General features: G+C 39.4%; 4 protein-coding genes and 1 long non-coding RNA gene across 6 annotated transcripts in view; all 5 read right to left on the reverse strand.

Annotated features, from left to right (window-relative positions):
• Positions 1-483, reverse strand: part of LOC129761632 (uncharacterized) — a 1,084-nt gene extending 601 nt beyond the window's left edge. The window contains exons 1-2 of the mRNA XM_055759368.1: positions 291-483; positions 54-237 (exon numbers count right to left, since the gene is read on the reverse strand). Coding sequence (XP_055615343.1) covers positions 54-237; positions 291-292 — 186 coding nt within the window. The 5' untranslated portion in view covers positions 293-483. The remainder of the gene's footprint in view (positions 1-53; positions 238-290) is intronic.
• Positions 484-1,657: 1,174 nt separating this feature from the next.
• On the reverse strand, positions 1,658-2,713 carry LOC129761935 (uncharacterized). The gene is made up of 2 exons (XM_055759793.1): positions 2,295-2,713; positions 1,658-2,239 (listed from the first exon to the last, which is right to left on the reverse strand). Exons 1-2 carry the CDS (start codon positions 2,463-2,465, stop codon positions 1,853-1,855), a joined length of 558 nt encoding a protein of 185 aa, XP_055615768.1. The 5' UTR covers positions 2,466-2,713; the 3' UTR covers positions 1,658-1,852.
• A 206-nt stretch (positions 2,714-2,919) lies between these two features.
• On the reverse strand, positions 2,920-55,731 carry LOC129761936 (CKLF-like MARVEL transmembrane domain-containing protein 4). Its single transcript, XM_055759794.1, has 4 exons — positions 54,740-55,731; positions 13,751-13,918; positions 13,473-13,586; positions 2,920-3,749 (listed from the first exon to the last, which is right to left on the reverse strand). The coding sequence occupies exons 1-4, from the start codon at positions 54,899-54,901 to the stop codon at positions 3,669-3,671; spliced, it is 525 nt and encodes a 174-aa protein (XP_055615769.1). The 5' UTR covers positions 54,902-55,731; the 3' UTR covers positions 2,920-3,668.
• On the reverse strand, positions 34,077-35,002 carry LOC129761938 (uncharacterized). Its single transcript, XR_008740511.1, has 3 exons — positions 34,855-35,002; positions 34,683-34,795; positions 34,077-34,618 (listed from the first exon to the last, which is right to left on the reverse strand). It is a non-coding gene; the product is annotated as an uncharacterized LOC129761938 (long non-coding RNA).
• A 13,179-nt stretch (positions 55,732-68,910) lies between the features above and the next one.
• LOC129778523 (uncharacterized) overlaps positions 68,911-72,089 on the reverse strand; it is a 28,574-nt gene continuing 25,395 nt past the window's right edge. For both annotated transcript variants that reach the window (XM_055785469.1, XM_055785478.1), the window contains one exon: positions 68,911-70,351. In XM_055785469.1, the coding sequence (XP_055641444.1) occupies positions 69,835-70,351 (517 nt within the window). In that variant the 3' untranslated portion in view covers positions 68,911-69,834. The remainder of the gene's footprint in view (positions 70,352-72,089) is intronic.

Consider the following 72,089-nt stretch of genomic DNA (forward strand, 5'->3'; position numbering starts at 1 on the left):
CAGGGCAAAAATAAGACTATAAACATATGTTTCGGATTCGTTTTAGTATATACCTTTTTCCATCCACTTCCATCGCGAATAGGCGGTCCCAAACTATTGACTTCTGCCGCCAGATCATCCCAGAAGGGTCCGGAATTTCCTCGGGAGAAACCCTTTGCTATGTCCGGTTCTTGCTCCAGAAGCAGCACAATCCGCTCGAACTGATTTTTAGTGGTTGTTTTGTTTTTGTTTTTTTCCCTGTTGAACGTTAAAATTAATTTAAAGAAAAAAATGATTAAAAATTAGCTTACATTTTTGCAGTTCACCGCTCATCCGCTGCGGAAATTATTCACTCCTTCATAAACAAAGTGGGTTTGACGTTTGGTTTGATTCGAATGAAAGATGTTCGAAAACAAAACAGTCCGAACGAAAGGTATTCGAATTTGAAAACACCTCGAACGAAACAGGGAATGGAATTTACCAAGTCGTTCGAAATATTTCGAATCGATTGAAATACAGAATAGACACCATTGACTCAGCGGAAATATTGACACAACTAAATATATACGCACCTATTAGAGCCCTTCGACAGCGGGACTTCCTGTTACTAGACGGTCGTCGTTCAGCATATGGTCAATATGACCCCATTCGATTTATGGCGACAAGATTCAACGAAGTCTATCAGATGTTCGATTTTAACTCTTCTGCTGCAGCATTCAATCGAAATCTATTAAATGGATAACACCCAACATGGGAAGACTGAAGAACCACCACGATCAGCAGCTTTACTGTATACATTTTATTATTTATGACTCTAATTTTATTATTATGATTTATGAGAATGTTTGTTTTTATGTTTTTTCTCTGTACTATGTGCTTAGTTATTGTTAATATTTTGTAGTAGGAATTATGAAAAGATATGAGGTTTTTATGCCCTTTTGTGTAAAATATCCAACAACTCAAAAGGGCTTTTCCTCATCTTATCGGTACATGTGATATCATTAAGGCAACTAGCCAGATGAGAAATAAATAAATAAATTCGCCACGTGGAATAGAGGGGAATATTCTCTAGTAATCGTTTGGCCAAGTGAAATTAACTTCTTAGTTCGAGCCCTGAGTTGATGCATGTTTTGAGTTCCGGATTGATTGATTGATTCTTTGAACTTTGCAGTTCATTCGCCTCTAATTGAGTTCTGGAGCTTGATATATTCGTGTATTTCGTCTCGTTACATCCTAATTAGCTACTATTCTTGAAATGTTACTCTTCCACACTATTTATTTAAATTCTAAAACCTCAATGCTGGGACTTGCCACCAGAATGACATCGTTGGCAATAAAAGCATAGAATTATTTGGAACTAGCATTATATTATGAGAAAAATATATTATTCACGATTAACTCAGCTTATTTTGTGATATGAACCTAACTCATTCTCGCTAAACACGAGACACAGTTGACGATGATGCTTTTGAAAATTTAAATACAAGATGTGCTAGATGTCGCTCGGGTCGCGAATCAATGAAGCAGGCGGTGAATAGAAAATAATTCAAACCGAAGTTTTCTTTTCTATGCAACTTAGTGGCAGCTGAATATTCAAAGTCCATTTTCTTAATCATTCCGGTAAATAGTTAATGTTTTGAATTCCCCAGTTTCCCGAATTTAATGCTATCACGAAATCAAGTGCGTAAAAATCACATTGAAGTTTATTTATTGGTTGAATAATATGTAGAAGTACAGACGTTATACATCAAAAGACGAGGTTTAACCACAATGCATATAAAAACATGGGAAAGTGTTACTTTTACGTCTTAGTTGTGCAAATAATCTTCCAAACACGTGTTTTGTTCCATTTCCTTTGCGTTCAGCATCCACTTCAGGTAGAACCAACCACAACTGGGTTCCCCTGTGCTCCCGCAGATCCACTCGCCCTGACCCGATGCATTCGACACCAATCGGCGAAGTACAACACGGCAGCCACATATCCACCGATGGTCGCCACTAGGCTAGATCCAGTAACAAAGAAAGAAAACAGGTGCAGCAAGAACGCCACCAGCCCAACAAACCACAGCTCCAGCCTGTCCCCGTCTGGCAGCACGAACAACCTTCGCACAGGCTGACCTCCGACGATAGCATCAATCAGTCGCAACACGGTCACGGCGGTGGCATTGTAGGTCACAAAAATGAGCGCTTTCCACTCGGTCGAGGAATGTTTCCAGAAGGGCTCCGTTGAAATCGCCGCGAGAATGGTGATTCCGATGATCTGTAAGTAAACCTTATTGTTTGAGGAAGAATAATTGCGGAGGGGATTCACTTACCACTTGACCCAACATAAGCACCACTTGGAGGCTTATCAGCTTCTTCCAATTAACAACAATTGAGAGTTTCTTGGGTGACTCCTGTTCAGGGTCACCCGATACGAACACAACCGCGCCTAGCGCTGTATCGGCTGGCTTTTTATCGTTTCCCGGTTCTCCGGCTTTATCCATTGCATCCAAGACGTGTGAGCTGCAGTGCACTTCTGATTCACGGCAATTCTAACGCGTAAAAACTTTCCCAAAAGGAATACGACGTCTAGCTGCGATTGGAGCGCGCCAAAATTTGCGCTGGACTTCGCGAGCGGACTGTTTGCATTGGATTGCCGCAAACAGCGCGCTTTGTTTGGTGTTCTTAGAATGGGGATGGTGGTGAGGGGGTGCGCGATATAAACGAATCGATTATTCCCCACCCTGTTGGCCAACAGCACACCAAAACCGCGTTGTTGTTCTTTATCACATTCGCACGCGATCATTTGCGATAAGGTGTTCGTGAGTTTGTGGAAGTAGTAAGTGAGGTCACAGTCTGCTCATTTTTTTTTTTGCCGGGGAAAAGACTGAGAAGTAGACCGCAGCCAAAGGAAAATTCTCATTTGATTCCGATCACAGACAAACGGACCGTGGCGGCTTATTGGCAACATAAACAATATTTTATTTCCGTTAAAACTAGCGTGTAACGTGGTTTTCCTACCCTCTTCCACTTCGATTGATTACGTTTGTTGGATTGTTATCAAATTACATTCGAAAATATTCGAAACCGTTATTCGCCTCTCTCGTCTTCTTATACCTAAAATTCATCGAATTCCAATTTGTTTTTCATTTTAAAATCAACTGAAAGTAATCTTCGGTAAGTAAATTAATGGCATTTTGTTTCGTTCTTTTTTCTTTTGATTTGTTTGTGCTTCGAACTGTTATTAGTTGGTCATTATTGTTCGCTATCAAAGGTTTTTTTTTTATTTTTTTGCTTATTGGGAGATGTCAATGGATAAATATCTTCTGTTTTTCTTTTGGCTTTCAGTTGTCTTTGAGTGCGCGCGAATATTCGAGTGTTAATTACAGGCGCTGAATTGTTCAAACCTACAATCGGTATAACAAAAAAGTACGTAATGATTAATAACAAAAACAAAAGCGGGAAGAAATGTTTGAAGCCTCTAAAGATACTACAAATGCGACTGTTTTCGTTTAAGTCCGAAATGCGTTTTTTCACTGGAAGTTGGTTTTTTTCTTCTACCATACTTATTCGAGAGAATGGTTTCCTCTGGAAATCAATTAGTCAACTTTTCATTTGGTCGGATTATATTCGAACACATCATATCTGTTGTGTACTCTGCATCGGTTTTCTTTTGTTTTGCTTCTGGGACCTCATTTGACCAATGATTATACGCTACTCGACTTATGCTCCACGTAGAGGAAGTAGGTTCCAGCCGCGTACACCAAAAAGTTGAACAGACCGAAAACCTGGAATTTAGAAAGAAACGAATTAGTGATTGATGTAGTTTTTTTGACGTGGGACTACGTCTAACCGGAATATATGGAGGGTAAAATGAAAACCTAAACACAGAACATGCAGGAAAAAATGAAAGATTTCGAATGCTTATAGCTCGAACATTTCGTACTGGATAGGAGAGATGTTTGCATCACTTGATAGGGAATATTTCTACGCATCTATCGCAACTAATAAAATGTTGTTTTTCATTAGATAAACAATTGAATAACTGTAAAATATTAGGCGTTATCTAAACGCCCTAACTGCATCGTTTTGATTGGCCCGATTTACGGTTTCCCTAACACAGCCATCAAAACCAAGCAGCCTTGGGGAAATCGGCATTGCAAATACATGAAAGTAGGGGGACTTTTGTTCTCATCGAAAAATGTTCCCTAACACAGACTTTAAAACCAAGCAGCGAAATCGGCATTGCAAACACACGAAAGAGCCTAGAGGCGAGTGAACTGAAAAGTTTAAACCCTCTTAAAGCCAAAAAGAAGAAAAAGAACACACGAAAGTAGGGGGAGCTTTTGTTCCCACCGAAATGTGTTCCCTAATAGAGATTTCTAAACCAAGGTGCCTGGAGAAATCGGTATTTCAAATTCATGCATGCAAGGGTATTTTTGTTCCGACTGGAATGTGTTTCCCTAACACAGACTTCAAATCCATGAAGCGTGGGGAAATCGGCATTGCGAATTCATACAAATCGGGGGTATTTTTGTTCCGATTGAAATGTGTTTCCCTAACACAGACTTCAAAACCGAGGTTTCTGGGGAAATCGGCTCTGCAAATAAATGCAAACTGCGAGTACTTTTGTCCTCGCTTGCCTTTGTGCAGAGTGGAATATGTCTGTCCTACATGATCTTCTTAACTTAGGAACCTGGGAAAATCGTGCAGCCACTAGAAGCGAATGAACTTCCCAGTTTCAAGCAAATTCGAGATTCGAGAAGTATGTACACTTTTGGGATGTAAACTTGAGAGGAAAATGTAAAATAAAATAATCGTTTTATTATTTTTTTTTTGTCTTTATTGGAAAGATTTTCAGCCTTAGGCTGGTTCATCAAACGTTTGATAATTCTTCCGTACATATATTTTGTTCTAGTCAACATACCAAACGTAAAAGGTCCGTCATTAAATTTACTTGTAACGAAGAACAATCAATCACAATAAATGAATTGACTTTACACGGCATTTGTTCATTTTTTTCACTCAGAGCAAATATATTGAACTCAATTGAATTTGGAAACTGTTTCATTCAATCAAGAATTTAATCAATACAAACGAATGATTGCTAAGCTAAGGTAGTTCCACGTGAACCTTGCGGTTATATCATAGATATAACCCACTCATTTTTTAATAATCATTAAGAACTCACTAGATCGACTTTCCAGATTTTAACGTTTGCATTAAAAAAATGGATAAGTTTTATCAATTTTTCATTAACACCTCGTGATGAGACCACTTGATCGATATTCAGTCAAACCGGACTATGTCACAAAATCCGGAAAAATCAGTTAATACTAGCAAACAATCAAGAAATTGTCAATCTACAACCTACTTTTATCAGGTCACACTTATGTTACTAACAGCCAGGTTTATGGCATAAATTTATTTCGACTAATCAGCGAAAACTAATAATAGTATGCAGTCAGAGCGAACCAAGTGCCTACGACCATAGTGACTAGAGAGAAATCACGTTTTTCTGCCAACCAGAAAATGAAAGGAATTTCAAATCAAATATTGGATTTCTCCGCATCAGAAGATTCTTCCTTTCGTCCTTTAATAAACACGGTAAAAAAGCTCCTATTGAAAACAATGTATATGCTTTCAGACAATTCATAGTTCAAAAGTTGATCGAATATATTATTATATCTTGTTCAGACAAAGTGAACCAAGTGTCAGAGAGTAAAAAATAGTAAATACTAAACTTTTCATAATCGATTCCTAATCTATCCGTGGTTTTTCATTGACTGCAAGTACTCTTCTTCAAAATCACACTAACCCGTTGTCGTTGAAACATGTTTTGACGTTGGACTACGTCTTTCATTTCTATACCGGGGTGTAAAATCAAAGTTTAGAAAACGAAAGCGTTACGCCGGAGACCGAGATTTTGAGCATTAATAGCTCTTAAACAACTGAACGAAATGGTATGATAAACACTTCATTCGAAAGATAAAATGTCTACGCATTATATACTTGTTACTTTTTCATCCAAAAACTTGTTTCAATAGCCTTCAAATTGCTTTCAAAACAGGCTATTGAAATCACCAATCGGTATATAAGCGAGCGCCGCTCGGAAACCCACTCAGTTATAATTGAACTGCGATTGGAGCATGTTGTCGCTGTTGTGGTGAAGCTAACTTCGTTTATCTTGAAAGCGCTGATGGACGGTGTCACCAAGAGCCTGTTTGTGCACCTTAGGCCAGAAGGGAATCCATCAGGAGGAGAGTGATGCCACCGTTCCGCTTGAAACATCGGAGCAACCGCCACACACACATACTCGCGCGGAACCCTCGTTGCTATCATCGTTGCCGAAAAATAATGTGCCAGTACCCTGGGAATTGAAAAATACATTCATGCGAAAGAGTTTATTTTAATGTTGACGTAGGACTACGTCTAACCGGAAGATATAGGGGGTGAAATGGAAATCTAGGCACTGAACAAGTAGGAAAAAATGCAAGATTTGGAACGCTTATAACTCGAGCATTTCTCAATAGATCGCAAAGTTTTTTGCATCAATTGATAGGAAATATATCTACGCATCTATCATAACGAATAACATTTCATTTTTCTCGAGATAAATAATTGAATAATTGTGAAATATCAAGCATTGTCAAAATGCACTATGTGCCCATTTTTGATTGGTCCATTTTGTGCTCCTCAAATCGTACCGACCAAAACGGGCAACCAGAGCAGCAGCGAAATAGAATGAAGCACGATTGGAAAGGAAAAAGAAAAAAATGAACGGAACATTGGTCGCAGTCTCACACATGCGTAATTCTCGAGCCAACCAGTCAGCTTAAAAATCCCCGCTCCGCTGCCGAAACGATCATTCTCATTCAAACCGTACACCACATCGGTTCGCATCACAACACATCAACAAACTAACACAAGCAGCCATGTCTGGACATGGCAAAGGAGGAGAAGTGAAGGTAAAGGCAAAATTCCGCTCGAACCATTTTGGACTGCAGTTTCCCGTAGGTGTATTCGCCAATTGCTCCGCAAGGGTAGCTAGGCCGGGCGCGTTATTACCAGTGCACCAGTCCACCTAGCCGCCGTTATAGAGTTCTTCGCCGGCTGCCGAAGTGATCGAGTTGGCTGGCAAAACTGCTTGCGCTTTGGTTCGGTGGGCATCAAGACAACAACAGGCGGACGCAAACGCAATCGCAAAACGGTAGCAGGTAGCAGAAGAAAAACGTTTGTTCTTCGTACAAACTGCTTTGGTGGCAAATCCAGAACAAGGCGGCATCGAGGGCGTTCGAAATGGTTTTTTTCAAAACCACGAGTACTAAGTTTTCTAAATAGGAACCATTCCATAAAACAAGGCGCTTTTCAGGGCCATTAAACCTTCCAAAAAAGAGTTTAGGAAATACAGTTCAATGCTTTCTAAAACAATATCCAAAATAATAATAAAACACAAATTGATTTTTTCATAATTTGTTTGCCAGGATATGATGAGTATGTGAATTTGGCAGTTGTTCTGAGCTTATTAATTTTCACCAATTCTTAAATTGCTTCTAGATTGAAAGTACAGTAATTTACACTTATCTCGACATTTAGCTAATTGGACGGACCTGCAATGCGACATATTTAGTTGGACATTTTTGTAAACATAGAGTTCGGGGTCCAAATTATGAACCCACATTGAAAGTCGACACTGTACCACTGTCATCGCAAATATTCAATTACAGGTTGAAATTACCTCCAATCCGATACTGAGTGGTGGTAATGCGACGTGCCATTGAATGTAATTTACTGTAAAATATGTCACAAGCTGGATGGGAAGAAATTTTCCAACTGTGAAAGCTGTGGTGAGTGGCAAATGCAATAGCTAAACAGAAAGGTTTAGCCGAACAAGATGGGGATATCGAGTGATAACAAAACAATAAACTCTTTAGATTGAAGATAATTTGGGATCATGAAAAGGACCCTTTTTAGCCTGCATGTGAATCCAACGAGGGAACAAATCGTAATGAAAGTATTTTTTTGCCATCGCTCCCTTTTAACGCTCATTCGTTCGTCTCGTTGGACTCGCCCCTCTGGCTGAGTCTGCCGATTTGTCTCTATCCTGTGAGTGTGTACCGCTAAAGTATAAAACACGCGGACCCCAAAAAAATATCTTATTTTCTTTCAAACCGTAAGCCCGTGTGGTGGTACGGCATCGGCATCGTGGACGTAACAAAGGAGGACAAGTTAAGGGAAAGGCAAAGTCTCACTCGAACCGTGCAGGTCTCCAGTTCCCTGTTGGTCGCATTCACTGATTGCTCCGCAAGGGTAACTAGGCCGAACGGATTGGTGCCGGAGCACCAGTATACCTAACAGCGATTATAGAGTTTCGGCCCTCGGAGTGCTCGAGTTCGCTTGTAAAGCTGCTCACGACAATCAGAAAACCCGCATCAAGAACAGAGCAGCTTCGGTTCGGCGCTCATCAAGACAACAATTAGTTTCAGTGAGTGGCAAAGTGTTTCTCCGGCACGTCGCATTAAATGTAATTTACTGAACAATATGTCACAAGCTGGATGGGAAGAAATTTTCCAACTGTGAAAACTGTGGCGAGTGGTAAACGCAACAGCTAAACAGGAATGTTTAACCGAACAAGATGGGAATATCGAGTGATAACAAAAACACAACACCAAAGGTTCTTTTCAGAACCATCAACATATTCATAAAGAGTAAACAGCAAACTAATCCATTTTTCAGGTAGATAGGTAGGTATTCACGTAGGAGAAGAAAATAAAACAATATATTTAAAATATATATTTAACAAAAGCTGTCCCCTTTGTATAGTCCTACGTCACTCCGGTTATGTCCCCGACATTACCCACCCGTCTTTTTTCTATCCATACAGCACTGCAACCAAATACATTTGTTTTTGTGATTATTCAATCAATTGCAATCAACAGGAATTGCAATTAACAGGAAAGCTTCTGAATATTATTTTTCCCCATCAGTAGAAAATTTTCGTATCCAATATTGGATGCATAACATACTTACTTACTTCGATGTTATTCGTTTCTCTCTCAGGGTAAGCTACGAATGTAATGAAGGGGGTGGGGTTTACATTCTATACTGTTATGGTTTATAATATGACGCTTCTTTTGCTTTCGTTCATTTCTACCTCTACTCTCGCACCGTGAGGACTCGTTTCATCGGGACCAACCAGACAGCTCGTAAATCTACCGGTGGTAAAGCAACTCGGAAAAGCGCATCAGCCGCAGGAAGTGTGAAGAAGCCACATCGATACCGACCGGGAACCATCTCTTTGCGTGAAATTCGTCGCTATCAGAAGTCGACCGAATTGCTGATCCGCAAGCTACCTTTGCAGCGTTTGGTTCGTGGAATTGCCCAGGACCGCGGTTATGTCACTGTAGGAGGCATATTCGAAGATACCAATTTGTTTGCTATCCATGCAAAACGCGTCACATCATGCCCAATGACATTCAGCTGGCCCGTCGTATCCGAGGAGAGTGTGCTATAACCTTAGCATATAATCAACGGCCCTTTTTCAGGTACACCAAATTTGATGGACTAGAGTTCAGGAAAGTTTTGCAGGCCGAACTGAAAGGAGTATTTAGAAAAAATCGTGGTGTCGATGATAATTCGATACAGATGAGTGCCATTGACTATGGATTTGATAATGAAGAATACGAAATTTGTGATAGTTTGTGATATAAAATTATTTGTGTACGAATGCCGCAATCGATAGTCGATTCTAATTTGCGCTGGATATTTCCTCGGAGGACTCGAATCTTCCTTTGAGCATTAATAATCTCTTTCTGGCAAAACGACGTTGTATGATAATCACATTATTCAAATGATAAAATGCAGAAGTTTTCTGCCAATCTCCTTTCAACTTCCAACATCTCTTTCTCCCATTTGTCGCTTTTCTATTCCATTTCTCCTCTGCAGTCGGACCATTTAGCGAAAACCGAGCTATCGATGGGTGCCATTGACTATGGATTTAATAGTGATGAACACGATATGATATGGTGTAGTGGATATTATATTACATATCATTATTTGTTTATGAATGTTGCAATCGATCGTCGTTATTGAGAAGTTGAAAATGTTGGGAAGGAGGCCTTATTTTTACTGTGTCATTTCTAGGAGGAATCCATTCCTTCTCAAGTGTTAATAATCCTTCTCTGGATCAACGATTATTCCAGTTGTCGGGGCTTGGGGAGTGGGTACTATTTGCGCTGGGTATTTCCGAGGAGGAATCGATGCCCGCTTTAAGCGTTAATAATTCTTTTCCGGCTAAACGAAGTGGTATGTCTAAGAGATGAAATGTCTGAGATTTATATGCTTATTTGTTGCTAAGTCAACGTCAGTCCTACGTCCCCTTTGCGGTTATATCAAAGATATAACCCAATTTTAGTTTTTTATAAAAATCTAGAATTGCACAGTTTCATGTACAGTAAACATTCACTAACTGGGTGAAAAGGGAAGACCAGTCATCGACATTTGCGTTTTAACTGGTCCGGCAAGTTAAACGTTAAATAAAATCGAGGGGAACTTCAATGAATTGTTTCGTTCGCCCAGTTAAAACGCGGACCAGTTAAACCAGGACCAGTTAGCGAACGATTGTTGTTAATCGATTATTTTTGTTAAGTAAACTACTGTTTCAAGCCATAGAATCGGTTGTTTTCATTGTATAGGTTTAGTGGAAGAAGCTCTACTGTTTAAAATCCATTTCGAATGCGTGCTGAATAAATTATATGATTTCATCATCAAATTGTTCAGTCAGAGTTAGAGTGAACCAAGTACACATGGCCAGTCTCAAAACCCTCTTAATTGATCTTAAAAAGGTTTTCTTTTGTAATGTTATAATTACACGACCTTGTTAAAGATTAACTAAGAGCTGTAGCTGTCCCAATTGGGGAGAATGATTGAAAGGTACTGAAACAACATAGCTTCAAACTTTGACCCGCGGCTTACTCGAGGTTAATAGATGGAATATGAAGTGAGAATAATTGGAGTGTTAATACTGTTTGGCTCGATTATCTATTCAAAAGATAGCACAGTTAGTATGTAAATATTTGTAGTAATCAAATCAGTATTTTTTCATGCAGCTGAAACTGATTTTTCTCCACAATGAACATTTTCGATGGTACAGATTTTTAGAACAGAAAATTTGGAAAAAATGGCATTTTTGGAAGAAAAAGAACAGATGAAAAAGATTGAAAAGTTGAGCAAAAAAGTTCGACCCCAACGAATCATGACATATCGAGGGTTGCCATGTTATGAAATACATTCAATTTTGTTTCGTCGAATGTTTGGAAACCATGTGCACAGAATCACACCACTTACTGCAGTGAATCCTGATTTTTATCCCTTCCCACTAACAACTATCCCTTCCTCGATAAACGCTAGGGAACCACGCTATAGTGGCGACCCTTCTGGCCTTCAGGCAGCGAATATCATACTAACATTCCTTCCCTTCCCCTGGTAGGACTGTAAGGACGTGGCCGGCGTCGTTATTGACCATTTAAAGCTCGTAGCACCGGAACTTGTACAATGAGAGTGGTTTGCTACTCCCAAACGCTATTCAGTGTGTTCTTTGTGCGATTTCGCTGGTTTAGGTCAATCACGAAGAGCAACTACGAATTGTACAGTCTACCCAAGCTCAAGCTCAAGATATAGAATATCTATTCTTAGTTTTTGATATTTTCAGATTTTGGGTTTGATTCGGAGTTGGATTACGAGATTTGAGGTTTTTTCATTTGAGAATTTTTAAATTTGAGCAAATTGGGCTGACTGTGTTCCAAGTAATTAACGATGTTATGTCAGAATTATTGAACTTTTCTTGTTTTGGCTCGAAAGTACTACACGCATGAGCCAGTGAAACTTGGAAGATTTTTGACATAGAACTACGTCTTTCATTAAGGGTGCCAAATCAGAAAACAGGTCACGTTTTTTTATGAAATAAAGTTAACGTTAATAACTATTTTTGCCGCAAACGGATTTTGGCGATGTACATACCAAACAAATCAGAGTTTCCCCAAGATTTGTTTGATATTCTATACATCATAATCCCCTGGTGCGTAAGTGGTTAAAATTCATGAAAACTATAAGCGTTTCCATTTTTCCATACATTTGTTCTGCGGATTTGTGTGTTTCCCGAACAGAGCTGTCAATAACGAGTAACTTATCGACGAGCAACGAAGGGGAAATCGTAAGATTTAAATTCTCTGTGAACAAAGGAAAGGTGCGATTCCACTGAGGCAATACTAAATAACATATAGCATGATATTTGATACTTGAAGTATTGTCGTTGTTGTTGTTTTCACGCGGTGCCAAAGTTATATTGATGTAGTTATGAGATGTGGAATAATGGTGCTGGTATATCAAGTATATAATCGACTGTAGCTGAGTCTATGTCAATTGCGAAAAAGGTCACCGGAATAGCGTTCGGGGTAAATTTTCAATGCATTGTCATGAAACAAATTGCGACATACGATCAGCTAGTGTATTGTTCTGCGAGGGCAAGAATGAATCATCAATCAATTATCGTCAACTGATTCTGCGATAAAAAAACCATTTCAGGACGATCAAACCATTCTACTAAACAGTTATTTCTAAAATTTCACAGGATTATAAAATAATATCCGAAGTTATTAACAAGCGACTTATATAAAATAACAGCGTAGTTTCAGATATTTATATATACACTGGAGTCGCTTTTTACGCATGGGGCACGTGTCGCGTAAACAAAAACCGCGTAAATTCCGAAATCCGCGTAAATTCCAAAATCCGCGTAAAAATAAACCGGGTAATTTTCAAAATCCGTGTAAAAATGAATTGAATTATTCGTTTAAAATGTAACTCATATTCTAACAACAGATTACCTGAATTTTTTTGCATGCTACAATTCTGCTATCTGTATCTTCTTTTATTTTTCATACAATACTAAATTGTTTCGGGAAAAGTCACATCAATTAGCACATTGAATTTTACGACGTTAATGCGTGCGTAAAAAAAACTCGTAAATTCCGAAATCCGCGTAAAAAAACGCGTAAACTCCGAAATCCGCGTAAATTCCAAAAACCGCGTAAAAAAAGTCGCGTAAAAAGCGACTTCAGTATATTTTTTTTTAATTTTTACCTGATTAATAATTATATTTTTCAACTTTAAAAACTTAAAGTTTTCAAGTATCCTTAAATTTTAAAAGCTTTAAATTTGAATTGTTGAGTTTGTAGGAGATTTTGAGTCCTCTGGCTTCTCCGATTTGGAGCTCAACTTAACTTTTTACTGTCTTCTATTTTAGTTTCTATCCTTGATTGATAATCAAAAAAAATCATTCGAGTGAATAAAAGATCATTGAATGTACACTATGACAAAGTCTAACCAGTTTAACCATCTGTGTGAATTTCTTTTTCTTTAGAAGTTGGCATCCAGATCGTACTAATTGTCATGAAATAATCCTAATTAAGTTCAACGAACTGCCATCACCCTTCCCCATCAACAATACTTACTCCTCCAGCAATGTTCGAAGACCTTCCGTGGCCGGAAAGGTTGGACCACGCCGCCAGCTGCACTACGAACGCGATGAAGTAGAGGAACGTCGCAATGCCAGTGTTGAGCAGCTCCTGCAACCAAAATACAAAAAAAAAACAAACGGATATTAAAAATCAATGAGTGCGGCTGCGCCAATCATGGAACTCCCCATCACTCCGCGACGAGGAGCGCCGGGGAATCACGCTCGACTGAACCGACCCCGCAAGCAAAACTGAGCTCGGTTGGCGTGACTTACCGTCAGAATCCAGTTGATTGGCAGATTTAGCACCTCCCGAATGCCGAGCAGATAGACGAAGCTCCAGAGGACGGTGGCGATGAACGAGGTGATGACGACAAACAGGAACCAGTGGGTGGCACCGATTAGGGCGGGGGACGCACAGGCCATGCAGATGATGCCCAGTATCTGTGTGATTGCGGGGAAAACAAAAACAGAGAGGAATATGAGAATACGACGTACAAACATTTCGCAAGCTTTCGCGTTGCCGCGACTTGCTCAACAGAATGTGTGGATGTCGGATGTCGTGCAGAATAACCAGTTCCGATATAGCAGTAGATTAACATAAAACCACCGTTCACGATTGAATCGGATAGCTTTATCCCACTTGGCCACTCGGTTGAAGAGGTGGCAAAGGGGGATATCTCGCTTGAACAGCTGTCTACCAACGAGTATGGAGAACACCGCAACACCAATTCAAGGCATCCCACATACAAATTGGGTGGCAGCAGAGCATATCCGAGCCGTCCACGCGGAGCGCAACATAACGGTGGCAGTGTTTATACTTTTGAAATCACAGGACTTCGGAAGACGTTCGGATGCCATCGATAAGGGTTGGTGCGATTAGATATAGCCGCCAACTCATCGTTTTTTCAGTCTATCGATGCTTTAAGTGCAAGATAAGCCCATCGGGTTGACGGATAGCTGAATGTAGGTGGCGATTATGAGGGAGATAAATAGGCACCTGTTTATTTTTCACTAGAAGTGCTTTGAGACTCGTGAAGTGAATCACGTCCACATAGTGATGTCAGGTTTGTCGAATTATTAGTTTTTTTTTTTGACGTAGGACTACGTCTTTCATTTCTATACCGGGGTGTAAAATCAAAGTTTCGAAAACGAAAGCGTTACGCCGGACACCGAGATTTTGAGCGTTAATAGCTCTTAAACAACTGAACGAAATGGTATGATAAACACTTCATTCGAAAGATAAAATGTCTACGCGTTATATACTTGTTACTTTTTCATCTAAAAACTTGTTTCAATAGCCTTAAAATTGGTTTCAAAACAGGCTATTGAAATCACCAATCGGTATATAAGCGAGCGCCGCTCGTAAACCCACTCAGTTATAATTGAACAGCGATTGGAGCATGTTGTCGCTGTTGTTGTGAAGCTCTTCGTTTATCATGAAAGCGCTGATGAACGGTGTCACCAAGAGCCTGTTTGTGCACCTTAGGCCAGAAGGGAATCCACCAGAAGGAGAGTGATGCCACGGTTCCGCTTGAAACATCGGAGCAGCCGCCACACATACATACACGCGCGGAACCCTCGTTCCGCGTACCAGTTCCCCTGGGAATTGAAAAATACATTCATGCGAAAGAGTTTATTTTAATGTTTTCTATTCATACAACACTGCAACCAAATACATTTGGTTTTGTGATTTTTCAATCAATCGCAATTGACAGGAAAGTTTCTGAATATTATTTTTCCCCATCAGTAGATAATTTTCGTATCCAATATTGGATGCATAACATGAAAAACGGAAAATGTTACACATCGCGAAAATCATGTCATTTTCGAGCGATTATTTGCATCCTACTCATATATTGCTGCGACCAAATACATTTCGTTTTGGATTTTTCAATCAATTGCGATCAACGTAAGACCACGTCTTTCGGCAATTTATTAGAGGTGCAATGAATCTTTAGGAATTCCCGCTCTACGCGCACTGGCAAACGATGTTTACTCAACAGTTTCTCAAACGAGAAATGGGTGTTGTGAGAAAGGATTAGCGAACGCAAAAACGACAAACGGGAGAAAGAGATGTTTGAAGGTTGAAGGAAATTAGCAGAAAACATCTTCATTTTATCTTCCGAATAATGTGATTATCATAGTACTTCCTTTTGCCGGAAACAGATTAATAACGCTCAAAGGAGGAATCGAATCCTCCGAGGAAATACCCAGCGCAAATTAGAATCGACTATAGATTGCGCCATTAGTACACAAATAACTTTATAATGCAGTTTCATCAAAGTGATTTCTTCGATATGGGGAAATATTCACTGCATCATGTCATGTATTTCATATTCTTCACTATCAAAATCCATATCCATGGCACCTATCGGTATCGAATTGTCATCGACAACACGATTTTCGCTAAATGCTCCCTTCAGTTCGGCCCGCAAAAAACTTTCCTGAACTCTAATACATCAAATTAGGAGCCCTGAAAAGGGCTGCTGATTATATGCTAAGCTAATAGCACGCTCTCCTCGGATACGATGGGCCAAGGACATCCTTGGGCATAATGTGACGCGCTTTGCGTGGATAGCACACAAATTGGTATCTTCGAATAGGCCTCCTGCAGTACCATAACCGCGAAGTTTGACGAGCAAGTCGGTTTTGAAGTTCCGGGCAATTCCACAAACCAAACGCTGCAAAGGTAGCTTGCGGATCAGCAGTTTGTTCGACCTCTGAAAGCGACGAATTTCACTTAAAGTTCCCGGTCGATAGCGATGTGGCTTCTTCACGCTTTCTGCGGCTGGTGCGCTTATCCGAGCTGCTTTCATGGTGCCTTACCACCGAAAGACTAACGAGCTGTCTTCTTGGTCCCAAACAAACAAGTCCTCACGGTGCGAGAGTAGAGTAAGAAATGAACGAAAGCAAAGGAAGCGTGATATTATATACCATAACAGACTTGAATGTAAACCCCACCCTCTTTATTATATTCTTAGCTTAGCCTGAGAGAGAAAAGAATAACATCGAAGTAATTATACAGTAATGTATTTGAATCCGGACACTTTGTGTTACATTCAATATCATACCGCAGACACAACATTTCGTGCATGCTGAATTAATACGATTGATTAGTAAGTATCAAGTAACTATCAGTAACTATATTAGTAACTATTAATCGCATAAATTGAACATGAAAAAAAATGTTATGGCTGTGGTATGATTTTGAATGTAATGCAGTGTCCGGATTCAAAAGCATTACTTCTTTTACAGTACAGTTAACTCAACTGAAAATTTTTCAGTTCGGCCTGCAAAAACGAAATTAATTGGAAGAGTACAGCATAATGCATAGACGTGAGTATGAGCTTCCCCATCTCACATTCCAATAGGATTAATGGGCTTCCAAGTGGGCGCGCTACATACGGATACGTATGATTTCAATAACCTGTTTTCGAAGCTATCATTAAGCTATTGAAACAATTTTTCGAGTCAATAAATAGCAATGATATAACTCTTGGACATTTTATCTTTTGTATGAAATGATTATCATACTGTTCCGTTGATCCGAAGCAGAATGAATCACGCTTAAAGAAGGAATGGAATGGAAAAATCTAATCGTTGCTGAAAAATAATCTGCCAGTTCCCGTAGGAATTGAAAAATACATTCATGCGAAAGAGTTTACTTTAATGTTTTCTATTCATGTAACACTGTGACCAAATATTGTTTAATCAAGTGCTATTAACAGGTGGTTATCGAGTTATCATTAACCACCGGTGGGCTTCAAGTATCGAGGAAAATCTGGAAAAATCTAATCGTTGCTGAAAAATAATCTGCCAGTTCCCCTGGGAATTAAAAAACTACATTCATGTGAAAGAGTTTATTTTAATGTTTTCTAACCATATAACACAGCGACCAAATACATTTGATTTTGTAATTTTTCAACCAAGTGTAATTAGCAGGAAAGCTTCTGAAGGTTATTCTTCCCCATCAGTAGGATATTTTCGTATCCAATATTGTATGCGTATGCAACGGAAAATGTTTCGTTTCGCGAAAATTATATAATTTTCAATCGATTATTGCTCAGTCTCCGAAAGTTTCAAACTCAGAGAGTTCATTCCCCTCTAGTTTGCCTTCCAAATTGCTATCGTAAACCATACCTTCTCTCGATTCAATCGCGCACAAAAAGCATTTATTCTGGTGGTGAAACGATATTCTGGTGGTGAAACGATATTCTGGTGGTGAAACGCATTCGATTAGAGGCGAATGAACTGAAAAGTTTAAAGCCTCTTTAATCCAACATCATCATCATGAAACGCATTCATTTTCCGTGAGGACATCGACAAGACAACATCGTTACTGAACGAGCTGAACTAGCTGGACGAGCTGAACGAGCTGAACGGCGAAGGATCGAGGGATCGAAGGATTCATTACCTGGCCTGACCTGACCTGAAACGCAATCAGTTTGTTTTAACTGTGAGGGAGCGCAGAAAAGCCGATCGATCAGAAGGAGAAGAGAAGGTGACCAGGAGAGTATCAGCATCGAAAAACGGTTCCCCGGGAAGACATCGAAGCAGCCGCCACACACACACATGCACGCGCGCAACTCTTTTCATTTGCTGGTTATCGAGAAGAAACCTGGAAAGAAATGATCGTTGCTGAAAAATAATCTGCCAGTTCCCCTTGGAATTGAGAATTACATTCAAGCGAAAGAGTTTATTTTAATGTTTTCTATTCATATGATGCTGCGACCAAATACAATTGGTTTTGTGAGTTTTCAATCAAGTGAAGTTAGCAGGAAATCTTCTGAAGATTATCCTTGTGAAGAACCTTGTGCCTCCAACGTAACGCTCTCGTTTTCGAAGTCCCCCAAATATTCATTTACACATTCATTCAGAATGGATTTAGATTCAACTTCAAACAAATGATCTCTAAATCAACGATAGTCCTACGTCACCCTTGCGGTTATACCATAGATATAACCCACTTCCTGTTTTGCAATTTTCTTTATCGATTCATTAACAAAGTTGCAGACTAATGCCTTATTCTAAAATTCAAACTACATGTAGAGCGAACATAGCAAACAGGAGTTGTAAAATGAACCGGTGCTTGAATTTCGATAATTTAACTAAAAACCAATTGATACTTCTTGATTATCCTATTCTTAGGCCATATGAAGCTATTTAAGACAGCCTGTTATGCATAAATCTGTCAAATGTTGATAATAATAAATAAAACAAAAATTTCTCTCCCGGTAGCCGTTCGGATGTAATTTTTTGTTTGTTCAAATGATGGTATAATTTAGTGAAAAATGTACTATTTTTATTTTTTTAACTAGCTGACCCGGAAAACTATATAAATAGAAGAAAGAGATATAGGAGTGTGTTGTATCACATTAAAATCCATTTCCATTTTCGAATGAAGATCAATTTCGTTACCGCAAACATCAAGTGGACTAACAACGCTTGTCAATATGTAATTGTAGAACACATGCGAATTGAATTTTTCGAATTTTCCCATTTTCCTCCAGAGTTTTCCGAAAATTTTCAATTGTCTTGTTTGATTGGAACATGTGCATTATTTTTATGGAACCCCCTCTCCTTTCCAGAGGAGGAAGGGATGTCATACCATCATAAAAACATTTCTCATACTCAAAAACCACCACATCCCAAATTTGGCTCCATTTGCTTGATTAGTTCTCGAGTTATGCAGAAGTTTGTGTTTATATATAGATAGATAAAAACCGTTTGATATCTTGAACAACAACCTGCTTTTCCCCTACCTGTTTTCTCGAATAGTTGGGTATATCCTGAACCTACCAATAGATGGATCGATTCCGGACCGCTATTTTTCCTTAACACTATTTTTATCAAAAGCAACTTTATTATTGTTAAACATAAATTTATATTTTTGTAAAATTGGATTTAGTTTTTTTTATTAATTATTCCTACAGCTATTTTCACTATAACTCATGTGTGTCAAAATATAAAATAGGGGAAAAACTATCGTTGAAAGGTATCTTTTAATGGCTTTGGTAGAAATAATGTTCATGTATATACGGTACATTATTACGAACTACACCCAAAAATGATTTCTAACTCATGTTTTTTCGTCTCGATTTATTACATTAAACGAGCTTAAAAATAACAGAAAATGTCATGACTCTCAAATACTGGTAAGCATTTGTATAATACAGGGTTTTCCAACTTTAAATTCCGAAAGTAAATTGAAATAAAACACTTTTATTTCAAATTAAAGTTTGGTTTATGTGTGAAATACAACATCATTCAAATGTCCACCTAGGGCTTCCTCGCACACCTTGATCCGGAACAGGTAATTTTCGATGACTTTTCGGCACATATGGGGCGGTATCTCGGTCATAACTTCACGAATGTTGTCTTTCAAATGTTCAAGAATTTGCGGAGAGTTGGCATAGACACGGTCTTTCGCATAACCCCACCAAAAAAAGTCCAGCGGGTTCAAATCGCATGATCTGGACGGCCAATTGGCATCACCAAAACGCGAAATTATACGTCCCTCAAATTTCGTTCGCAATATGGCCATGTTCGGTCGTGTTGTGTGGCACGTGGCGCCGTCCTGCTGAAACCACATGTCATCCGTATCCATATCTTCAATTTGAGGCAAAAATAAATCGGTTAACATGCGGTCATAGCGCTCAGTATTCACAGTTACCGTCTCGCCGTCCTCATTTTCAAAGAAATACGGCCCGATGACTCCACCAGACCATAATGCGCATCAAACAGTGACTTTTGGCGGATGAAATGGCCTCTCAACAATCACGTGTGGATTTTCTGAGCTCCATATACGGAAATTTTGGGTGTTCACATAGCCATCGAGCTCGAAATGTGCCTCATCGCTGAAGAAAATTTGATGCGAAAATTCAGCATTTTGCTGCTGTTGTTCGTTCACCCAATCGACGTATGCCCGACGCATTCCATGGTCACCACGCTCTAATTTTTGTACCAGTTGGACTTTATATGGATGTAGGTGCAAGTCCAAATGCAAAATTCGCCACAATGATGTGTTTGACAAGCCCAATTGCTGAGCACGCCGTGGAATCGAAACATTCGGGTCATCCTCCACACTGGCAGCAACAGCAGCAATATTTTCGGCCGAACGCACATTACGATGATGCACAGGTTTCACAATATCTACTACGGATCCAGTTTGTTCGAATTTACGCACTACATTAGCGATTGTGTGCTCTGTAGGCCGTCCATGACGACCAAAATCCGTCCGTAATGCTCGAAAAACATTTGCCGGTTTTTCATCATTTTTATAGTATAATTTAACAAAACACGTTATTAACACGTTGTGCGATGCTAAAACGATCCATATTGTAAAATGGCAGACATTCAACTAACGATACGAATCTTTGGTTGACAGCTATGTCAAACGGTTGTCAGCGCAGGGCTATATACTTTCGGAAGCCCGAAATGGAAAACCCTGTGTATATGGTACGACAATATAAGATTAATACGAGCTAGCGAAACAAGAGACACGTTTCAAATAAGCACGCATTACTTTGCCACATATGTACACGGCCCAGATCTAGATGGATATAGATCTCGTGTATGCTGGGAAGCGTTTTCTAAGAGTAAAATTATAAAACACTTTCCAACTTCAATTTGTAATGAGATGTAATACTATCACGCTTCTGCGCAACAGCAGCATTAGCTATGTGGATAGCATGATCGTGTAAATAGTCTTGCATTCCAGCCGGCCTTGGTTCGATCCCCGTTGAAGTCGTTTGGACTTTTTTGGGTGCAATCCCAAAAAAGACGAAAAAAGAAAAAAAGTAGACGGGTCTGAGCCTATGGGCACGGACGGTAGTTTGACGTAGGACTGTGATTATTCAGAACGGTTGTTTTTTTTAAATGTAATTCTTTTCATTGTTCAGAGAGCTGTTAGTTTAAGTTAGACCCATAACAGGGTGGAATGGTGGATGAAGTATATGTGAATCAGGAAACAAAAAAAATATCGTCATTGATTACATCGAATATGAATTTTATGGGGAAGATATTTGAGGTAAAAAATACACATGAAACGATTTCGTTATATTTTGATGTAAAATACACACGAAATTCGTTCGAATCAAAGCTATCCATTAGAGCTTTCGAAAATTAAACAATTCAAACGAAACACCTATTCTAGTTTTATATAAATGAGTTTTTTTCATCTGCCTACCAAACGTCACTTTTTTCTTGCGAACCCCGTTCGTTTGTTTAATCAGTACTCACGTTTTTCGGATAATTCGAGCTCAATTCGTATTGATTCTACTGCTCAACCTATCATAGAAGGAATTGAGTCATTGAGAATTATGAATATGAGTCATAATGATTATTAATATTCCATTTCGTTTCATTTTTGTGATGTGATGTAAAGCCGGTCTCAAGAAGACCTTCAATGATAATCGATGCCACCCTCCTAGTATTGATATCATTTTCGCTGTACAATTGTCAATTGCCAGACCCATCAACTTTTTTTAGAAAACATTTGGCCAATTATTTCGAAAACCGGTATATTGAACTTTAAGAAACTGTTTTTAAGTTTTGGAAAACATTAGTTTCCAAAGATACAATTGAAGTTTTCCTTAATATGTCCATCTCCCCTACATGATCATATCACTTATCTCATTGAATCCTGAATCATCATTTTGACCAAAGTATATTTAGTTTTTTAGGGGTGAAGCAAAAATTTGCCATTAATATTGAAACACCGATCGAAACTGCTAGGGAAGACTGAATTAAATTTCTCCATTTCGCAAGCAAAAGGACGCTGGTCGCTATTCAACTGAATGTTTTATTTGTTTCATTTCACAACGATTGAGAGTCCTGGATCGGAGAAAGTCTTGTTTCGAATTTTTATTCATATTTGCAATCTGAATACCTCAAGCTCAATTCAACTGGATGTTGAATGCATAAATCGTTCCAATAATAATGGTTTTTTTTGCAGTCGTAAATCAATTAATCGAGCGATTACCAGACATCCCTACTTCTGGATAAGAATATGCAAAAAAAACGATTTGTTCGCATACACAACCGCGCGACTGATCAAGAGAAATGGATCCGGCAGTATGTGTTTTTTTTTCCTGGCGGCAATCAAACAACAATCCGATACTCCCAAAATCCATCGCAATTTTTACAACATGGAAAGCGAAGCGGCATTGTGTGTCGAATCACTACTGCCGGGTTGTGATGATTTCTTCGTCCAAAACAAAACTGCAAATATAGGCACTAACAGGTTTTTGCCGAACTGAAATCGAAACTTTCGCGCAAAAACAGGTTCACAGCAAACAGTTGAAGCGCTTGTTTTGATCCTGTGCTCGGAGCGGATCTCGAAATGCGAGGCAATAAAAAAATCACATCGATAATCGAAAATCGCAAACCTGCACCGATTTGCAAGCTCTTTCATCGATATATGTAATCCATAAATGCTGATCCGACACAACAGATAAGTGTTGATAAGCGTTCCTTTGGAAACGTTGCTCGAATTTAGCTCTGATTTCATTGTTTCGGTTCTTATCAAACACCTTCTGAATTTGGAAGAAATCAACAAAAAAAATGGCTACCGGGTTTCGACTGACGTTGAAGGTTTGTTTTGTTTTATATCTGTCTGATTTTTTGTTTGCCACCGGTGATTTAATTGTGCACGGCAAACAATTACTTCACCGATTTGTGTATTCACACAATGTGCTCCTCTCATTGGCTACATTTTTTGCACGTTGTGTCTCTCTAACCACAAACGGTCTCACGCGCAACTGCACCGGTTTAAGTGCAATTCAAAGCAACAATTGCCACTCGGTCGGAACTTGTGATTTGTAGGCCTGGGGGACGGGGCGACGCGCGGAGCGGAAACAGTGCGACAAAGTGACGAATGGGGCGCAGTCAACCGAATCACCTTGAAACAGGCGTTATTCTTGTTCTTGTTTGAAAGTCGCCGCCACCGCGCGGACGGACCCCCCGTTCTCATTCATCTCTCGAAGTGAGCCATGATTTAGCAATGAACAGTCGCTGCTGCTGTTTCGGCTGCCATGTTTGGTAAACTGGACAAATACCGCAGATTCGAAGAATCGTGACTAAGCTGGCAACTCTGCCGACCGAAGTGGACCGAAGTTAGACACTGCTGTCAATGTGAATGATATTTTGAAGCAAGTATACACATATCCCATGTAGGTGTTACATATTCAAACACTAGAAGGGCGAAAACGGTGTGTTTGTGTTCTATTTTTCCTTCACTTATTCGTTGCGTGCCGCCTGCATTCCATCCGGAGCGGTTTGTGCTAAATTCTGCTAAGCGCCCCGCAAGAAGGAGGCCTCTTGCACGATCGTTGCAATTGACTTTGGACCGGTGGCTAAAGGCCACCCCGCAAAACGATATCCAGCATATATGTGGGTTAGTTGAAACTGTATTCGTCCTCTTCGGTTTCGTGATTGTTGTGATTCACCGGAATTCTACAGAGGTAGCGGCAGGTGGGTTCAAGTTTATGGTGGGGTCAAGACGAAACATTCGCGTGCCAACCGGATTCGGTTGATCTGAAGTAGGTGACTATCTCGCACGTTGTAAAACGATTTGATTCCATTCAAATAAGCAAATATACGAAATGAAACGGAACCAAAATTATAAAAAGTATTACTTTTGTCTTATAAAATATTTACCTTCAGTAGCATTTTTCTTTAAGAAATTTGGGGCATTAGATAATCTGAGGCAGCAGTTTTAACTAGTTGTTCATTGAAAGAAAAAAAAAATCACAATCTAATGGATAATATCGACACGCACAAACTCTTTCAGAAAGTAATAAGGTACTCCAGTGCAATGAATAATAACGCTTGCATTAATGAAATGGACAAATTTTACTCATATTCATGCGTTCACCTTAACACCTGGTAATAAGCCCACTTGTGCATCGTCAATTATAGTAACCCATGAGTTTTCAAAAAACATTTGACAGCGTTATCAGTTGAACTGCGGAGGTTATGGCGAAAATAGACAAGCATCTGTGCTCCATGGATTGTGCGTTCTGGGAGCTCCATCTCGCTGCGAGTAAGTATAATATCCTTACGCTTCTGGAGAAGAAAGAGAGCATTGAAGGGAAGCCTGGTCGTCCAACGATGCTACGCAATCGTAAACTAAAGCTGAAGCAGAAGATGGAGGGAAGAGTTATAAATCGTTCCAGTCATTGGGCTGGAACGTCGGAGCAACGGGCCAGATAGTCAAAAAATACCTAATAGAGATAGACACTATCACGCGGAAACCTAAGTCAAGACCGGTCGCATCGGAACAGCAAGTTGCGAAAAGGGGATGTCAAAGTCGCTTTTCTTCCGTTCGGGACTTGAGGTGAACGGGAAGATTTACAAGTGCCTGTCTGAAGTCGTCTCTTTTATTCAAAAATAACATCCGGACGAGGATGTGGTGTTTAGTCCGGACCTGTCCTCCGTCCATTGCGCGAAGAATTTGCTGGAGGAGATCAACCGCTTGAACACAGATGTTGTTGCGAAATTGTATTTCATGGGAAATTTGTCCCATTGAATTATGTTTAGTAGTTTTTTTTAATCGCCATCAGAAAATTGACCGATTAACCAATCGTTAATTAGCATTTTTAAAAATGAATAACGCTAACAAGAAATAAAGCAAACTAGCTTCTCAAATATTATTTTGTTTTGAAAAATCTCTCATTGGCAGTGGAGGCAAGGGGGGCCGTCCACGACGACCATAAGGTTTTGGAAAAAAGTCACAGGAGGGTTGTGTCTGAGACACGACCGCATAGTTGACGTAGGATTCCGTTAGGCTATCTGTTGATTTCAGATATGTTTGAAGAATTACATCGTTAAACTCTTTGATAATGATTTGGTTTTAATGTCTCTGTTAGGGAACACATTGTGGTAGGAACAAAAGTTTCCCCTACTAGTGATTCCCGATAATCGATTAATCGGATACTTCCTACAGAAATCGATTATTAATCGAACGAATACTGCGCAACCAATAATCGAAGCGAACGAAGAATTTTCGTCGATTAATCGATCCAGAGAAAAAAAACGTACGGCCGCTGCAGTTCCATCCTGAACTTCAATTATAATCTTTGACGTTCCCCTGAACTCGTCGAGGAAGCTCAATGCCGTCAACACTAATTGAGCTTCGTTTACGAGTTTAGCGTAAAAGATAATAATTGATTATCAGGCGGAATTAACACTTTTTTGATTCTAGATGGCTTTCTAGCAAATGAGAAATATTAATCTAACTAATTATTCCTCTCAGTGTGACGATTAATCGATTAATCGATTATTTGGGGCGATTAATCGTATCGAATATCAAACTGCTGAAAAGTATTCGATTAGCTGATGAACGATTAAATTCATAAATCGGAGATCACTACCCTCTACTTTCATGTATTTTCAATGTCGATTTCCCCCAGGCAGCTTGGTTTTGATGTCTCTGTTGGGGACCCGCCGCATGTGTCGTCAATTTCGACCAATCCGAAGTGGGTATTTCCCTTAGGATAGGGGCTGAGATTTTTCAATTGTTCGATAGTTAGTTTCATGACATATATTATTTTCTTCAAAACAAAAAATTGTTATGGAGTGCCGAAATCTATTGACGCAAAAATTTCATCAATCCATCAAGAAATGACTGAGCAATGAGCGTTTGAAATTGGACAATTTTCACGATGTGCTCGATTTTCGATTTTCAATTTATATCCCAATATGTTCCCGAAAGACGTAATCCTACGTCAAAAATCCATACGGTTTTGAATGTACGTCACGCGTCAGTAATTGATATTATTGGGTGTACAAATAAGTCCCAATCGTCAATAGACCGATTTTTTTAGAGCTTTTCCCAGCACGCAGATCGGCTTTCGAGACGATAGTTGGGACGAGATTATCCCAGCAGCGATTACTGTCACTTTTCAGTGTCCGTAGGCGCGACTGATTTGCAGTGGTATATAAAAACCGCCACTACATTAGTTTCTCGTTATTGAAGATATGAGTAGGATAGTACAGAATGCACCAAACAGCTGATGCATTAATGCATTTCATGACTTGTTTTCTGATTTGTAATCTTTAATGAAAAACGTAGTTCTATGTCAAAAATCCACTAGAGGTGATCTGTTTTAAATTGTGTTTTGTTTTTATTTCGTTTAAAAAGAGCAAAAATCTTTCTAATCGAGTTTTTTTTCCCTTGTTGGTTGCGAGTATATATGCTTGTTTATTTCCCTCCATACCGCAATGCCCAGGAAACCAGTACAGTTGTACCGAGCTGATCTGACATAGTTGCCGTAAAAGGCAAACGCATACCCAAACAATTTTTGAACAGCACTTGAAAGCATTGAGGGCTTCAAGTATCGCTGAACTATCTGAGAGGATGCAAATGTTGGCATGTCTATAATTTCTTTTAAGGCAGACATTTATACATTCTATTACTGCAGCTTCTTCTGCCTGGAAAGCTGTTGGCCAGTTCCTCATAGCTACAGAATATTTTATTCTGGGACCATACACTCCAGCACCTGTTCTGTTACCCATTTTCGACCCATTGGTATAGAACAGGATTGAACCATTACGGACATTGGAACCACCTTCATCACTCCCTATGGAATGTTATAATTAGTCCTAGGTTCCATCCAATCACTGAGGCTGATTCAATGGGTAAATGATTCAGGATGCTCAAGTGACCAGTTTTGTCCCCGTCTAGTCTTTTAAGCTTAAGAGTGCTTTTCTCAGCCTCTATCTGAACATGTTGGTTCAAAGGTAACAGGTGAAAGATAACCTTCGTTTCCTACGTCAAAACAAGACGGCTTTTAGAGAGAATAAATAACACATCTGGCATCACAGAAATTATATAGTATTCTTCTGTGTTTATGCGACAGTGTATGTAAACAATCGCTTTATTGCGCCTTGATTTTCAATTTTTAATCGATGTTGTCGGGTAGGTATTTTTTTTGCACACCATTCGTCGATGTCAATTTCGCACCGTGCGGAAATACAATCATCTCGGTGGTGCATTTAAATATCTTCGTTCCGACCATCATTAGCAACAGGTCGTTCGTTCTTTTTCACACATCTCGTCCGGAGACACAGCAATAAGCGCCTGCATACGCTCGGAACGGTAAACAATCCGCGAACTCATCACCGTGCAAATGTTTTTATGGCGTTACGACGGAGGAGGAAGATTGCGTCATTTCGTTCCACCATCTCCTACGTTGAGGTTAGGACAACTTTTGTAATATTGAAATGATTCATGTTATGTATTGTTTTTTTTAAATTTGTAATGTTTGAATCAATGTCTCCGAATCGACTTGATCCCCACGAAGAAAACCGACACAAATCACAATGAATAGGTGAGATTTCTCTACCACAATCTCGAAAGCAATGAAAAACAATTCCGTAAATTAAGAAACCGTGAAATATTACGCTCAGTGCCCTCCAATCGCGGGTTGCACTTCAAATTATTTTCACCCAAATCCACGCATACCCATTTATCGAAGCCCCCTCGCTGTTTTCTGTTCGAAACAAAACACGTGCGCCTATGGCGCGGCTTCACTGGTTCATTAATTTGAATACGCTGTGATGAGCGCCAAAGTAAAACACTGTGCTTTGTTTTTGGTTTCGCTGGCTGAATTCCCGTCAGCCGCGTCTACCGGAATCAGTTAACCGCCCGATCCGATTGAGGCGCCGAACAGCGAACGATTCACAAACAACACAAGCCACGAATTCGAAAGAGAAAACGCGCTTAACCTCAAAAAGCCCCAAACGAAAACAAAAACCGAAAGCCAAACGGTAATGGGGTTTGCGGGATGATGGGGAGATCTCTTTTCGGAAGCGTTTCGGCTGTCGACCTCGTTCTGCAGAGGCCCTCTGGTGCTGCTGCCTTTTCGTTGCACCACATCCACACGATGTATTTAATGGCCAAAAGAGAAGACAGAAAATAATCCACCGTAAACATATTGTGGGGGATTGCGAAGAAAGGTAAACAATTCGCGCTGGTGGTGGCGATGCCGGTGTTGACAAATTTGCGAAACCAATGTAAAATTGAGAAATTAAAAGAACAAAAGGGGTTTAAAGCTTGTGCTTAGTGATCCCCGATAATAGTTCGATTAATCGAGTAATCGAATACTTCTTAAAGAAATCGATTATTAATCGAACGAATACTGCGCAACCAATAATCGATGCGAACGAATAACTTACGTCGATTAATCGATCCATACCCAAAGAAAAAAAACCTACGGTCGCTGCAGTTTTATCCTGAAATTCAATCATTATCTTTGACGCTCCCCTAAACTCGTGAACGAAGCTCAATGCAGTCAACGCGAATTGACCTTCGTTTACGAGTTTAGGGGAGCGTGAAAAATAATAATTGATTTTCAGGCGGAATGAACACTTTTTTGATTCCAGATGGGTTTCTAACAAATGAGAAATATTAGTCTAACTAACTATTTCTCTCAGTGTGACAATTAATCGATTAATCGATTATATGAAGCGATTAATCGTATCGAATAATAAACTGCTAAAAAGTATTCGATTAGCTGATGAACGATTAATTTAAAAAATCGGGGATCACTACTTGTGCTTACTCTGCTGCCTGGGTACTGTGGAATAAAAACACTGGAAGAAGGTTGCTCAACTGTTTTCACAATTCTTGATCAACATGTCAAAAGGGTCTATCTTCTTTGATCGATGCTCTTCGTTGACTTTCTCTTTCGATAATCACGGCCTTTCAGACGGATTTTGCTCCAGTTTTGCCATGTAGTTTGATAAACGAGGTTCTCTTTCACACTAGTTATCGTCGAACACATCAGGAAATGCTGTTAATGCTGAGTTATTAATGAAAGAGAATGTAGATGAAGAGAATCGATCAAAGAAGATAGACCCTTTTGACATGTTGATCTAGATTTCCTGATGTGTTCGACGACAAGGAGTGTGAAAGGGGACCTCGTTTATCAAACTTCATGGCAAAACTGGAGCAAAATCTGTCTGAAAGGCCGTGGTTATCGAAAGAGAAAGACGGTGAAGAGAATCGATCAAAGAAGATAGACCCTTTTGACATGTTGATCTAGAATTGAAACTACAAGAGAACGATGTTTGGCGAGATGAAGAATAGAAGGTGGGAAGATTCACGGGTTTTGGTTGTGTTCAACTTTGATTGTATTAGTAGTCACGAAGATAAGAAGTTCATATACCAGGCATACTAGTCATTTTTTCTTTGAAATATAGATTATGTATTATATATATATATATATATATATATATATATATATATATATATATATATATATATATATATATATATAATATAATAATTCAGCAGTAACAGGATTTCCTGAGGTGTTCGATGACAAGGAGTGTGAAAGGGGACCTCGTTTATCAAACTACATGACAAAACTGGAGCAAAATCTGTCTGAAAGGCCGTGGTTATCGAAAGAGAAAGACGGTAAAGAGAATCGATCAAAGAAGATAGACCCTTTTGACATGATAATCTAGAAATCCTGTTACTGCTGAGTTATAAATGAAAGGGAGTGTAGATATGTAGATATATATAGATATATATAAAATATAATATATATATATATATATATATATATATATATATATATATATATATATATATATATATATATATATATATATATATATATATATATATATATATATATATATATTATCAGAAATAGTATTCTAATGTTTACTATGTTTGAATTTTAGAGCAACTTCATGGAAGTATATCTCTTGTCAGCAATTGTAATTACTTTTTTCACAATTAGGGTGTTGAACACTTCATTCGTCTAAAATTAAGACACAAGCGAAATACTTTTCGTCTCAATCTAGGTCGTATGTAGTCAACTAAATTTATTTTTCAAGTGCATTTTACATGGAAAAAAACCAACCTTTTTTCCGATGCACTGTCAAATGTTTCTCCGTCAAAAGAACAAAAGATTCTGTCACTCTGACTTTGGTCATTTACGTTTTTCGTCGACATAGCGAGAAGTAAAATTGAATTGAATTTAAGTTTATAGCACCTCAATAATGCTGGAATTTCAGTTTCTACTGAAATGTTACTTAGGCCCTTATGATTTTGAGTGATAGCATTGATTTAAGAAAAAAAAAACCAGTTCGTTCATTTCATCTGTTTATTTTTACATTTAATAACTACACTTTTCCTATGTAGTAGACTATTATGAGAAGAGTAACATACATAAACAAAATTTGTGACGTCACAGATTTAAAAATCTTCCCATCTTTCATTTTCCATCTCGGATGTTTGGAGAGAAAAAATGGATGGGTTATATCTATGATATAACCGCAATATGGACGTGGGACTATCTTAGCTTAGCAATCATTTGTTGGTATTGATATTGAATTCTTGATTGAATGAAACAATTTCTGAATTCAATTGAATTCAATTTATTTACTTTGTGAGTAAAAAGATTTAACAAATGCCATGTAAGGTCAATTCATGCGTGATAGATTATGTTCTTCGTTACAAGTAAATTTAATGACAATCCTTTTACGTTTGGTATGATGCCTACGACAAAATATGTGAACGGAAGAATTATCAAATGATCATTTTATTTTACATTTCTCTCTGAGGTGTACATAGTTCATTCTGCAAAAAGGCAAGCGAGTACAAGTACTCGCAGTTTGCATTTATTTGCAAAGCCGATTTCCCCGGAAACCTTGGTTTTGAAGTCTGTGTTAGGGAACACATTTCGGTTAGAACAAAAGTCCCCCTACTTTCATGTATTTACAATGCCGATGGAATTTTGTTGTATATTGTGATGAAATTTTATTTTCTCATTGACTGTTGTTTTATACAGTAGAGATAGGTAAAAAAAAAATGAATTGAAATGTTCACAGTATTGTGGACAATCGAGGACAAAATGTGGACTATTTAAAAAAAATCAGTTATAGTAGTTTGCAGCGTAATTTAAATATGAATATTTGTATTATATTGAGGGGGAAAAAATAACAATATTCTAAATATATATTTTTATCTAGTTATAAGACATAACCCAATAATGCCGAATAACTATAGTTTTAGAGAACGTAACAGATTCAAGAGGAGACTTTTCCGATATCATCAAGATGTTTCAATTTCATGAACATTCTGAAATTTGACCAGTATCTGAAGTATAGATGATCAATCAGAAGATAAATTGTTTGTTTACTCAGAGAGCAATAGTAAACAGAATCAATTCACGTAAACCAAAAAGAATGTTGATACTGTCGTCATCTTCGGATGAGAACGACTATCAACAAACTGAATTTTCTGCTGATGGAACTATCTGCACAAAAAGCTGTGTGCACTCCAGGAAGGATATAAATAAACAGCCTTTTCAAAGCAATAATTGAAGGGGTGGAGTGTTTGGATATGTGAGAAAACTGAGATATATGTGTAAGTATCATCACTCCGTACAATAGTCATTCCCACAAACGCATGGAAACGAAAGTTACGGATCGTTCATTTCGAGGGTACGCATAGCAATTTGTAATGTTGGTACAGTGTGCGATGAAGTGTTTCTCTAATTTACTCCAAACTTTGATCGATCGGCCAGAAAAATCGGCTAAACGTATCAATATAAAATATTCACAGGATTCTAGGGGATACACCATGTCAAAAAGTTATCTGCTAACATTCAAATTTACTGCAATATTTGCAAAATTACAGAAAATTTTCTAGAACAGTATAAAAACGTAATTTTGACACTTTTAAAAATCGATGCAAAAAATTCAAATTATTTTTTTCGTCAAAGCAAGGATTTAACTTTATACAAAATTTATTGGAGTTTTCAAAACTACCACTCCGTTTGCGGTGCGATAATTATTTATTGAATTATTTATCATCAAAGATGGAGGGATAACTTTTCATTCAAACAGAAATATCTTTTTAGTGGTGATGAGTTCGGTCGTTGGTTACACACGATTATCCCTAAGGTCTCGACGAGTGAATGGTTCGAGGGATTGAATGTAGGTCGTGATTTCATTCGCGTGATATCTCGGCTTATGTCCAATCACTACAACCTAAACGCGCATCTCTATCGCATTGGGCTCGCAGCAAACAATCTTTGTGATTGTGGCGATGGCTTCCACGACATCGAGCATGTGGTTTGGTCGTGTATCCGGTTCCATGCTGCTCGCTCTCAGCTCTCTAGAGCACTGAGAGCACAAGGCAGAAAATCGGATATCCCCGTCCGGGATATCTTAGGTAGCCAGGATCCTGATCTTCTGCTTCATCTATACCTGTTCCTCAGTAACGCCGATGTCAACGTTTAATGATGTTTCCTTCGTTGTGTCCCCGTTTCATATCCCTCCTATACGATCGATAAACTTTTAGGGCGATTACACATTATCCGGTTTCAGCCGGACCGGTTTCAAAAAGCGCCGCTGGGTTTGGACGGATAACCGGATAACAATGTGAAAGAGACCTCGCGCTACACAAAACCGTACATCTTTCACATACACATACATGCATTTGTTTATACAGTGGTTTGACAGGTAAATATTGCTGCAAATATTTCTGCTACATACAATTGATTGCTGTTGGGTGGCTGGCTCAATTCGACAGCCCACAATTTCCAGCTCCCAACATTGTATGGGGAAATCCATTTCCGCACCACAAATTGCTGTCGGCGAACAAAAGTTCGAACTGCTATCCACGCAATGCCGACAGTAAATACAAAACGGAGAAACACCCGGCATCACATCAACAAACAAAATACAGTTCTGGTAGAACTACTTATATTCATATGAAAACACTAGTTATATAAAACATATATTCACAATGTACAGTTTCACAAAATTACAATCTGTATTTATTTAGCAAAACATCCGATAAAATATTTAATTTATTGTTGATTCCATGGTGGACGATGTCGGACGTATCTGCTCCGCAGAATTTCCGCTTACGCTTTGTTGATCGCATCTCTGTGCGATGTTCCCGATCGCTATCGGCAGCGGTGAATTCCCCAATTCCCTTGCGCATCTTTTCCGATCGCATATGAGTGAGCGAAGATCAAGCATCTGTACCTTGTTCTTGGTATAGCTGCACCTAGCTGATCGAGCCCGTGTTTTTTGAATTTCCACTATTGTTTGTGAGCAGCTTAGGGCATTCACCCTCTCATGATATGCCTTTTGGGGTTGCAACGACGAACCTGCTCAAATTTGCGTTCCTTTGAGAGTACATACGGACGAATGTTAAAGTGTGGCACGCCATGAGCACGGCCAAAGTGAGTGCAGGCCTCGCAGACATTACGCGCACATCAGGACGGTGTTCTTACCGATAAGTTCAACTTACCGATAAGTGCGATCAGAGCGGTCAGAGGTATAAACCTTTCCGCCCCATTTCAAAATACGTTCGCAAACCTTTTCGGTAATTCTCAGAGCGCACACGTTTATGTTAGGCGCATATGGTTCTACAAAAGTTCCCACAACGACGGCAACGTAAATTTGCAATGATAAATTAACATGAAAAACTTACTGGACAAAAAACATGGCTGTCATCAACAGTATTACAAAAACTAACTTTTGTCCAGTTGCTGTGTACTCATCCACTCACTAATTTATTTTATTTCTAAACACACAAACATCATGATTTATTTCACACGCTCCGTTGCCACATATTTTTTAACAGTCCCAGAAACACGGTTAGATAAAAGTGTAAAATTTAATGAAGCAATAATAATAACAATTTCTAACAAGCTAGGGGCACTACTTATTTATGTGTATTGTCTGTTCACTTCCTGTGATCATCTTGAAATCTGCCTACAAGAGAATGTGTGCCTATTCATTCATTCTAGAGTGTTTTTTTTATTTCAGCATTGCAGTAATAATGCTTTGTGATTAAAATTACATCATACTTTTCTTTCAAACACTATCTAATTGCTGCTTCTGCAGATCCTCGTCCAGAAACGCACTCAGCCGTAATTTCTCGAGGACGTACTCCTGGGGCAGAAGCAGCTTCTTGAGCGCGTTTTGCATCAACGCACAGCGGATCCTGGGCGAAGAATGACCGATAGCTGGGTGATTGCGTTCTGACAGAGTCGGGCAGGGAAACATCTCGATCACCAAGCACTAATCGGACAGTTTGGTCTTGAATTCCTCGAGCCGAGCCTTAACCACCTCTTCGTCGATCACGTTCCGGGTCAGGTTGAACTGTATGAAATACCGAATAAGAATATTAGAAGATTTTGGTGTGTTCAAATTAACAAAAGCTCACCTTCACATTCAGCTGGATGAATTTTCTTGAAATCTGCCTCTTGATGAAACAGTTGAAAATTTGGTTGACATCCTAAAACTTGTTCAGTATCGATTTCAAATGAGGGAAATTTTCTGTAAGCAAAACAAAAACAAAAGTTAATTAATGAATTATGAATAATAACACTACCCACCGTTGAACACAATCCATGGCAAAACACTTCATGAAACCTCGTGCGCATGTGACAATTGATTCGCTTTGAGCAGAAATTTGCATCACTTCACTTGTTCCACAGTAGCGAAATAAAGAAGCGAAATAAAATTTTCGGCATCCATATCATTTGCAGCTTCTGGAATGATTTCAAAATCAACAAACAAACGTCAATAGCACACACATGCTAATACATGGGACGAAAAATTGCATGAATCGCACCAATACTAACAGACATGACAAACATCTGTCAATGCGCGTTGATGGCATTGGGCTTCGTGCTACGCTTTTGGGAAGTGATAGTAAAAAGACGGGTGGGTAATGTCGGGGACATAACCGGAGTGACGTAGGACTATACAAAGGGGACAGCTTTTGTTGAATATATATATTGTTTTATTTTCTTCTCCTACGTGAATACCTACCTATCTACCTGAAAAATGGATTAGTTTACTGTTTACTCTTTATGAACATGTTGATGGTTCTGAAAAGAACCTTTGGTGTTGTGTTTTTGTTATCACTCGATATCCCCATCTTGTTCGGTTAAACCTTCCTGTTTAGCTATTGCGTTTGCCACTCGCCACAGCTTTCACAGTTGGAAAATTTCTTCCCATCCAGCTTGTGACATGTTGTTCAGTAAATTACATTTAATGCGACGTGCCGGAGAAACACTCAGGCAAGGCGTAAATTGAGACGCATATAGCGCGAGTAACTTGGCGCGATATAGCGCCTGTTTTTGTGGCTAATGAAAACAGATAGAACGGCGCAAATTGGCCAAATGACGCGAGATGGTGGAGCGCTCGTGAGACACGACTCGCGCGACGCTGTGGCTGAACCACAGTTTCTCGTGCTGCTCATGCCGGTTGTGGTAGTTGTGTTGGTGAACAATCATAGCGCCGTGGGTTTGATACTGTATGGCTGTACTGGTCGAGTGATTGTGTTAGTAAATAAATATATCGCGCAACTCTGTGTTAATCAGTCATTGTATGCGAGTGGCATGTTATTTACACCAAACTGCGACTCAATATGCGCTCCACCACGCTACGTTTGTGGCACTCGCGTTCGCTTACGAGCGCTATACGCTTCTCAATTTGCGCCTAGCCTCAGTGTCGCATTGGAGGCGATTTTAACCTGTAATTGAACATTTCCGATGACAGTGGTACAGTGTCGACTTTCAATGTGGGGTCATAATTTGGACCCCGAACTCTATGTTTACAAAAATGTCGCATTCCAGATCCATCCAATTAACTAAATGTCGAGCTGATTATAAATTACTATACTTTCAATCTAGAAGCAAATTAAGAATTGGTGAAAATTTAATAATCGGGAAAGTCCCCAACCATCAATAAGCTCAGCACAACTGCCAAATTCTCATACTCATCATATCTTGGCAAACAAATTATGAAAAAATCAATTTGTGTTTTATTATAATTTTGGATATTGTTTTAGAAAGCATTAAACTGTATTTCGTAAACTTTTTTTTGGAAGGTTTAATGGCCCTGAATAGCGCCGTGGTTTATGGTGGCTGCTTTTGTCACCAAAGCAGTCTGTATAGACAAACTTTTTCCTTCTTCTACCGTTTTGCGATTGCGTTTGCTACTCGCTGAAACTAATTGTTGCCTTGATGAGCGCCGAACCGAAGCTGCTCTGTTCTTGATGCGGGTTTTCTGATTGTCGTGAGCAGCTTTGCAAGCCAACTCGAGCACTCCGACGGCCGAAACTCTATAATCGCTGTTAGGTATACTGGTGCTCCGGCACCAATCCGTTCGGCCTAGTTACCCTTGCGGAGCAATCAGTGAATGTGACCAACAGGGAACTGGAGACCTGCAAGGTTCGAGTGAGACTTTGCCTTTCCCTTAACTTGTTCTCCTTTGTTAGGGTGGGTTTAGACGAGTGATATATTCATGTGAAGAAATATGATGAGATTTATAGAAATCGCATCAACCGTTTACACTAGCGTGAACTTCTATAATGAATATATTCATATTTTCGGTGAATTTATTCACCTAAAGTAGAACTGCATCCAATTTTAGTGATTTCTCACCAGTGAGAAATTCACAAGCGTTTACATATGCTGAATTTATTCAAGTTATATATACCTCGAATAAGTGTATCATATTTATTCCCACCCGTTTACACCTATTTTCACGTGAATAAATCCATCTATAGCTATAGATCTCCCTAATGTAAACCCGCCATTACGTCCACACGTCCACGTTGCTGCTTGTTTTCTTTTAATGATGTGATGCAATGCGATGTTAAACGATGCCGTACAACCACACTGGTTTACGGTTTGAAAGAAAATAAGATATTTTTTTGGGGTCCGCGTGTTTTATACTCTAGCGGTACACACTCACAGGATAGAGACAAATCGGCAGACTCAGCCAAAGGGGCGAGTCCAACGAGACGAACGGATGAGCGTTAAAAGGCAGCGATGGCAAAAAAATACATTCATTACGATTTGTTCGCTCGTTGGATTCACATGCAGGCTAAAAAAGATCCTTTTAAGGATCACAAATTATCTTCAATCTAAAGAGTTTATTGTTTTGTTATCACTCGATATCCCCATCTAGTTCGGCTAAACCTTCCTGTTTAGCGATTGCGTTTGCCACTCGCCACAGCTTTCACAGTTGGAAAATTTCTTCCCATCCAGCTTGTGACATATTGTACAGTAAATTACATTTAATGGCACGTCGCATTACCACCACTCAATGTCGGATTGGAGGTAATTTTAACCTGTAATTGAACATTTGCGATGACAGTGGTACAGTGTCGACTTTCAATGTGGGGTCATAATTTGGACCCCGAAATCTATGTATACAAAAAATGTCCAACTAAATATGTCGCATTACAGGTCCATCCAATTAGCTAAATGTCGAGCTAAATGTAAATTACTGTACTTTCAATCTGGAAACAATTTAAGAATTGGTGAAAATTGAATAATCGGAAAAGTCCCCAACTATCAATAAACTCAGAACAACTGCCAAATTCACATACTCATCAGATCCTGGCAAACAAATTATGAAAAAAACAATTTGTGTTTTATTATAATTTTGGATATTATTTTAGAATGCATTGAACTGTATTTCGTAAACTCTTTTTTGAAAGGTTTAATGGCCCTGATAAGCGCCGTTATGGAATGGTTCCAATTTAGAAAACTTAGTACTCGTGGTTTTAAAAAAAATCATTTCGAACGCCCTCGATGCCGCCTTGTTCTGGTTTTGCCACCAAAGCAAATTGTATAAAGAACAAACTTTTTTCTTCCGCTACCTGCTGTCGTTTTGTGATTGCGTTTGCCACTCGCTGCAACTGCCTGTTGTTGTCTTGATGTCCACCGAACCGAATGTGGTCTGTTCTGAATGCGGGTTTTCTTATCGTCGCGAGCAGCTTTTCCACTTCGGCGGCCGAAACTATATAACGCCGGCTAGGTGGACTGATGCACTGGTACTAACGCGTTCGGCCTAGCTATCCTTGCGGGGAACTCCAGACTAACACGGTTCGAGCGAGATTTTGCTTTCCCTTCACTTTTCCTCCTTTACCATATCCAACCATGGCTGCTTGTGTTGGTTTGTTGATGTGATGTGATGCGAAACGATGTGGTGTACGGTTTCGATGAGAATGATCGTTACGGAAGGAAGGAAGGTATTGTATCATAGAGACTTTAAACTTTTGCAGTTCATTCGTCTCTAGCCTTGAGAAAGGCCCTTTGAAAACTCTACTCTATTCTACTCCAGCGCTACCACCTCCGCCCTCTTGCCTTGAGAAAGGCACTCGATCCCTCGCCGTCCAGCCCGTCCAGCAACGATGTTGTCCAGTCGGTGTCCACACAAAGAATGATCGTTACGGCAGCAGAGCGGGGATTTTTAAGCTGACTGGCTGGCTCGAGAATTACGCATGTGTGAGACTGCGACCAATGTTTCGTTCAAATTTTTTCTTTTTCCTTTCCAATTGTGCTTCATTCTATTTCGCTGCTGCTCTGGTTGCCCGTTTTGGTCGGTACGATTTGAGAAGCACAAAATGGACCAATCAAAAATGGGCACATAGTGCATTTTGACAATGCTTGATATTTCACAATTATTCAATTATTTATCTCAAGAAAAATGAAATGTTATTCGTTATGATAGATGCGTAGATATATTTCCTATCAATTGATGCAAAAACCTTTGCGATCTATTGAGAAATGCTCGAGTTATAAGCGTTCCAAATCTTGCATTTTTCCTACCTGTTCAGTGCCTAGATTTTCATTTCACCCCCTATATCTTCCGGTTAGACGTAGTCCTACGTCAAAATAAATTTTCAGGTGCAATTAACACATAATCAAAATAAAAATTATTAATGAAAATTAAATTTTTCTTAAGAAATATGTCTTTTGTGTAATAGAGTAACGCGTTCTTTTGCAAGTTGTGAAAAGTTCTTAAGCAAGAATTGTGTTTGATAATAATTTCATATTATAATGATGAGTCTTGGTGAAAATATCAGCAAAATTATACAAAAATGATTAATTAAGAGTCAGTATTACGTGTTTTGAACAATCACATAATATGAAGTAAAAATTTTCATTCAAAGTTTGAACAATTCGAAACTGTGTTAAGGTCTGATAATCTTATAGAGAATCATTTGCTTTCCCAAACTGGTATCTCCACAAGACGTCGACACAATACTACTGTCATCGCATTTAATGCTTGTCCGGTCACCGGACATTGTAGTCGCAGTAGACGGCTGCATCACGGCGCCGTAAATAGGTTGGTACGGTCGAAATTTGCCATTTGGGTTTCAAACCGGTCCGGCAGAAACCGGATAATGTGTAATCGGCCTTACTTAGTCGTGGCAATACATACACACACTCTTTACAGATGCACGGGCCAAAGGTTGTGCAGTCCACTGATCATTCAACAAGAGCCAAAGGTTGTACCGCTCATGACAACTCTACACGAGCTGATGATTGCGCCGGCTAGTGACCATTCTATCCTGGATTCCTCGAGTCGAGAAAGATGCACCACGCTAGATATGGGGTACAGACTAGGGGGCGTTGCTGATTAATGGTCAGCTGCATCCCAATAGGAAGTATCCCGTGTCGGGCACGGTTCCCGGAATAAATCGCCACAGAAAACGACTGCAACAGAAACCACCGCTTATAAAATGTGTAGTAGGCTATAAATATTGTGGCGCGGTATTGTATTTCAAAACAAGAATTAACCGGGCAAACGTATCGCCCCAGGCAAACGTAACGCCCCGGGCAGACGTATACCGTCCGACGCTCGCTAGAGCTCGGTCGGACATTGCTAAAGGATCGTATCCTATGTTTCAAACTAACCGGGCAATCAGTGGATCCCAGGTTTGCGTGCGAGACACCGCCGCTTCCGACGGCGGGTCGGCGGTGGACTCGGATTGCGTCATCTTGGCGGCATGGGCCGCCTCGATTCCTTATCCTCGCCAAATGGGGACTTCGTCCCCATTACATTGTCCTCAGAATAAATTTCGAAAAACGAGAACAAGAGAATAAATTTATAATAGAAATGTGAGGCACATGATGTTTTTCCCGCGCCAAATATTTCTAGCCTACTACACTTTTTCTAAGCGGTTGTTTCTGTTGCAGTTGTTTACTGTGGCGATTTATTCCGGTCACCGTCGGGCACACGTACAGAGCATCGAAGACTGCAACATACCAATTATGAGAACACTTGTAATACTAACCTCGAGCCAACCGCGAGTAATCGGTTACATATTACTAACATAGTTGTAAGCAAACATTGTCGAAATATTGAACTCCCGGCCCCGTTAGGCTGACGCCATATGAGCCTTAATAAAATATATATTTTGGATAAAAAAAAAAAGAAATATCTTTGTATGGAAAGGTCCTAAATACACGTTCTAGCAATCAAATGAATGCTGTTTAATAAGGTCAATTGGAATTTATATGAAGTTGCTTAGCAAACAATTGTGTCTACAAAACAGTTTGAAGAAACAGAAAGAAATCGATTTTTTATTTCTTCCCGATATTTTTGTCCGCTACATCTACATACACCCGTGCTCCCTTGGCCGAGTGGTTTGCGTCATAACTAACATGCCGGGTGTTCGGGTTCGATTCCCGTTCTGGTCGGGGGAATTTTTCGTCAAAGAAATTTCCTCCGACTTGCACTGTGATCACGCGTATTCTAGAGCTTGCCACTCAGAATGCATTCAAGGCGTGTTATTTGGCATAGAAATCTCAACTAAGTACTAATAAAAATGACGCAAGTAATGCTACGTTGAGACGGCGAAGTTCCTCTAGGAACGTTAGTGCCATTGAAGAAGAAGAATAATCTACATACACCCAGATAAAAATATGTTCATAACATACTCCAAAACATGAAAATTTTAGCTTCAAGATGATATGCATCCCATCTTCATACATTGATTTTTCACGAAGTTACAGCATTTCAAAAATCACTTTGCACTCTGTTTCTCTAACTTTTTGTCGAGTTAATATCTGAATAAAATTACGAATAAAAATACAATATTTTATGCAAATAGTTGTACTGTTAAGTCGCCATTCACCGTGCATTTAAGCAAATTTGGTGTAGCTTCGATTTTTTATATAATAACAAAATGGTAATAGACGGCGCCAGTGGTTGTATGGTTAGCGTAACAGCCTCACAATCCGATCGGCCTGGGTTCAATCCCAGCTGGCGTCGTTGGGATTTTCTGAGGCGAAAAATCTCTGGTTACGTCTTCCTTCGGAGCGGAAGTAAAAGAAGTTGGCCCGGCTCATGAGTTGTTGAGTCTGATAGGTAGGAACAGGTGGAGTCGCCTCCCTGATGTCGGTGATTGGCACTAAAGTGGCGGAAATAGGCCGACGAAAAATAAGCGAAGATAAAAAAAAAAAAAAAAATGGTAATTGCTTTTACACATACCATAGAATACCTCCACCAAGTATAACAGTTCTCAGAAAATTAAGAAAGTTTATGATTCTGATCAAAAATAAGTTGCTGTTAAATTTCATTGTGGAATATTTTCTCAATACGAAAACCATTCAATTTTGTTGAGTCAGGAATTGCTTATGCACTTCCTGGGACCAATTCCTTAGTTGAAGCTCTGTGTTTTCCGAATATGTTAGATTTCCTGGCGGAGGCTGGAGGATGCAATTTCTTCCCAGGGATCCAGGGATGAATCTTCCGTTCACATTCTGCAGATAACACTGATAATGCACCTGGTTTTGGCTCGAGAAGATATTTGCATTGAACCTTGTCACGAATAATCTGTACCGGTGTGTTGAATTCCCTTCTCGCGGATCTCACATAGCAGAAAATCGATCGCTTTCTCCGGATCATCTGCGGAATGGCGCTTCTTTTGGAGTTTCTTCTGGCTCATTCCATAACAAATTAGACAAATTGTCGTTTATGTATTTCGAAATTTCAACGCGCGGCGAATGGAGAATGCTGTTTTATGAAGCATCCATTCACCGTGCATTTTTGTTTTGATGAAAAGTCAATGTAAACACAATTTTATTCTATATTTGATACTCGGTCTCAAAATACATACCTCAGGCTGCGATTGTACGGTAAAAAAGTAGAAAACCCACTGCCACAAGAATTTTTTACACTAAAATCTCAAAAACGATGTTGCCACTTTTCTTCGAAGGGACGCTGATGGAGAGCTAATTGGTTCGGATGCAGACAAACAAAAACGTCAAAACGACATTGTAAAAGGATTTTGACCGCAACTATGCCCCACATCAAAGCTTTTATACTATTTTTGATAACATAGATGCAAACGTGGCGCATTTTCCCACTATTTCGAAAAGATGTTGGAACATATTCCGAAAATGCACGGTGAATGGCGACTTAACGGTAATAACGTACTTGCAACAAAGGGTGTGTCAAATCAAAATGCATCACGGAAAAAACGCTGTAGAAATTTAATTTTTAGGAATTATATCTTCAGCTTTCGCTTATAATCAGATAAGAGTGTATAGATCACGTTGGCCATGCTTCACTGTCAATTTTTCGTAAATTTGGAAAAATGTCGTCGAACGAAAAAGAGCGTCGTGAATTAATCCTGTGCACTCATTTCGAGAATCCGGAGTTGTCACATCGGGACATCGGTAAGATGCTGGGAATCGTCCAATCCACGGTCAGCAGAGCACTAAAACGTTACTTCGAGAACCTAACCATCGACCGGAAGGTGAAGAACGGAAAAATGGATGCTCCGTCAGTGAAAAAGATCACAAGCGCGTAGTTAAGCAGTTTAGACGTGATCCGAGAAGTTCGGTCCGGGATGTCGCCAATAAGCTGAATTTGTCAAGTTCATTCGTCCAGCGGACCAAGGGAGGGCTTGCGGGAGGGCCTGCGTACATACAAGGTTCAGAAGGCTCCTAACCGCGACGAAAGGCAAAACATGGTGGGGAAGACGCGAGCCCGGAAGCTGTACACCGAAATGCTGACGAAGCCGCATTGCCTGGTAATGGACGACGAAACCTACGTCAAAGCGGACTTTCGTCAGCTGCCGGGCTTGTTGTTCTTCTCCGCAGAGGACAAATTCAGCGTTCCGGAGGAGATTCACAAGCAGAAACTATCCAAGTTTGCCAAAAAGTACATGGTGTGGCAAGCGATCTGCTCTTGCGGAAAGCGGAGCAGATCGCTTGCCACACCTTCGTGATGACCGGCACGGTAAACGGGCAGGTTTACCTTAAGGAGTGCCTACAGAAGCGCTTACTACCACTATTGAAGCAGCACGAGGGCCCGACCATCTTCTGGCCGGATCTCGCTTCGTGCCACTATTCAAAGGACGTGTTGGAGTGGTACGAAGCCAACGGGGTCACCTTCGTGCCAAAGGAAATGAACCCGCCCAACGCGCCGGAGCTTCACCCAATAGAGAAATATTGGGCGATTATGAAGCAGGCCCTCCGGAAGAACCCAAAAGTTGTCAAATCGGAGGCGGACTTCAAGAGAAAATGAATTTCTGTTCAAAAAAAACTACAACCTGACGTTGTACAGAACCTTATGGACGGGGTAAAGAGGAAGGTGCGAGCATACGGGCTTGGGCTCGAAGTATGAATAAAGAGAAAATGCCAAAAGTTGTTTAATAGTTTTTATTTTACTGTCTAAAATTTTCAAAAGGATCGGTCTACTGGGCGAATTTCTACAGCATTTTTTCCGTGATGCAATTTGATGTGACACAACCTTTATTAGAATGAAATATATTTTATTCTCTGTAAAAAAATTTTAAAATTTTTATATTTTGACACCTAAACATCACGCCGGTGAAAATGACCAGTTTGGTAGAAATAGGTAAATAACAAATGTCGGTAGTTCTAGTGTTAATCATGGTACAAATTTTAAAGAAGGCGATGGAATGTTATGCCGAGAATAACGTGACTAAATTTTGATCGTTCCTCCCTTTAACCTACAGAAGCTAAAGATCAGCAAATCTGCTTGTCTAGGATGGTACTCATTCCATTACTCACAATGAAAAGACAAATTAACGAACAAATAGAATCAAACTATTTGAACAACAACCGGCCGAGTCAGTGATATTTCCCATCATCATTCAGCCCCAAGTCAGCGCCCCGGTACAAAATACCACAAAGTTGAGTAACCCTTGGTTCCAACGGATTTTCCCAGGTGTTATACGCGCCACAAACGGTTCCCGCCGCGGGTTGTTATCTCCATTATCTTATCTCTCAGCGGCGACAGAAATGCCACAATCCCACCAATCAATGCGTGTGTGTGTGATGTGCGGACATACGCGCATTCAACTTTCACCCGCAAACGAGACGCTTTTGGAGCGGCCGGTTCCAGTGGTGGTTGGCACGGCAGCATTAGGAAAACCGGCTTCGCCTCAGGTGGCTTTTCTACACTTTTCTCCTACAAGTTCGTCGTTGTCGTCGTCGCGTCGTGCCGAGAAACCTATTTTGAAGCGAACTTTGGCTAGGGCTCAACCAAAGCTGCGCAATCATCCGGCGATGGTGACGACGGTGACAACTCTGATAAGAGGCTACTTGCGGTAGCGGTTTCAGTTGCCGCTGTGGGTTGTTTCGTGATTTGTCCTCCTCACGACGTGTTGTTGAGAATGATGGACAACCCGAAACCGTGATCTTGATAATGGTGATCGTTCAACTCCCACTGACAGCGGCGATTTATTTCTATCGCGGAGAATTTGTTTTACAAAATTGTGTAAACACACCGCGTGGCATTATCCGGTGGAACGTAAATGATTGCCGAAACTTTGTTTTTTTTTAACTTCAACGGGTGGCCCAAACAATATTGACTCATTTCCAGGTTTAGGAAACTGGTGATAATGGTGTGGGTAACTTTTCATAGAACTTTATCTTCTAATCAATCATTGTTGACTAGTTTCTTCTGATTCTTTCGAATTCCTTTAATGAAACAAATCGAAATAAATTCTTCACGTATATATCACCCGGCAGATATTCGTGTGCTACATGAGAAGGAATATTGAAGATTTTTGACGTAGGACTACGTCTTCAATTTCTATATGGGGGGGTCACTGTACGAAAAATGTAACGTTTATGAGGAGTTTTCAAATGCATATTAAGCAGAATCGTTCTTACGATATATGTTATAATATATACCATTAGACGGCAAATTTATCCAGCATTTTTTTCGCCTGAGACATCAACAGTGGAAATAATAAAACAAGTGAGCAATTTAACAAATAAAAGAGGTATGTTTTGCAAGCGGATGCGAAGGTCAATCATGTATTATGCATTCTTTCTTCCAACTTCGTTCCCATGAATGTTGTATGTAACCCAAAATTGCGTGCAATAATTCGTTCTATCTAACAAATTAGCAAGGTGTTAAAGTAATCAGATGCAAAATTTCATGCATCACTCAAACTTCATGCAAGATTTCATCATACTAACGAGGAAAGTGTCACCCATACAGTGATCGTTCATTAATTAGGAAGAGGCATTGAGATCGGCATATCATCGCAACACAAAAATGAAACGTAATGAAATGTTAATATTCTCAATTACTCAATTCCTTCTATAATAAATTGAGCAGTAGAACCAATACGACTTGATTGTGATAGTCTGTAAACATTCATTTCACCGAAAAGATACTGCTTCCGATAAAAAGAATCGGAATCGGAATCGGAATAAGACAAAGGAAAAAAATCACAAGACCAAAGCTATCCATTAAAAATAAAGCAACTTCATGATTTCATGTGTATTTTACCTCAAAATATCACGAAACCGTATGCATTTCATTCCGTTTTCACCGAGAAGTGATGTTGGTGATCAGGCCCATTAATCATTTTCAGTTAGACAGTTGAACTTCCTGCCAGAAGCTTATTGTCTTTTTTTGTTCTTTACAAACCTTTGAAGGGCTACTATTTAGAGTTACAAAAGAGTTAAACTAACAGATTTCTGAACAATGAAAAGAATTACATTTAAAATAACCAAGTGTTCTGAACAATCAAAGTCTTACGTCAAACTTCCGTTCGTGCCAATTGGCTCAGACCCTACTACAAAACGAACTAATGTTGTGTTACATGACACATCGGGTCGTTAATTCTTCTTCTTCTTTCTTTGTTTTTTAGAGGCTTTAAACTTTACAGTTCATTCGCCTCTAGGTCGTTAATTATTATTTGGTTTCTATATCATTCATGTGGGACCTTCCCATACAGCGATGTTTGTTTGTATGAAAAAACACTCCTTCGTCTTTGGAAACCGAAAAGTAGTTTTGAAAATTCAAATAAATTCTATACAAGTTTAATTTGTTGCTTTGACGAAAACAAATTTATTGTATTTTTTGCATCACTTTTCAAAAAGTGCCAAAAACAGGGGTTTTAAAAATTGTCTGTGATTTGGCAAATAATGCAGTAAGTTCTAATGTCTAAAATTTTTAGCCTAGTGTATCCCCAAATCACCTGGAAACCTTCCATATTGATACGTTCAACTCGAATACTTCGAAATTCCATAAATAACTTTTTATTAAAAATTTCCGGGGACCCTGAAAAGTTTTAATGGCTGGCGTGGTTTTATAGAATCATTTCGAGAAGCAACGGTTCTTTCTTGCCTTTGCGAGAACATTACACTAATTGGTCATATGTCACAATCTGTTTCTTTATATCAATACACGCACGGTATGAAAATGTCCACGCTTGTCCACGGAGAGGGGAGAGGGGGTATAGACTATATCCACGTGGACACGAATAATATATTTTTTTTTCAAAAACAATCACCGATACATTCTAAATTAAATAAAAACTGATCCGTATTCAAGACTTTAAAAACATTCTGCCAAACCTGAGTATTCCATATTTATCAATAAACGGATTGAGCTGCCTGCTTGATATTTTTTGACGTAGGACTACGTCTTTCATTTCTATACCGGGGTGTAAAATCAAAGTTTCGAAAACGAAAGCGTTACGCCGGAGACCGAGATTTTGAGCGTTAATAGCTCCTAAACAACTGAACGAAATGGTATGATAAACACTTCATTCGAAAGATAAAATATCTACGCGTTCTATACTTGTTACTTTCTGATCCAAAAGCCTGTTTCAATAGTCTTAAAACTGCTTTCAAAACAGGCTATTGGAGTCACCAATCGGTATATAAGCGAGCGCCGCTCGGAAATCCACTCAGTTATAATTGAACAGCGATTGGAGCATGTTGTCGCTGTTGAGGTGAAGCTGTTCGTTTATCATGAAAGCGCTGATGAACGGTGTCACCAAGAGCCTGTTTGTGCACCTTAGGCCAGAAGAGAATCCATCAGGAGGAGAGTGATGCCACAAACGGTTCCCCGGGAAGATCTCGAAGCAGCCGCTACACACACACACACATACACGCGCGGAATTCTTTCCGTTTGGATGCCATTCAGCATCGAGAAAGATCCGGAAAATTATCTGCCAGTTCCTCTGGGAATTTAAAAATACATTCATGTGAAAGAGTATATTTGAATGTTTTCTATCCATGTAACACTGTGACTAAATATGTTTCAATCAAGTGCTATTAACAGATGGTTATCGAGTTAGCATTAACCACTGGTGGGCTTCCAGTATCGAGGAAAATGTGGAAATATCTAATCGTTACTGAAAATAATCTGCCAGTTCCTCTGGGAATTTAGAAATACATTCATGTGCAAGAGTTTATTTTAATGTTTTCTATCCATGTAACACTGTGACCATATATTTTTCAATCAAGTGTTATTAACAGGTGGTTATCGAGTTAGTATTAACCACTGGTAGGCTTCCAGTATCGAGAAAAATGTGGAAATATCTAATTGTTGCTGGAAAATAATCTGCCAGTTCCCCTTGGAATTGAAAATTACATTCAAGCGAAAGAGTTTATTTTAATGTTTTATATCCATAAAATATCCATATAATACATTTGGGTTTGTGATTTGTCAATCAAGTGCAGTTAGCAGGAAAGCTTCTGAAGATTATTCTTCAGAACAAGGTTTTTCGCATCCTATATTGGATGCATAAAACCTTGTGCCTCCAACGTAACGCTCTCGTTTTCGAATATATATTATTATCAAATATTCATTTATTCATTCATTCAGAATGGATTTAGATTCAACTTCAAACAAATGATCTCTAAATCAACGATAGTCCTACGTCACCCTTGCGGTTATACCATAGATATAACCCACTTCCTGTTTTTTTACTGATATCATTCTTCTTCATTGAAATACATATTCTGAAAATAACTCACGTAAACTGTAAAGAACCGAGCAATTTCCTATGATCCTATTATGACTTTTATAGATACTATTTTCATCAAATATAATTTTCTATAGATTTTTTTCTATCGAGAATAGTTGGTCTTAGGATAATAATGCCTGTATAGTTTTTCATGCCGAATCACGTGTAAAATCATTTTTTTGTATTTCTTTTTTCGAAAAGTTGCAATTTTTTAAAGTATTGGAATTTCGTCAATTTCTAGGAATTAATGTTTACATTTGCGTCAAATGATTCATGCACCACTAGTCGTCAAACTTTAAACAATTGACCAAGTATTCTAATATTTATTTTTCTGAAAATTTAGCATAGAATGCAGTTGTAAAACATTTTATTTGTTGGATTAAAGTACCTTTTAGAGGTGAAAATAAACATGAAATTTTTCGTTTTTAATAGTTTTTATTAATTTTCTGCTAAAAATACATGATAAACTTGATTGTTTCTATCAACAAAATTGAAGCTTTTTCCCGCAATTTTTTTTCATCTATCGAATGAATGCAACTAAAGCATTCTAAATAGCTTACATTTTAATTTGGGTCAATTTGAGGCAAAAAATAGGTCTCAAAAAATGTTCAATAATTCTTTCATAGTTGAGATTTGAGCTTGATTTCATAGTTGGGAATGCATGAATCGTGAGTTGTCTGATGCCATTTTTCCCCACTTTGGAAGTCATCTAGACACTCAATGCAGAATGTTCGATAAGGATTTGAAAAATAATAAAATATTTGAATACCCTTAGAAAATTATCCGAAATATGGCGGAAAACGTTTCGTATTGCGCTACCGGCTAAAGGTGAATCGGAAATATACAGTGAAGATTAATCGACATTTGCAGTGATCGATCATATTCCGGAGTGAGCAAAGAACTGCACTCAACAAAAAAATAAAGGAGCGGGATGCGACATCATAAATTTTGGGTGATTTTTGGGAACGCTGTAACTCTGCCATGAAACAATGCATTTGTCAAAGCAATGACTGTATATTGTATAGAACATTTTCAAGCATTCACAACTGCCCATTTTCATCTTTCACAACTACGCGATCGTTATATCATGAAATATTCATAATCCAAAGTGAAAGGATAATTTTTCATTCGATCAAGAATATTTCTGTAGTGGAAAGTTCTACTGAAATTTCACATGAATCAAATATGAATCGAATTAATCAGGTTATTTGCATTATTACCGGCGAAGATGTTAATGGATTTCCAGATGGAATAAGTACTCTTCTGAAATAAAGCCATGAACGTAAATTGATTTCTTGTATCGAATATGTACGAACGAAAGTCACTTCACGGTGAAAACGAAATGAATTGTATACACTTCATAACGTTTTAGCAGAGACGAATGAACTCCCAGAGTTTAAAGTCTCTTAAATCCCACATTATCATCATCAACGTTTTCACCGTGAAGTGACGTTCGTGATAAGGCCCGTATACTATGTGACATCAACACATTTTTTGTAAGTGTTTAAAAAAACGGGTGCTAAAATTGTATTTAAAGATGAATTTAATAAATTAATTTATTTTTATTCGATTGGCGTTTGCAATCATATTTAGTAAACTCAAGATCAATCTTTGAAATTGTGTAGTTTATATTCAGATGCGGTTTGTTCCTCATCTGCTCAACTGTACATTGTGTGTTTCTGTGTTGTCAAACCAGATAATCTTTATATCTTCTTTGATGATAAAAAAAAATTTGTATACTCACAAGTATTTCAAAATAAATCTCATATGAAACATGTGCTCTGTACTAGGAAAAATGTCCACGTGGACAAAAAGGGGTAGGGATATGAAAATGTCCACACTTGTCCACGGAGGGGGGAGTCTAGAATCATGCTTTTTCTGTCCACGTGGTATGTGGACAGTCCCTTATTTCATAAAAACGTGACCTGTTTTCTGATTTGCCATCCTTAATGTAAGACGCAGTCCTACGTTAAAAATATTTTTATTTTCGCTCCAGCCTGCGAGCAGTATTTTGAAGGCTATAACCGAGATTCCAAAAGGTAACCCTGAACGGCAAGTCGCATCAATACGTTGACAATAGGATCAATATGACATTTTTCGACACGTCTGGTTAATAGATTATAGATAGTACAGGGTTTTCCATTTCGGGCTTCCGAAAGTATACAGCCCTGCGCTGACAACCGTTTGACATAGCTGTCAACCAAAGCTTCATATCGTTAGTTGGATGTCTGCCATTTTACAATATGGATCGTTTCAGCATCGCACAACGTGTTAATTTTGTTAAATTATACTATTAAAATGATGAAAAACCGGCAAATATTTTTCGAGCATTACGGACGGATTTTGGTCGTCATGGACGGCCTACAGAGCACACAATCGCTAATGTAGTGCGTAAATTCGAACAAACTGGATCCGTAGCGGATATTGTGAAACCTGTGCATCATCGTAATGTGCGTTCGGCCGAAAATATTGCTGCTGTTGCTGCCAGTGTGGAGGATGACCCGAATGTTTCGATTCCACGGCGTGCTCAGCAATTGGGCTTGTCAAACACATCATTGTGGCGAATTTTGCATTTGGACTTGCACCTACATCCATATAAAGTCCAACTGGTACAAAAATTAGAGCGTGGTGACCATGGAATGCGTCGGGCATACGTCGATTGGGTGAACGAACAACAGCAGCAAAATGCTGAATTTTCGCATCAAATTTTCTTCAGCGATGAGGCACATTTCGAGCTCGATGGCTATGTGAACACCCAAAATTTCCGTATATGGGGCTCAGAAAATCCACACGTGATTGTTGAGAGGCCATTGCATCCGCCAAAAGTCACTGTTTGGTGCGCATTATGGTCTGGTGGAGTCATCGGACCGTATTTCTTTGAAAATGAGGACGGCGAGACGGTAACTGTGAATAGTGAGCGCTATGGCCGCATGTTAACCGATTTCTTTTTGCCACAAATTGAAGATATGGATACGGATGACATGTGGTTTCAGCAGGACGGCGCCACGTGCCACACAACACGACCGAACATGGCCATATTGCGAACGAAATTTGAGGGACGCATAATTTCGTGTTTTGGTGATGCCAATTGGCCGTCCAGATCATGCGATTTGAACCCGCTAGACTTTTGACGTAGGACTACGTCTAACCGGAAGATATAGGGGGTAAAATGAAAATCTAGTCACTGAACAAGTAGGAAAAATGCAAGATTTGGAACGCTTATAACTCGACCATTTCTTAATAGATCGCAAAGGTGTTTGCATCAATTGATAGGAAATATATCTACGCATCTATCAAAACGAATGACATTTCATTTTTCTTGAGATAAATAATTGAATAATTGTAAAATAGCAAGCATTGTCCAAATGCACTATGTGCCCATTTTTGATTGGTCCATTTTGTGCTCCTCAAATCGTACCGACCAAAATGGGCAACCAGAGCAGCAGCGAAATACAATGAAGCACGACTGGAAAGGACCAAGAAAAAAAATGAACGAAACATTGGTCGCAGTCTAACACATGCGTAATCCTCGAGCCAGCCAGTCAGCTTAAAAATCGCCGCTCCGCTGCCGTAACGATCATTCTCATCCAAACCGTAAACCACATCGTTTCGCATCACATCACATCACAAATCAACACAAGCAGCCATGTCTGGACATGACAAAGGAGGAAAAGTGAAGGGAAAGGCAAAATCCCGCTCGAACCGTGTTGGTCTGCAGTTCCCCGTAGGTGTATTCGCCAATTACTCCACGAGGGTAGCTAGGCCGAGCGCGTAAGTACCAGTGCACCAGTCCACCTAGCCGCCGTTGTATAGTTTCGGACGCCGAAGTGATCGACTTGGCTGGCAAAGCTGCGCGCGACGATAAGAAAACCCGCATTCAGCACAGAACACATTCGGTTCGGTGGACATCAAGACAACAACAGGCAGTTGCAGCGAGTGGCAAGCGGCAAACGTAATCGCAATACGGCAGCAGGTAACAGAAAAAAAAGTTTGTTCTTTATACAAACTACTTTAGTGGCAAATCCAGAACAAGGCGGCATCGAGGGCGTTCGAAATGGTTTTTCCAAAACCACGAGTACTAAGTTTTCTAAATTGGAACCATTCCATAAAACACGGCACTTTTCAGGGCCATTAAACCTTTCAAAAAAGAGTTTACGAAATATAGTTCAATGCATTCTAAAATAATATCCAAAATAATAATAAAACACAATTTGATTTTTTCATAATTTGTTTGCCAGGATCTGATGAGTATGTGAATTTGGCAGTTGTTCTGAGCTTATTGATGATTGGGGACTTTCCCGTTCATTCAATTTTCACCAATTCTCAAATTGCTTCCAGATTCAAAGTACAGTAATTTAAATTTTGTTCGACATTTAGCTAATTGGACGGACCTGTAATGCGACATATCTAGTTGGACATTTTTGTAAACGCAATCGCTAAACAGGAAGGTTTAGCTGAACAAGATGAGGATATCTAGTGATAACAAAACAATAAACTCTTTAGATTAAAAATGATTTTGTGGTCCTGAAAAGGACCCTTTTTAGGGTTTGCTTCCGGATCAGCAGTCGGAAAACGCTCTTTACTTGGAGCTGGTATACTTCGTCACCGCTTTGGTACCTTCGGAAACCGCATGCAAGTTCACCGGGCAGCAACAGACTGATTGCGATCTGAATTTCCCACGCCGTAATGGTTGACCGCTGATTGTAGTGGGTCAGACGCGAGGCTTCCGCTACGATACGCTCAAAGTTGCATTGACGAAGCTCATGACGCTCATCGCCTTCTATGAGAAACCGGTGTCGGAATGAACCTGCTTCAGCACCATATGATTCCTTCTCCTTCTTCTTGTCGGATTCCGAGATATTCTTCTGCGCCGTGCCGAACTTTTCGGCGGCTTTTCCACTATTCCACTAGTCTTCGGTGCCTTCGTGTTTGTTAGAAACAACTGCAAATGAATCCAACGAGCGAACAAATCGTAATGAATTATTATTTGTCTTCTTCTTCTTTGTTTTTAAGAGGCTTTAAACTTTGCAGTTCATTCGCCTCTAATTATTATTTTTTTGCCATCGCTGCCTTTTAACGCTCATTCGTTCGTCTCGTTTGACTCGCCCCTTTGGCTGTGTCTGTCGTTTTGTCTCTATTCTGTGAGCGTGTACCGCTAAAGTACAAAACGCGCGCTGATGACCATCTATGCATTCCCTATCACAGCCATCATTTTGATTGTACGATATGTGCATACGCCAAAAGATGTCCGGCGTTGAAGATTTAATAAGTACAAAGCCTTCAGAAAAAAATCAAAAATCAACTAAAAGATAGTGAGAAAAAATTGAGAAAGTGTGTAAAAATATATATTTAACAAAAACTGTCCCCTTTGTATAGTCCTACGTCACTTCGGTTATGTCCCCGACATTACCCACCCGTCTTTTTTTGTGGGGTTATGCGAAAGACCGTGTCTATGCCAACTCTCCGCAAATTCTTGAACATTTGAAAGACAACATTCGTGAAGTTATGACCGAGATACCGCCCCATATGTGCCGAAAAGTCATCGAAAATTACCTGTTCCGGATCAAGGTGTGCGAGGAATCCCTAGGTGGACATTTGAATGATGTTGTATTTCACACATGACATAAACCTTAATTTGAAATAAAAGTTTCAGCGAAATTCGAATTCTAAGTGTGTTTTATTTCAATTTACTTTCGGAATTTAAAGTTGGAAAACCCTGTAGATAGATTGGATTATCGCATTATGGTATGGTTTGTTTTGCCAAATATTATGCGTTGAATGTATCCCGAGTGGCTTCAACAATGTGTTCGAGTCTCGGAACACACGCTCTATTTTTTTTCAAATTGCTCCGATGTTCAGATCGATATTTCGAATCAACATCGATTGACACAATGTCTTTAGCAATGGAATATGTCGAAAAAGCTTCATAGAGTTCAGAAAACTTGGTTCGCGCCTTTCAAAAAATGACATTATAATGATATTATATTGATCATATTGAATAACATTGATACTGAAGAAAGCGAAATCCGCAATGATTCTGATGAATTCCGTAGATTTTCCTCCGGATTCGTACTTTCATAAAATCGAACAAATTCATAAATCTACACACTTCCGTAGATCTGCCGTGTCTGATCACGACATCCCAAAAGTTACTACTCTTAAGACTCGGATGAGATTGAGAGAGTCACATTGCTCGCAGGTCACGCCTCCGCACTCACCAATTGTACCAGCTTCAGGATGCCCGGGATGGACTGGAAGTACTGCACGTTGAACTTGATCCAGTTGAGGCTATTATCCGGCTTGGCATGTGGCTGTTGGGCTCCGTTCGAGGCAGGAGCGACCTGTGGTTGATCAACCGTTACCACCGTTTCCGTCATCATGGCTTTTGCACTCGGAGATCTGCTGCGATTGATACACTCACACACAAATATAAAACAACGGGCACGAAACGTGAAATTCCTTAGAAACCACCGGCGCGCTTAGATGTTGTTACATATGAATGGGGCTGATGGGGCTACCACACAAAACTTTCTCCTCAATTCACAATCGCCACAACGACTTGCGAACCAGACGCGCGCCCTCTGTCCCAAGGCGTCACCCAAGATGCGTGACACTTCCTTTGTGCGCGTGTAACACACACGCTCTCTCTCTCGAAACTTTCGTCTCGTTTGGCTCAGACCAATCCACCCTCTCGCTGGGTTCCGCAGGTCACCACCGTGATAGTCGTACGAAAGGTTCGATACACACAACGCCCGGCGGGGTTCTATTTTTGAAGCGCACTTTCGGTCGTACACGCACGCATTTATCGCTTTTTGTCACTTTCAAAATAACTCAACTTGGGAGCTGCCACTTGATTCGGCGACTATCGGTGCGGACTTAATTACTCCGATTAAATATGCATTTTCACTTCACACTTTCCTGCCCGAATAGTAAGTCGTTGTGGAGCACAAATTAGTAGAAAAATAAAAGATATACACACAGAAACAGGTGTGTCTTTTGAACAAAGTTGGTTCTTTTCCCTGTCCGCCGTTCCGCACTGACTTTTCGTTCGTCCGCCTGGGGGAGACCTGTTAGCGGTTGCACCTAAAGAGGGACACAAATTCCACTGCGCAGAGAGTAGAAAAAATACGCGCTCTCGTTCGCTCAATCGCTAGCTGACTGATCGACTGGGAACATTGGTGGAACCCCGTACACTGCGTTCAGCACTGACTCAACTGAGCCAGTGATCGTCGGGGGAGGGAAAATCGGAACTTGGCTCAGAGATTAGACTGCAGCCAGTTCTCCGTTCTCCAGTTAGTCAAGGGTTTTCCGCTCAGAAATACGCATTCTCTCCTCTTCGCTTTTCTGTTGAGATTTGTTTCTCGGTCACTTTGCTAGCGCAGTTGCGGGTAGAGGTGTGCAAGCCAGCTCATCATGATGAACAGCTCTGATCATATCAGCTCATCTAAATGAGCTGTTCTTTATGAACAGCTCTTCAGCTCAGTTGTCAGTGCCGACTTTCAATTTGGGTCCCAAACTCGATAGCCACGAAGCCAGTTTGAAAATGTTAAAATTCAAATGAAATTTTTCACACCATATTATTAATTACTTGAAACACGTATTCCAGACTATTATTTACAACAGACTCGGCGAGTACAACATTTCCGACATTTTTACTGAGGCTTTACATTACAATAGAAAGTTTTCTTCAAAAAAAAAAAAAATCTCATGAGATTTTTGCACCGCCTGCAAACAAAGTGTTTTTCATTGAAATAGAATACTCATTTGATACACAGAAGTTAATTTTCATTAATAATTTGAATTTTAAAAACGTGTTCATTCTGCCTGAGAGCCAATTATTATTTTTGGCGCCCCCTAAACTGGTAAACAAAGCTCAATGCCGTCAACGCGAATATAACAGTTGAAAAGACGAGGGACAAATGAAACTAAACTGATGTCTTAACACGAAGAGCGAGAGACGGTCAGTTCATTTGAATCTTACAGCTCACACACTCTCTTCAATTCTACAGCTCTTTTCTCTCCTTCATCATCATCAAAGTGAGCTGAAGAGCTGTTTGATTTTTTTTGCGAGCTGTTCCGCGTCAACTCACTTCAAAGAGTCGATTCTTCGGAACAGCTCATGAGCGGATGGCACATCTCTAGTTGCGGGGAATAGCGGCATTAACTGGCTCGTATGACTGGCCCGCTACCTTTGCGTCGAATATGAAAAAATGTTGAAGCGAACGAAAGTTCAGGGATTCGCATCTAATTCGACATCTAGAAAATTTAAAGGAGGGCAAAATGGTTCATTTCAGTGAGCGGCTCAGAGTCGCTCGTTCATTGAAACGTTCCGGTTCATTTGAGCGGCTCTTTTTGGAACCGCTTCTTTTTTTTTGAGCCGATACTTTCCAAAAGCGGTTCTTTTTTGAACCGCAGATCTTTTTGGAGCCGAGACCCTTTTGGAAAGCGGCTTTTTTAAAATAGGACTATATCTTTGATTTTTATAGAAATACGAAAAATGTAACGATTCATTAAGAGTTTTCAAACGCTTGTTACTCAAAGTCGTTATTGCGACATATGTTGTGTTGTGTACCATTAGACAGGAAATTTATCCAGCATTTTTTGACGTAGGACTACGTCTAACCGGAAGATATAGGGGGTGAAATGGAAATCTAGGCACTGAACAAGTAGGAAAAAATGCAAGATTTGGAACGCTTATAACTCGAGCATTTCTCAATAGATCGCAAAGGTTTTTTCATCAATTGATAGGAAATATATCTACGCATCTATCATAACGAATAACATTTCATTTTTCTTGAGATAAATAATTGAATAATTGTGAAATATCAAGCATTGTCAAAATGCACTATGTGCCCATTTTTGATTGGTCCATTTTGTGCTCCTCAAATCGTACCGACCAAAACGGGCAACCAGAGCAGCAGCGAAATAGAATGAAGCACGATTGGAAAGGAAAAAGAAAAAAATGAACGAAACATTGGTCGCAGTCTCACACATGCGTAATTCTCGAGCCAGCCAGTCAGCTTAAAAATCCCCGCTCCGCTGCCGTAACGATTATTCTCATTCAAACCGTACACCACATCGGTTCGCATCACAACACATCAACAAACCAACCCAAGCAGCCATGTCTGGACATGGTAAAGGAGGAAAAGTGAAGGGAAAGGGAAAATCCCGCTCGAACCGTGTTGATCTGGAGTTCTCCGCAAGGGTAGCTAGGCGTTAGTACCAGTGCACCAGTCCACCTAGCCGGCGTTATATAGTTTCGGCCGCCGAAGTGATCGAGTTAGCCGGCAAAGCTGCTCGCGACGATAAGAAAACCCGCATTCGGAACAGAACACATTCGGTTCGGTGGACATCAAGACAACAGGCAGTTGCAGCGAGTGGCGAGTGGCAAACCCAATCGCAAAACGGCATCAGGTAGCAGAAGAAAAATGTTTGTTCTTTATACAAACTGCTTTTGGAATCCAGAACAAGGCGGCATCGAGGGCGTTCGAAATGGTTTTTTTCAAAACCACGAGTACTAAGTTTTCTAAATTGGAACCATTCCATAAAACAAGGCGCTTTTCAGGGCCATTAAACCTTCCAAAAAAGAGTTTAGGAAATACAGTTCAATGCTTTCTAAACCATTATCCAAAATAATAATAAAACACAAATTGATTCTTTCATAATTGGTTTGCCAGGATATGATGAGTATGTGAATTTGGCAGTTGTTCTGAGCTTATTGATAGTTGGGGACTTTCCTGATTATTCAATTTTCACCAATTCTTAAATTATTTCCAGATTGAAAGTACAGTAATTTACAATTAGTTCGACATTTAGCTAATTGGACGGACATTGAATGCGACTTATTTAGTTGGACATTTTTGTAAACATAGAGATCCAAATTATGACCCCACATTGAAAGTCGACACTGTACCACTGTCATCGCAAATGTTCAATTACAGGTTAAAATTACCTCCAATCCGATACTGAGTGGTGGTAATGCGACGTGCCATTGAATGTAATTTACTGTAAAATATGTCACAAGCTGGATGGGAAGAAATTTTCCAACTGTGAAAGCTGTGGCTAGTGGCAAATGCAATCGCTAAACAGCAAGGTTTAGCCGAACAAGATGGGGATATCGAGTGATAACAAAACAATAAACTCTTTAGATTGAAGATAATTTTGTGATCCTGAAAAGGACCCTTTTTAGCCTGCATGTGAATCCAACGAGCGAACAAATCGTAATGAATGTATTTTTTTGTCATCGCTCCCTTTTAACGTTCATTAGTTCGTTTCGTTGGACTCGCCCCTCTGGCTGAGTCTGCCGATTTGTCTCTATCCTGTGAGTGTGTACCGCTAGAGTATAAAACACGCGGACCCCAAAAAAATATCTTATTTTCTTTCAAACCGTAAACCCGTGTGGTTGTACGGCATCGACATCGTGGACGTAACAAAGGAGGACAAGTTAAGGGAAAGGCAAAGTCTCACTCGAACCGTGCAGGTCTCCAGTTCCCTGTTGGTTGCATTCACTGATTGCTCCGCAAGGGTAACTAGGCCGAACGGATTGGTGCCGGAGCACCAGTATACCTAACAGCGATTATAGAGTTTCGCCCGTCGGAGTGCTCGAGTTGGCTTGCAAAGCTGCTCACGACAATCAGAAAACCCGCATCAAGAACAGAGCAGCTTCGGTTCGGCGCTCATCAAGGCAACAATTAGTTTCAGTGAGTGGCAAAGTGTTTCTCCGGCACGTTTCATTAAATGTAATTTACTGAACAACATGTCACAAGCTGGATGGGAAGAAATTTTTCAACTGTGAAAGCTGTGGCGAGTGGCAAACGCAATAGTTAAACAGGAGGGTTTAACCGAACAAGATGGGAATATCGAGTGATAACAAAAACACAACACCAAAGGTTCTTTTCAGAACCATCAACATATTCATAAAGAGTAAACAGTAAACTAATCCATTTTTCAGGTAGATAGGTAGGTATTCACGTAGGAGAAGAAAATAAAACAATATTTTTAAAATATATATTTAACAAAAGCTGTCCCCTTTGTATAGTCCTACGTCACTCCGGTTATGTCCCCGACATTACCCACCCGTCTTTTTTTTGCTTGAAACACGAACAGAAAATATAGTAAAAAAGTTAAACAATTTGACGATCGAAATGGGTGTGTTTTCTCGATTGCATTTACCAGTTGTATTGTATGTTGTCCAATCAATTCGTGCTCAATTCAACTACTTGCTAAAAAGAATGTAATGTTGGTCCAGGATATCATGATATCGAGCATTTTGTTTGGTAATACAAAAAAATGCAATTAAAGGATTTCACTGGCTGCTGATTTAGAGGATCGAAAGGGTATACTCACGCATACCAGACTATGATGGTTTGAGTAGTTGCGATCTTAACCCATATCAACCCAAGCGTTCGAAAAATCGAACAGCAACTTTGATCATTTTTCATGGCTTTGGAAACCAATCATATGTTAATGTTTTGGCATCAAATGATGGCTTAGTTTAAGAACTACTAAAGCCTGTTCACGTTAAATTTCGGACACTTTTTTTTCAGTGTAGTTTATGAAATATTTCACTTATCAATGAAATATTTCACTTACATGAGAGCTGAAACCCTCCTTATTATTTCGATGTCTAACATGTTTACATTCTTATTCAGTTTGGTAAAATGACGTCGAATCAAATGGAAGTGCGCGAACGGCAGCAAAATCCAACACTGTCGGTACGCGATCTCGCCAAATAGCTAAAACTGCCGAAGAGTACCGTGTTTAGTGTGTGCAAATCGTTTGACCAGCGCTTAACTGTGCATCGGAAGGTTCGAAGCGGAACAAATCGAAAAGTATGCTCCCGACAGATGGACCGAAAGGTGGTTGCGTTTATTGGGAAGCATCCCAACCTTTCAGTTATAAATGTGGCTCGAAAGGTTGGAAAATCAAAATCATATGTACAAAAAGTGAAGCAGAGACATGGACTGAAGGCGTACAAAGTGAAAAAGGTGCCCAATCGCGATGATAAGCAAAATTTCACTACAAAAAGCCGTGCTAAGGTGCTCTACACCCAGTTTTTGCAAAAATGTTCATGCACCATAATGGACGATGATACTTATGTTCTCAAAGACTTCAAACAGCTTCCGGGTCTCGCTTTTTATACTGCAATGCGGTTGCTACCATTCATAAGAAGTCACGCCTCCCCAACAGTGTTTTGGCCAGATTTGGCCTCTTGTCACTATGCAAAATCCATCCTGGAATGGTATACCGCACATGAGGTCAAATATGTGCCAAAAACAGCAAATCCACCGAACTGTCAAGAACTTCGCCCAGTGGAAAAGTACTGGGCTTTGATTAAGGGAAAACTATTCGAAACTAAGAAGAAAGCGAATGGCATTAATGATTTCAAGAGGAGATGGGAAAGCGCTGCCGCCAGCATATCTGAGGATACTGTACGGAACCTAATGGCAGATGTTCCCAAGAAAGTTCCTGAATTTTACAGACAACGTAATTAACATCGAAGTAAGCTTTCCTTGTTTTAGATATAATTCTATTTGAAATAAACAATCTGTTTTGTTGTATTACGTGAATTTTTGTTTTACTGGCCGAAATTTAACATGGACAGGCTCTTCTTACCATCAGTTTCATTCCTTATTTTCAAATGTGTTGGGCAATAAATTTGATTTAAAGCAACTGTGTGCGGAAAGTACATACCTCACATAACCTAACAAAAAACAAAACCTAATGAAATGCTACTATCACCCTTATTCTTGTTTGCGGCCGTATCTGACTTTCGTTCGAAAGACTTGATTCGAACAATTTCGAAAAATACTTTCTTGTTTTCGTACCAATCCGTTCGTACAAGACCTTTTTCGAACATAAACATCAGATGCAAGATTTCACGCATCAATAAAATTTCATACAAAATTTCATCAAAGCAACGGTGCCCAATGAAAGTGTCGTCCATACAGTGATCGTTCGTTAATTTTGCCGGAAAATCAACCCAATTATTGAATTTTACTAACTGGACTGCAAAACAGCAAAAACAATAATAAAAAGTACACAAAGAAATGATATATTAATAATGTTTATGAATCATATTCATAATCCTCAATGACTCAATTCCTTCTATAATAGATTGAACAGCAGAATCAGTACGACTTAAGCTCAAATTATCCGAGAAACATGAATATGTACTGATTTAACAATCGAACGGAATTCGCAAGAAAAAAGTGACGTTTAGAAACCACGTGAAAAAACACATTCGTACGAAAACTAGAATGGCCGATTCGTTCGAATTGTTCAATTTTCGATAGTGCGAATGGATGAATTTGATTCGTACGAAAACAAGAATACAAATGGTTTTTGTCCTACATCACGATGCGTGTTCTTTTATCAAAGTAATCCTGTAGAAAAGTTTACATATACACCCTCATTCTTGTTTTCGAACGAAAAGAAATCGTTCGAAAGAATGTACGTTCGAAAACAAAAATGAGGGTGTATATGTAAACTTTTCTACAGGATTACTTTGATAAAAGAACACGCATCGTGATGTAGGACAAAAACCATTGGATTGAACCTCCTACAGGAAGAAAAATGTAGGTTTCGGCCAATGTTTTTGTTTAGCGATTTTTCAATTTTATGACATTTTCGCAAAACGGAAGAGCGGAAAAAAATATTTCTTAAAGATTGGGGGTTTTGTAACGCCAATAATAAAAATTACACCATGCCATATCGTTAAAACCATCGTTAAAAAAATAATTTATTTTAAATACAACTTGGTCGTAAATGGGTTAATATGTGTGTCTTCCTTAGAAGCCCTCTTCTCTTCCTCGAATGCACTTGCCCATTTTCCTTTCCCTTTCCCATACATAAGCAGAACATAGCACCCAATGAGATCAGTACGCTATAGCAGCTACACGAAATTCCCAAGAGAGCACTAATGGCCATAGGATACTTAATGCGTTGAGCCCTGCGTCGGTCCCTAGGGGCCGATGATGAGCTTTTTGGTAAGAAAGCGCTGACTGACTGGGACTGACAGTTCCAAAACTTAATAAATTATAGGAGGATGTGTTCAAGACACGACCGCATTGTTGACGTAGAACTACGCTGTAGTTTAACTCAAGTCGCTTGTTTATAACTGTGGATATTATTTTATAATGCTAAGAAAATTTTGAAATAACCATTCTACCAGTTTGATCGCCCTGAAATGTTTTTTTTAAATTGTAGAATCATTTGACGATAATTGTTTGATGATTCATTCTTGTGCTCGCAGAACAATACATGCTCGAGATAAGCGCAGCTGTCATCCTTAGTGGAAAAAGTTTTGCTACTGGCAAGCGAAACCAAATCACATACAAAATTCCAGAACGACATTTACTTTCTTGGTGACTAAATAAGCGAAATAAACTCTATCTGCACGCGAATCCAAATAAATTAATGTCTTATTATAACTTATTGAATAACTTGGTATTCTCCAAATAATTTTTTGGTGCACATCCTTAACACCTGCTTTAGCGTCAGTTCAATGCATTGATGCAATGTTAAAGGCACCAACGAAGCCTTTATGATGATAGAAAACCAAACAATGGTAACTGCTTGGTAAAAGGCTGAATATTTGCCTCAGCAGAGATTCATTACTAATACCCTACCCTACTACAATCTCATGGCAGTACATGGGAAATAACTTTTTCACATTTTCCTTCAATGTTCCAAATTTTCTCGCCGCATAAGCATTCCCCGAGCGAAGAGCCTGAGCGAAATAGACAGCTCGAATAGAACATTCCGTTTACGCCATGAAATCGTATCAAGTCGAACGAGTCGGAAACCCCGGAGAGAATGAGTAAATAAAATCATCTGTCTCAAAAGCTTTAAAATGTTTGTGTGTATGGGAGCAAACATCTCTCTCTTTCTCTCTCTCTCTCTCTCTCCTTTTCTTTTTTTATTATCTCTTTTGAGATTACACAAAAAATCCAAACGATGTCAGCGGGAACCGAACCAAGACTGGCTGGTATGCAAGGCTATTATACACGATCACGCTATCCATAGTGCTGTTGCGTAAATGCGGTGATAATGTTACACCTTATTATAAAATGAAGCTGGAAAGTGATTTCTATGAGTAAAAACTCTCAGGAGGGTTGTGTCTGAGACACGACCGCATAGTTGACGTAGGATTCCGTTAGGCTACCCTACGACCTCTGTGACTCTAGACGAGATGCCTCCTGTGTTGTGTATGGACGAAATAAAAAAACACATCAATGTAACATACGATAATTATCAATACCGAACACAATCATCAATTTTCCTCATCAGTAAAAACATGTCACTTCAATGTAAAGAAAACATATTTGAAATCGGGAAGGTAATTTTCTTTTATAATTTTTACTTTCTGAGTGTTTATTCAATCCAATGCGAATTTTAATTGGACTAACAACACCTAATACTATATGTAAATCATATGGGAAATCACTTTTGCTAATATTTCTTCACTTTTCCAATTTTTCTCGCAGTATGAACTTTCCTTGGGTGAAAATGAACACAACAAAACATACAGTTTAAACCGAATGATAAGTTCACGAGCGGGAATACACCTCAGTTTTTATTTATGAAAATTGAAGTATATCGTTTCATAGATCAAGTCATTTCAACATAAATGCTACCATATACAATTCTATACTTACACTTGCGCTAAATTTTTCACAATACACGATCGGTCATTGATATGAAATATCACGAAGCAACCAACATCAAAGTTTCAAATTTAAATTTTATTTGCTAGAAATAATCGTGTCACTCACCTCACTTGCAATATAAAAAATGCCCCCAACTTGCATATATTTGCAATCGATTCCCCCCGAGCACCTTGCTTTTGATGTCTCTGTTAGCGAACACATTTCGGTGGGAACAAAAGCTTCCCTACTTTCATGTATTTGCAATGCCAATTTCCCCCAAGCAGCTCGGTTTCGATGGCTCTGTTAGGGAACACATTTCGGTGGGAACAAAAGCGGCTCCTACTTTCATATATTTGCAATGCTGATTTCCCCCAGGCAGCTTGGTTTTGATGTCTCTGTTAGGGATCCGCCGCATGTGTCGTCAATTTCGACCAATCAGAAGTGGGTATTTCCGTTAGGATAGGGGTTGAGATTTTTCAATTGTTCGATAGTTAGTTTAATGAGATATATTATTTTATTCAATATAAAAAATTTTCATGGAGTTCCGAAATCGATTGATGCAAAAATTTCATCAATCCATCATGAAAAAACTGAGCAATACGCGTTTGAAATTCGACAATTTTCAAGATGTGCTCAATTTTGGATTTTTAATTTGTACCCCAATATGTTCCCGAAAGATGTAATCATACATCAAAAGGAGAGCATAAAAGAGATTTTTATCCATCTCTGTCTGGGCCTTGTGTTTGGCAAACTATACGTAAAAGCACGTATCAAGCTTATTTCTTATTTCTCCTGTCTCACTCAAATTGATCTTATATTGAAATAGCATATATATATATATATATATATATATATATATATATATATATATATATATATATATATATATATATATATATATATATATATATATATATATATATATATATATATATTATACAAATTATATACATGTATTGGGGAGTAGCGCATTTTCTGTTATTTTAAGGCTCATTTATTGTAATGAATCGGGATGCCAAAACATGTGCTATGTGATGTGATGTGATTAATGTTGGATGTAGGATCCAAATGCCTTGACAGTCACAATAGCGATCGAAAAATCTCGGAGGAAACGTGACTAAAATAAGTAACACCTAGAACTGCCGAAGCACGCAGCAACAAAGGTACTGGAAATTGGTAAGATAAACAAAATTGGTGGGTTTTATCTGTGATACAGCCGCAAAGTTGACGTGGGACTACCTTAGCTTAGCAATCATTTCAGTGAATAGTAGCTATGAGGGCATATCCTTCAATGCAATCTTGAATAACCGAGCCAAAGCGTTTTGTTCGTACTCGTTCTTGTAATCCGTGATAGGAAAACACTTTTCGGAGTGCAAAAAAAATATGCGGGTGCAGAAGTACCTCCGGCTTGCATGAATCAACAACTTCAACTTCTACTTTTTTATACTATAGAGGATTTAAGCCTGAAAGTTCATTCGCCTCTAGTGTCTGCACGATTTTCCCAGGTTCCTAAGTTGAGGAGACCGTGTTAAGGAAACATATTCTAGTTTGTACAAAGGCAAGCGAGTACAAAAGTACTCGCAGTTTGCATTTACTCGCAAAGCCGATTTTCCAGACATCTTGGTTTTGAAGTCTGTGTTAGGCACACCTACTTCAGTCGGAACAAAAATGCCCCGGACTTGTATGAATTTGCAATGCCAATTTCCTCACACACCTTGGTTCTGATGTCTGTGTTGGGGAAACACATCTCAGTCGAAACAAAAACCCCCGACCTGCATGTCTTTGCAATGCCGATTTCTCCAAGTCTGCTTGGTTTTGATGGCTGTGTTAGGGAAACTGTAAATCGGGCCAATCAAAACGAGGCAGTTAGGGCGTTTAGATAACGCTCAACATTTTGCAGTTTTTCAATTGTTTATCTAATGAAAAATAACATTTAATAACATTGCGATAGAAGCGTAGAAATATTCCCTATCAATTGATGCAAACATCTTTCCGATCTAGTATGAAATGTTCGAATTATAAGCATTCGGAATCTTTCATTTTTTCTTGCATGTTCTGTGTTTAGGTTGTTTAGGTTTAGATGCAAGAACAAGAGGACCTCAGCGAGAGAGGTGTTTAAACCAGGTAAACTAGAACTAGGCAAGAATAGGTGAAGTTTGAGGTTGGAATGTGATTCGTTGGTGGACGATTTCACTGCTCTGGAATTGTGATGTCTCACTCCTTCTTTTCCTAGAAGCAAAAACAGGAAGTGGGTTATATCTATGGTATAACCGCAAGGGTGACGTAGGACTATCGTTGATTAAGAGATCATTTGTTTGAAGTTGAATCTAAATCCATTCTGAATTAATGAATAAATGAATATTTGGGGGACTTCGAAAACGAGAGCGTTACGTTGGAGGCACAAGGTTTTATGCATCCAATATAGGATACGAAAAACCTTGTTCTGAAGAATTGTCTTCAGAAGCTTTCCTGCTAACTGCACTTGATTGACAAATCACAAAACCAAATGTATGTGGTTGCAGTATTATATGGATAAAAAACATTAAAATAAAAGAAAACAAAAAAAAATTCCAAGGGGAACTGGCAGATTATTTTCCAGCAACGATTAGATATTTCCACATTTCCTCGATACTGGAAGCCCACCAGTAGTTAATACTAACTCGATAACCACCTGTTAATAGCACTTGATTGAAAAATATTTGGTCACAGTGTTACATGGATAGAAAACATTAAAATAAACTCTTTCACATGAATGTATTTTTAAATTCCCAGAGGAACTGGCAGATTATTTTCCAGAAATGATTAGATCTTTCCGGAACTTTCTCGATGCTGAATGGCATCCAAACGGAAAGAATTCTGCGCGTGTATGTGTCGATCCTTAGCCGTCCACCTCCTCCAGCACGTTAGGCAACGATGTTGTCTTGTCGATGTCCTCACGAAAAACAGGAAGTGGGTTATATCTATGGTATAACCGCAAGGGTGACGTAGGACTATCGTTGATTTAGAGATCATTTGTTTGAAGTTGAATGGATGGATATTCTGAATGCATGAATAAATGAATATTTGGGGGACTTCGAAAAAACGAGAGCGTTACGTTGGAGGCTCAAGGTTTTATGCATCCAATATTGGTACAAAAAACCTTGTTCTGAAGAATAATCTTCAGAAGCTTTCCTGCTAACTGCACTTGATTGACAAATCACAAAACCAAATGTATGTGGTCGCAGTATTATATGGATAGAAAACATTAAAATAAACTCGCTTCAATGTGATTCTCAATTCCAAGGGGAACTGGCAGATTATTTTTCAGCAACGATCACTTCTTTCCAGGTTTCTTCTCGATAACCAGCAAACGAAAAGAGTTGCGCGCGTGTATGTGAGTGTCTGTGTGTGGCGGCTGCTTCGATGTCTTCCCGGGGAACCGTTTTTCGATGCTGATACTCTCTTGGTCACCTTCTCTTCTCCTTCTGATCGATCGGCTTTTCTGCGCTCCCTCACAGTCAAGACAAACTGATTGCATTTCAGGTCAGGTCAGGCCAGGTAATGAATCCCTCGATCCCTCGCCGTCCAGCTCGTTCAGTAACGATGTTGTCTTGTCGATGTCCTCACGAAAAATGAATTGGTTTCACCACCAGAATATCGCTTAAGTATGCTTTTCGTGCGTGATTGAACCGAGAGAAGGTGTGGTTTACGGTGGCAATTTGGAAGGCAAACTCGAGGGGAATGAACACTCTGAGTATGAAAATTTCGGCGACCGAGCAATAATCGATTGAATATTATATAATTTTCGCGATACGAAACATTTTCCGTTGCACGAGCATACATTATCGGATACGAAAATATCCTACTGATGGGGAAAAATAATCTTCAAAAGCTTTCCAGCTAATTACACTTGATTGAAAAATCACAAAACCAAATGTATTTCGTTGCCGTGTTGTATGGATAGAAAACATTAAAATAAACTCTTTCGCATGAATGTATTTTTCAATTCCCAGGGGAACTGGTAGATTATTTTCCAGCAACGATAATAGCAACGAGGGTTCCGCGCGTGTATGTGTGTGTGGCGGCTGCTCCGATGTCTCAAGCGGAACCGTGGCATCACTCTCCTCCTGATGGATTCCCTTCTGGCCTAAGGTGCACAAACAGGCTATTGGTGACACCGTTCATTAGCGCTTTCATGATAAACGAAGTTAGCTTCATCACAACAGCGACAACATGTTCCAATCGCTGTTCAATTATAACTGAGTGGGTTTACGAGCGACGCTCGCTTATATACCGATTGGTGATTTCAATAGCCTGTTTTGAAAGCAATTTTAAGACTATTGAAACAAGTTTTTGGATGAAAAAGTAACAAGTATATAACGCGTAGACATTTTATCTTTCGAATGATGTGTTTATCATACCATTTCGTTCAGTTGTTTAGGAGCTATTAACGCTCAAAATCTCGGTCTCCGGCGTAACGCTTTCGTTTTCGAAACTTTGATTTTACACCCCGGTATAGAAAAGAAAGACGTAGTCCTACGTCAATATTCCCAAAATCCAACTCAGAACAACGCAATGCAAGATTGAGGCTCTCACTGCTTTAGCGTTCACCGGACCGAAGGACACCAGCTCAAGACGACTCAACGCATGATGGCGACTGGCCAGAGTATACATACTTACTTAGTATACCTATGCATGTACTCATGATACGCAATCTTCTTTCTTTCAATGACGATTCAAAGATGTCACAAATCCATACATAGATGATATTTTTGGTTCAATTTATTTGCCTCAATTTTGATCAGTTATAGTTCTATTTTAAATTATTACACTACACAACAATATAACCTTTCTTTGCTAGGCTTTCGCGGGGAGCTCATTACATTTAGCATAACAAATGTCAATATATAGACGCGTAGTCAGAGAAAAAGAATGCTCGAATTAATTGCCCTGCTCGGAACGAAATTTTTCCTCGACAGCTTTTGAAATTGCTTTTTGTGTTGCCCGAACATCGATTGTTTCGACGTCAGAGTAGTGTATTTAATCACATTAAATCATTATTATTCTAAAGCGAGCATCGCCACTCTTAGGACTTTGTTTTTGAGAATAGTTAACATAATTTTTCGATAGCTAATTGTCGACTAATTTGTTTTTGTTACGCGCACCGAATGACAGCTCAGAGTGACACAGCTTTGTCAGATACATAATCGTACTAATTTGGTCCTAACTTCTCGGAAGTCACAAGGAATTACTCCTTCCTCTAATTCTCTTCGGCTATCTCATCAAATGTCTCGGAAAAAAACTACACTTCTAGCCCATTCTAGGTCTTCTGATATGATTTGGTTGGAAGTTTTCGCCAATTGTGCCTTCATCGCAATGCTGAGAACGTTGTCACTCTCTCCGTCATTCTCTCTTCTTGTTCATGCCGCTTTTATTTATTCGATTCACTTTTTCATGTTCATTATTATTACTTACGATAGTTAAAATATTAGATTTCTACAGTGAATAATTGCTTAATAAGTGTATAGTCTTAGCAGATCCTATTAGCACTTCCGCGGTTCTCACTCCACCCTTTTTTTTGTTATATTGCACCAAATGATTTCGCCCTCTCTTCGAATCACAGAAAACAGCCTCTGTCCGTTCACTGACCTATCCGTTCACTCCGTTTTCTTGCCTCTAGCCCCCTATTTCGATATGTTTACCACGTTCTGGAATAGGTTCGAGCAATCCTGGCCTAGAAGTAAGTTCTCCACCTGCTCATCCGAGAGGCCATCCCGCGAAGGATCCGACGAGCGTTGGAAGAGAAAAAAATCACTCCCCGTACCGGAATTACTCCCCGTGCCAACGCCACTGCTGGCACCACCACCCGAGTCCTCATCCCGGGCCACCTCCGATTCGCTGTTGCGTCGTTCCAGCGTCCGACCGATCCGCTGGATGCCCTGGGTGAACACATCCTTCACCCGATCGCCCGTATCGATGATGATGTCGAGACTCTGCCGCCGCCCCAAACTGCTTCCAAGTCCGCCACCGCTCGCCGCGTCCTTCATCGCACCCATCGGTGCGCACCCGGTCACCGAGACCGACGGCGAACGGCCAATCGAGCGGCCCGTGATCCAACTCGCGATTCCTTCGCTCTTCTTCAGCACGTTCTGGTTCGCGCTGTCATCGTGGATCTCCATCTTGATGATGCGAGCTTTGACCCTGTCGAGAAGGAGGTTGTTCAGAAGGTGCAAAATACAATAATAACAATGATAATGAAGGTCCCGCCTCATTCCCCTACATGGGTTTGAGTTGGTCTTATTGATAATTAATCAATACATAAGCAATTTAAAAAATAAGAATCCGAACTGATTTAATCTACAGAAATGAAACCACCTCTTTGTGATACCAGTATTTCACTAAGCTTCAACTGTAATTTTTTTTTGGGCAGCCAAGTAACAAGAAGAAACGCTTGCTGTCCCGTTAAGACATTACATAGTATCTTCTTAGTTCACTGTAACCTGACTTCCAAATTTGTCAGATTAACTGTTCTAATCTCCAGTTTAATCAATCATTTGATCCGTTGGATGAATTTCAAGTTGTAGCCAATTCGTTCATTCTAATGGTTGTCTTAATCCTTCAGAAATGGCTTAAGGACCTTCTTTTCTCTGTCTCGAACTTCAACCAAAGCGTCCCCATTTAACGAGGGTTGGGAATCGAGGCGGCCCAAGCCGCCAAGATTACACTATCCGAGTCCACCACTGACCCGCCGTCGGATGCTGCGGTGTCTCGCACGCAAACCTGGGTTCCACTGATTGCCCGGTTAATTTGACAGAGGATACTATCCTTCAAACGTTTGCCCGGTTAATTTTTGTTTTAAAATACAATACCGCGCCGCAATATTTCTAGCCTACTACACTTTTTCTGAGTGGTAGTTTCTGTTGCAGGCGTTTTTTGCAGAGATTAATTCCGGGAACCGTTCTAATCGCTATCACATTAGCCGTGTATGTGTTTCATCTGTATGTGACATCTGTATGTGACTTTGCGAAAGAGATTATGATTTTTAGTAATTTTATCATGGAATTATCTTTCGACTTTTCCTTGCTCACGTATTGTTCGTCAATACGTTTGTTGCAGTATGTGGTTTGGGGTGATTTCTATGCTAATGGTATTCTATGCGATTTACCAAAACCGCTTCACGAATTCCCTACTTCATAGAAAGTTGCTTTCCATTTTTAAAAATATCCGCCCCACCGATTTGCAACTGGCACAGGTTCCTCATTTATCTAATTAATTATAACTCCATTATTCATTGTTCACTCTTCAAACAAAATATTTTCATCTATCCGCGTAAGAAGTTTCATACAAATGTTATTTTGGATCTCTGGCCATTCAGTAATGGACTTTAACCTATTAACGACCAAGCTGTAAATTTTTTTTTTAACGAAAGCCATTGTTGTTATTTTTATTATTGGCGTTACAGAAACCCTAATCTTCAAGAATTATATTTTTCCTTTCTTCCGTTTTCCGGAAAATGACAAAAAAAATCGAAAAATCGCGATACAAAAACATTGGCCAAAACCTACACTTTTCTTCTTGTAGTAGTTTCAATTCAATAGTTTTCCTCCTACATCACGATGTGTGTTCTTTTATAAAAGTAATTCTGTAGAAAAGTTTACATATTTTTTGCATTTAATAAGGTTTTGTTTTTTGTTAGCTCATGCCATACAAATGAAGCATACATTTCTGCATAGTTCAAGAACTAATCAAACAAATGGAACCAAATTTGGCATATGGAGGTTTTAGGGGGCAAGAAACATTTCTAAAGTGGATCAACACTCCTCCCACTTTTCTAAGGCTGCCATAGAAATGAAACACAAATTTCTGCATAACTGCAACATATACCAAATTTGGTACATGGAGATTTTAGGGAGCAATCAATGTTTTTATGGTGGTTTGA

The sequence above is a fragment of the Toxorhynchites rutilus genome, chromosome 1 (genome assembly GCF_029784135.1).
Source record: "Toxorhynchites rutilus septentrionalis strain SRP chromosome 1, ASM2978413v1, whole genome shotgun sequence".
Classification (NCBI taxonomy): Eukaryota; Metazoa; Arthropoda; class Insecta; order Diptera; family Culicidae; genus Toxorhynchites; species Toxorhynchites rutilus.

Coding starts and splice junctions, on each gene's coding strand:
- LOC129761935 (XM_055759793.1), bottom strand. CDS start 2,465: ATGGATAAAGCCGGAGAACCGGGAAACGATAAAAAGCCAGCCGATACA. Junction 2,240..2,294: donor TGCTTATGTTGGGTCAAGTG/GTAAGTGAATCC, acceptor GTTTACTTACAG/ATCATCGGAATCACCATTCT.
- LOC129761936 (XM_055759794.1), bottom strand. CDS start 54,901: ATGATGACGGAAACGGTGGTAACGGTTGATCAACCACAGGTCGCTCCT. Junction 13,919..54,739: donor TCCTGAAGCTGGTACAATTG/GTGAGTGCGGAG, acceptor GCAATCACACAG/ATACTGGGCATCATCTGCAT. Junction 3,750..13,472: donor CTTCGAACATTGCTGGAGGA/GTAAGTATTGTT, acceptor TCTAAATTCCAG/GTTTTCGGTCTGTTCAACTT.